The 72,089-nt window shown below is 40.8% G+C and overlaps 2 protein-coding genes and 1 long non-coding RNA gene across 4 annotated transcripts; 1 reads left to right on the top strand and 2 right to left on the bottom strand.

Moving 5' to 3' along the window:
• The first annotated feature begins 1,568 nt into the window (after positions 1–1,568).
• Positions 1,569–26,419, top strand: acp1 (acid phosphatase 1). Of its 2 annotated transcripts, none has more exons than XM_049589422.1 (6): positions 1,569–1,663; positions 4,005–4,078; positions 5,927–6,040; positions 15,201–15,262; positions 16,178–16,283; positions 26,095–26,419. In XM_049589422.1, the coding sequence occupies exons 1-6, from the start codon at positions 1,621–1,623 to the stop codon at positions 26,170–26,172; spliced, it is 477 nt and encodes a 158-aa protein (XP_049445379.1). In that variant the 5' UTR covers positions 1,569–1,620; the 3' UTR covers positions 26,173–26,419. The 2 variants fall into 2 exon arrangements, with proteins under 2 accessions (XP_049445379.1, XP_049445378.1); XM_049589421.1 differs by lacking the exon at positions 5,927–6,040 and adding an exon at positions 6,112–6,225 and having other exon boundaries at positions 1,571–1,663.
• Positions 26,420–33,990: 7,571 nt separating this feature from the next.
• On the bottom strand, positions 33,991–41,466 carry LOC125896670 (ALK and LTK ligand 2b-like). The gene is made up of 6 exons (XM_049589424.1): positions 40,604–41,466; positions 39,642–39,990; positions 38,754–38,807; positions 38,456–38,536; positions 38,285–38,359; positions 33,991–34,807 (listed from the first exon to the last, which is right to left on the bottom strand). The coding sequence occupies exons 2-5, from the start codon at positions 39,904–39,906 to the stop codon at positions 38,295–38,297; spliced, it is 465 nt and encodes a 154-aa protein (XP_049445381.1). The 5' UTR covers positions 39,907–39,990; positions 40,604–41,466; the 3' UTR covers positions 33,991–34,807; positions 38,285–38,294.
• A 24,320-nt stretch (positions 41,467–65,786) lies between these two features.
• LOC125896675 (uncharacterized) lies at positions 65,787–67,330 on the bottom strand. The gene is made up of 4 exons (XR_007450311.1): positions 66,924–67,330; positions 66,256–66,532; positions 66,048–66,110; positions 65,787–65,889 (listed from the first exon to the last, which is right to left on the bottom strand). It is a non-coding gene; the product is annotated as an uncharacterized LOC125896675 (long non-coding RNA).
• Positions 67,331–72,089: the final 4,759 nt, after the last annotated feature.

A 72,089-nucleotide genomic window follows, 5' to 3' on the forward strand; every position in this document is an offset into this window, starting at 1 on the left:
ATCATCAAAAATCAAAGTATCACTGAAGCTGAATGGGCCCTCTCTGAGAGTTACAGTATTTCATGAATTACTATAAATGATGCATTCATTTGTAAGCAGAAATTTTACTGCTGTAGCTGATATTAATGCACCATATTTTACAAGTATGAAAAGCGCTAGTTTTCAAACATAATCAGCTACTATAGCTGTGAAAATATGGCACACTGAGGTCTTTATGAAATGTTAAGGCATGACAAAAGTGTCTAATAAAAGAGCACCTGTTTTATGACCATTACTTAAAGTTTCACACATGTTCTCGAAAGCTTCAGGGATTTCTCTACGCCTTAATAAATGTGAGATTTGATAACAAAATGATCATAATTCTTACAATCTAAGGGACTCTTTGTTACTTATGTAGACAGGAGAATGTGGTGCACACAGGGGGAGGCATGTCAAATATTTTTTAAGCACTGAGGAGGGACTTTACTTTGGCTCAGAGAAGGGGTGTACAACTTAAAAATAGCTGTGTTTTGTATTTAGATTTTTAAAGGCATGTTTCTTTAAAAATAGAAAAAAAAAAACAAATTACATAATTTATCATGGCAAGAAACTTTAAACACAGAAATTATTGTTGTAATACCAGTGGTCCTTGGACACATCATGTGGGACAAACACTTCTGTCAAAAAACAAACAAATCTGATCTTAAAATAGCGCTAGCTCATCAGAATTGCTTTACTTTACATGTCTCATTTACAGTTTTGCCAAACATAAACTGTCACTGCACAAACTAATTAGTATGCATGACAAGAGCGGAAAACTGAGTTTTTTTTTCAACTCCAGGGTTTCATCTTCAGCTTTTATCAAAGAGCAAGTTTTAAAAATCTAATAACTAATTTATGGTGGAGAGAGGGCCAGTATTTGTACCTTCATAAAAGAAGTCACACTCCAGCCAAAACAGTCCCTAATAAAAGAGCACCTAATCATTCTAACAAGGATACAAAGATAAAATACTTTAAGTGTTACAAATTTTCTCAAGCTTCAGGGATTTCTCTAAATTTTAATGAATCTGGAACTTTAGCATTTGAAAAAAAAATGACCATCATCTCTGCAGCATTCTTCTTCATTTTATTTAAGTCTGATATTGTTTAAATATACATAACTAAATTGGAATTTTTAAAAGAAGGATATGAGGGCAATTTCTTTAAGTATTTTGTTTTATGAATATACAATTTAGATCATTTTGGAGAAATTTGGATATTTAAATATTATTAACAAATCAGGTTCTCTGAGTGAAATGTTCTCATCAAAATATTTTTGGACAGCCGACTGAAGTCAGTCCAGAAGATCGTCACATGTACACATTGAAAGAATATGTGTTCTAATGTTTCTACCATATCATTACAGAGGGTGCATTTGTCAGCTATGCGGAATGTATCTATAAATAACATAATTCACTGGATAATATCGATGTATAACTTTAGTATCCCATGTCTCACAATCAAGTGTCTGGTCTGTCTGTTTATATTTTAATATTTAGCATATATCTGCAGCATTTCCCATAGTTTTCAAACGCTTGAACATTTTGTTCAGGCACTAGTTGGCCATCACCTGTGACGTCACATAGGACCCCTCAGATCAACATGGCGGTCTCCGGTAACAAGTCGGTTCTGTTCGTCTGCTTAGGTAAGAAACTTCATTTTATAAACTCTTTATATAGTGTGACAGTATGAAACAAACATCACACTCGACCTGTGTACCGATTTATATCATTGTAGTGGTTTATTTAGGTGCTGTTAGATTCATTGTAGTGCGTTAGCTAAAATGTTTTAGCTAGCTTGTCGCTGCAGTGATAGTCCATATAAACCTTTCACTCAAGCAACTTTGATAAGTAAGCAGGTAATTTTGCGCAGGTGTGTGCAGTTGGTGTTTAGCTCGTGTAAAACATCACACCAGGCGGGTGTGTTTTGTAGAAACGCTGAGTAACGGTAGCTTGAAGGCACCTGCCAGGAAACGACAGGTCAGAGTCCATAGTGAAAGCTGCTGTCACTAGTATCAGATAACTCATCAGCACTGTGTCTCTTTGTAGTTCTTGTTAGTCGTGTGAACTCTGTAATTTCACAGGCAGTTTGTGTAACTTAACTAAACAAGTGTAAAAGCTGCAGTTAGGTTCATTGATGTAACATTAACAGGGTTTGTGTTGACTGCAAATGAGGATCAGTTAATGATGTCAGGTTGTGAGAAGCCACAAGATCAGGAAATTATTTGGTAAATTTGTCTGAGTTGTGGGTGATACGGGTAATATAATGTTATGGTTTATGTAGCAGTCATTTTAGTAACAAAAAGATGGGAATGATTGTTATTGCCAGGCCAGTGAATTAGATATTAAAATTAATTTACTGTATCAGATTGCAGCCCAGTCTGTGAAAGAAGAAGTTGGTGTTCTGAATTATTGAAAGCCAGACCACAGTTTGAGACTAGCTGTGTTCTTTGACGACACGTCAGGACATTTCCAGTGGTTGTTTTGGCGACAGCAATCGGGTATTTCAGGCCAGAAGATAATCCTTTCCCATTACCAAGTAACTAATCCATTATTAATCCTGAACATGATGTTAATGAGCATGATCGTCCATGATATTGATGTTTAAAATGTGTGCTCTGCTTATAGAAAGCTCAGCTGCATATCAAATCAAACACTTCCTAAACAAACAGCCAGCCTCCACTTTTGAAAAGCTGTCTGCTACATATACACCCTGCAGCAGTAGTAGCCTGTGAAAAACTCTCCTGACTGTTGTGAATAAATTGGGCAAATTGGCCTAAACAAAAATCATCCATCGTCAACCACCATCATCCACTGTTTGGAAGTATGTCAGATTTAGGAGAGAACAAAGCATATGCAAAGAGAGCATGACATTTGTGTCTGCGCTGCAAAGCAACACAACTGGCTGTAAAACCACATTAAAAAAACATAATAAACTGGAGTACAACTCAAACATGAAGGCCAAGAGGAATCATGTCCGTAGAAATGGAATGAGACTCACTCTACTGTCCCTAACATTACCTCACTGAATCCCTATCCTTGTGCAGTGACAAGACATCAGACATCCAGACCAGGACAGCTACAATGCTGTGCATCACAGCACCATGACCGCTGTTAAATAAATAAATAAATAAATAAATAAATACAGTGGCAGATAGGAGACGCACCAAATTCAGATGAAGAAAAACCTTGTTTTAAGTCTCATTTTGATGCAAATATTTGGTAACTAGTAGGAATGGAGCACAACAGGGAAGTGAAATCAGTGGGAGGTGAAAGCAGTGCTCTTTATTTAAATGTGAAAGTGCAATAAGAAAGTGTCCCTTAAAACAATGATTATTCATGATAAATAGTTGTGATATCAATATTTATCAAAATATTATGATTTTATCATTTTGGCCATAACTGTGCAGCAGTAATTACACACCCACCACTGTTTGTCAATAATGTCAAAGCCTGAATTAACAGTATATTTGAAGTTTTACCTTTTACCTGTGTGTGTGTGTGTGTGTGTGCGTGTGTGCGTGCGTGCGTGCGTGCGTGCGTGCGTATGTCATCCCAGCACAGAAAAAATAAACATTCATAAAAATCTGCTCTGACAGTCATGTTGTGAGTCATATCTCTATACTAGATATCCTAGTATTTCTAATCATGTTGGTCAGTTTTATCAGCTGTTTCTCTGTTCATACAGTTTGACTTTGCCTAACATATATCATAATGATATTTGAGACGGTGTCCCTTTTGCTACATGTGGACAAAGATAATATAATTTTTGCACTCTACTAATTCTATCATGCTATTTTGTGGCTAGATGTCCTGTATAGTGTAGCTGTGCATATATGTTTTAAAAACCTACCAAATATTATGTATACTGTGCATTGAATTTGTGTGTTACTCTTCATAAATACCTCAAGTGTTATATTTTATGTTAAAACTATGTCATTAAAATGTGGCATTAAAGTTTGTCATGGTGTTTGTGTTTTTAAACAGGGAATATTTGCAGATCCCCCATCGCTGAAGCCGTCTTCACGAAGATGGCAACAGACGCCGGTGTTGTTGATAAGGTAATGTCATAATTAGTTTGTAATTACATCGCACAACATGGTATTTATAATACAGGTCAGTGCTTTGGCCTAATATTACATGAACTGACATTTTTTTCCTGATAACATTGGCAAATTAATTTTATGTTTACAAAGAAAAGAATAGAAATAATACAAATAACGTTTAGTGGACATTAGTGGTGATATAAATGGGAAACTGGACTATTGGCGGCAGATTAAAAATAGAAATAACTATAGTGATTGAGTTGGGTAATAATCACACACACAAAAAAAGAAAAAAAATCATACATCACCTGGGTATTGACAGTATTGTAATATACATACACATACCCAGGGAAAAAAATACACAGAACTAGACTCAATCTACTTGATATACTTCTTTGCAATATACTGAAAGTGTGCTATTGTCAAAGCACTAACAATATACTCAGTATGCTAATAGTGTATCAGTGCTATTAAAGACTTACTAAAATACAATTAAGTGTACTTCGTGATACTATTTTTAGACATTATTAAGATGTTAAATAAACCTAAGTACAACTTTTTCTGGTAATGCTGCATTGTTTAAAAAATATAGCCCACTCTAATCCAACTTTGTTTAAACTGGAAATATTTTTAATTATATTCAAGGTGCACTTGCAAGTCATTACAGATTCAACTGAATTACACTTGTATTATTAAAGCATTTTAATTTTATCATGGATATATTTATTGTATGTTAGCATATTGTATTGTGTGTGTGTAAGCTCAGTGTATGTGACATTTATCTGAAAACTTGATTGAAATATACTTAAAGTAAGAAAAGTAACATTTTTAAAACACAACACTAGATGTGTCAGTATGTCTTTAGCAGCACTAATGATACATCAATAGTATATTAAGGCGAGACACCCCAGGTGAATATATAGATATCACCATAAACTTTCCCTGTTGATTACTGACATTAAGAGTTATTTTTTATTCTACATGTTTTTTGAAATTCTGAGGCATCATCTAATTAAATATGTGCTTTTTTCCATACATTTCCAGAACAGAAATCTGAACTAAAAAAGCCCCACCTAAATGTGTATTTTAGATGTTTTCTTTCAACTAGTCTGAAAGAATAGCCCAAAATCTAAAAATTAACATGCAACAATGTTGTTTTTGTTTTCACTTGGGGTGTCTCGCCTGCAGAGGAGATGATCATTTTTGTACTTTCTTGGATCCCTCTAGTCACCAGATACAAAACAAAAATAAAAGGCTGTTTGGCACAACATCATCATTATTATCATGGGAGAGTGTACAAGTTGCTTATTTACACATTTGCTTGCATGTGTTCACACGCCCTGAGCAGGGAGGTGGCAGAGGTGATCTGTCAGCTTCCAGTGGATCCTCACTGTTATTTCTGCTTTGCATAGAACTCAATTTTTGTCCAAGAACCACACAAAATAAAACATGTTATAGTATTTAAAGCTGTTTAATACTTACACTGAAATTTGTCTGCTGGTTTGAAACGTATTGATAAAGTTACTGGCTTAGCAAAATTTAACAGTTAAACCCCAGCTGTTAAGTGTGTGCATGGGCTTTATTTATCTGTTTGTATATTTAAAAAAAAATAGCACACCTTTAGTACAGTAATCATGTGCTCATGGAAGTATACTACAACATCAACACAGCAATATAAGATGTCTAAACCAGTTAAGTAACAGGAGAAAGTAGTTAATCATTATCAGACCTCACGATGAATGAAAGCAGGATGTGTTTCATAACACTGTCCTGAAAATTCTGTATCACCTACCACATATCTGTACGTGAGAGTATGAATCATTTTTTGCTGTGTCATTGTTCCCCGTGCTCTGTTCTGCCTAGTGGAGGATAGACAGTGCTGCCACCTCCACCTATGAGATAGGAAACTCTCCAGACTACCGCGGTCAAGCCTGCATGAAGAGTCACAGCGTGCCCATGAGGCACGTGGCCAGGCAGGTACGCCCACCCTCCTCTACACCTCTCTTAGCAGGAGTTAGCGGCCCCTTTTGTGTTCTCTGTTGTTGCAGTGGGTCATAGACAGTGGTGCCACATCTGACTGGAATATAGGCAGCTCACCGGATGCCCGCGGTCTGGCCTGCCTAAGGAAGCATGGCATTGAGACGAGCCACAGGGCCCGACAGGTACAAGACGTCCCGCGGCTCCGCTCACCTCATTAATGTTTGTGTGTATGAGTGTGATGTTGCCTGCGAGACACCCAGGTGCTGTTACTCTGTCACTTCACTAGCTGGCTGTAGCTTTTAAAAGTTTTATAAAGGCAAAGAAACTCTGCTGCAGCTCTATACTAAGCTCCACACAGTTGCTCTGTCAAAATGATATAAGGTCCAACCAACATTGCCAATTCAGAGAAAAGTCAACTTCCAAGAGTCTGTGTTATAATAATGAATCTTCAGTTTTTATATGTCTTCTTTTGGGAATGCACTGCAGAATTAGTTTCATTTTTTCACTTCCCCATTTTCCAATCCAGCCTCCTGTTTCATGACGGACTGAACACAAACATAACATCGTATTGTGTAACAATTTGCCCCGACAGTAAAATGCAACATAGAACTTATATTTCTGTGTCTTTGCTCCTGATTTATGCTCGAATTCCAGTGTCAGTGTCCGATTTATTAGCCTCCATAAATCTGCAGTTGGAATTAGCCTTGCAGTAAATACATCTGAGATGTTTCCTGTGTGTTTTAGTTCTTTTTATAGCTTTTGGTGATCTGAATATGCTGAAGTTGTGGTTGTGCTTTAAGATCCAGTGTGAAGTATTTGGGGGGTTATATTGGCAGAAATGAAATACAGCGTAATATGTATGTTTTCTATAGGGTTAAGCACCTGGAAATAACAGTTGTTGTGTTTTTGTTAACTTAGAATGAGTCTTTTCCTCGTCCATGGAGTCTGCAATGTTGCACCGCTGTATTTCTACAGTAGCCTAAAATGGACAAACCAAACACTGGCTCTAGATAGGGCCATTTGTGTTGGCTGCTGTAGTTAGCAACCCCTCTGCAATGAGCCAAACAGTGTCAGAAAAACTCTGATTTTCAACTTGAAACTACTTTATTCAGTGTTTTTACTAGTTTTAGTCACCGGGTCTGTTTGTTTCAAGAGGCAAGAGATCTCTGTGTATAGTTTCGGTCCTTATAAAAAAACCCTTAAGGAATCCTGACCAGGAGTTTGTGCTTGTCACACAGGACAAGTTTCAGCTGTTTGCAATCTCTAAATCCCACGCACTGCTCCATTTAAATTGTCATCTACTTGCCTTTAATTTGCCTCTTAAATTTAGAAGTTTATACACAATGTTACCTTCATATGAGACATGGCTCTATAATGGCATATACAGTAAAGGATATTAACTTATATTAAAATGATATAAACAGTAGAAACGCCCCTCTAAATGGAGTCATACTTTACTCCTCACTCAGTTCAACAGTCTACAGCAGGTCTAGCTTTAACCTCACATACAGTGACCTCTTGTGACAGGTCGGTGAAATCTACAGGATACAGCAGGCGGTTCAATCTCTGAGGACACAACAATAGAGGTTTAAAGGATCACATGACTCGTTACAGACAACAGAGGTTTACAGTTTGTCTTAAAATATGAACTGCAGCTGATCTAGTGACAGAGCAACAGCCCTCCACATTTCAGCTTTACTTGAAGATGTTCTTCCAGCGAATCAAAGTGGCAAGCCAGTTATTTATGTTCTTATTGTGTTTTTTTCCTGCTTGAATTGAAGACAAAAATATCCTAAAATATTCTATTTCTGTCATATATTTAGTCCCATTTAAATTTCTTGCGTGTGCTTCCAATTTATGTGACTTCAGCAATGACAGTGTGTGCTCCAAGTGTGGTGAATAATCATTTTTCAATTCAAAATGGCAGTTTTCATCACTTTATAGGTTTTCTGATCTGTTGTAATTGAGGATATATTTCATATGTGTATTTATTTTTATGTGAAAGTGAGGCCTGGTCTATCCACCTTATTCCTAGCCCCCATGATACCTTGCATTAATTATGGGTGCAACTTCTGGCGTTGAACCGAAACTGGCGTTTTCCAGTGGTAACAGTTTGTTTACAGTACTCTATTGTTCTTTCCAAGAGCAGTTGAGAAATAAAACATGGAACACACCACCTGTTATAGCTCAAACTGGATTATGTGATCATCTCAAAACATTGTTTATTTTTTTCCTTTTCAACAGAGCACACTAGCAATTAGCTTGCTTTGCTCCGTTAAAATATATATTTTTTAAAGATATTTTTTGGGGCATTTTTTGCCTTTAATGGACAGTTCGGTGTGAAAGGGGGAGAGAGAGAGGGGATGACATGCAGCAAAGGGCCACAGTCATAAAGAGTAGGAGTAAAATAAATTAATTTATATGATATAAAGGAAGTACGGTAAATCAGTAACACATTCTCAGCCCTAATGACTAAATACATATTTCAAGGTATGTCGCTGAGTTTATTTTATAACCAGCAGTTTTCTAATGTAGGTTGAGAGTGAAGTCAGACGGGGAAAGACAGGGATATCATGTGCTGACGCTGAGTGACAGACCTGTCAGTCTACGTGTCATTCTCTTTGCTATGCTTCATGAAACTCTTGTGGTTTTATTTCTCATATAAATGGTACCTTTGGCAACAGGAACAGTCCCTTTTTGTTCTGGTTACATGTTCAACACACAGTTGCTGAGGACAAAAATTTAGCTTAGACTGGTTGTTAGTCGTTAACAGACATGGACAGTGCAACAGGTAGCAGAGCTCCGCAAAGACATTTTAGAGTTAACATTAGTTAAATATTTGTTAAAAAATAAAAAAGTATTTGCTAAACTGAAGGCAAATGACTATGGTAAAGAACCAGCGTTGGCAGTTAGCCACCAAGTGTAGCTACTGGGACTAACCACAGACAGTCTATGGGACTAACTGGTTTGCTGCTACTTCCACTATCTCACTGCAAGTTGTGCACATAATAATTTCTACAGTAGTGCCCTCAGGAATAAGGTGGATCCTGCTGTGTAAAATGATGACACCTGTGTCTATGAAATATTTATGGAGACAATCTAGCAACTGTCATATTGCGTGTGTTTCAAATCCTGGAATGGTTCTGAAATTACACCAAGATGTTTGTCCATGTAGGGCCTTTGGGCCTTACGCTGTGCTGGCTTTATCCTCGGTGCCCTTAAAACACTCTTTTTATGTTTCCCTGAGAGAACTCTGGGGTTTCACCCTGTGCTCAAGATCTTCCGTCTCGTTGGTTTGTCTCTCTGCAAACCAGTCAGACCCTCATCTAATCTCCTCAAAGCAGGGATGTGGAGGCTCAACCCTTGGCTTAAACCCAGCCAAATCCACACAATGAGCTTTGACAAGCTTTTGCTCTTTCCTCTTTTCCTTTATCACCCTTTTTCATTTCTATCACTGACTTCTGCGCCCACCCTCCATATTTTCTTCTCTTTCCTCCCAGTTTCTGTGCTCAGTGAACTTTGCTGAACCTCCACTGCTGCCTGTATCCAAGCAGACTGGGTGAAACCACATAAACAAACATTTTTGTCTATAAAGAAAACATGCCCCAAAGTGTTCCATTCTAAATTATTTGGATCATTTGATGCTTCATCAGAAATTTAAACCCCAACGTTATATCTAATAGAGATGAAATTTAGATGTCTTGCACATCAGTGTGTTATCACTGAGTTGTTGCTAAGGCTTCAAACTATGACACAATCCAGACACAGCCAAGGGTTGCTCTGCGGGCGGTTACTTAATTGTTGGTTTGTTAAGTGAGTTTTATTTTTGTAGCTCAATACCACAACTCGCAAATTTCCTCAGAGGGCTTTACAGCTTGTACAGCATGAGACACCCTTTCAGATAAGGAAAAACTCTCCTTTAACTGAGGGGAAAAAAGGAAGAAATTTCAGGAAGAGCAAATGAGGAGAGATCCCTATCTCAGGACGGAGAGATGTGACATTTGATATCATAGATTGTATTGTCAGTATGTAACAGTAGAAGTAGTATAAATGTCTGAAATAGAAATATAGTTAAATATTTGGTAACATTTACTTCAACTCCCCTGTTTAGCATTTATAAGCAGTTTACAAACATTTAATAAATGGTTTATAACATACTATAGACCTTTTCCATAGGTTCTTTTGTATTTATTTTTTTTATATTATTATCATGTGTTTGGTTGGTATGTGAAGGTCTTGTCTTGAAAACTATTGGACCAATCAGCCTAATGTTTGCCTGCAGTGATTCACAATTGTTGAAAAACTTGTTTTATTGACTGTTTTATACCGTCACTGACTGCTGACTCCTCACTCCTCTTAACTGTCCAGTAGGGTCTGCAGTTTTCCTGGCTGAAAACAATAAGCCTTACCATCTGCTGCTGGCCACATTTGGGCCCTTATCATGTCTCAAACGCTGACATCCATAGAAAAGTATTGTCTCATTTTGAACTGGAGCATCTGCAGATTAACTCCTTACCCCGTAAATTATGATCCACTAAAGTAAGGTATGATAAGTAAATCAATGTTTTGTTATCTTCGCTGCCATCTTGACTGCAAATGAGTCAGGAGGGAAAATTCCACCAGGCACAGCTGCGCCGCATGCCGGCAACCAGATTGCAGCGTGGTTTTGTTGTCTGCCACGCAGCATAATACCACACTGGGATTATTTCAGAAGTGGAGTGTTTTGCCTGACCAATTTTATAGACTCACAGATTTTGCTGACTTGCTCTTTTTTTAAATATTTGTGCTTCTGCCATGAAGAAGTAAGTCTATTTGTTTATTTCGAATGCATTTATTGTTCTTGTTTTTTCACTTGGTTGTGCTGTATCTTAAAGACGAACTTAATAATGTTAAAAATCTACTTATGAACAACATGGATCAAAGATCTGTGGATGTGTTTTGTTACTAAAATACAAAAATCCTCATTTCATTGCATCTGTATTTCACATACCTGTGCAATGATCTGCAGCTCCGTCAAAAATAGACGAGATGCGTATCATCCTGTGATGCTTGTGAAACACGCTGCATCTGCTAGAGTTGTTTATAGTGGCTGTGATTAGCGAGAGCATCCACCTGGCATCTGGAGAGAACTGCACTTCAGTGAGTATTTTTAGTTATAACATGATTTACTACAGCCATCCATTATCTGTTTACACACCAGCCTTCACTTACACATGAATTCTTGCTAATATATTATAACGCGATGTAAAGCATTTATTAAATGTTTATACACATAGTAGGGGAGGTGTTGCCAGATATTTTCAGAACAGTTTTGTCTCTCAATATTTAACTTATCTGAAGAAATATGCCTTTTTTACAGCTGACGTTTTGGTTTGTCACAGCAGGAGAAACACAGGTGTTACTCATAATAATAACGATGGGTCTGCTCTATTCAAGTGTCCCAGTAAGGCGTGATCGTGTACCAGCATGCTGAGTAACAGAACCCTGAAATTGACGCAGCTCAATGGAATTCAGCCATCACTTATTTTATTATTTACACCTGTGCTTTCCCAACTGTGATAGTTGAAAATATCTGCAATAAAAAAAGGCCTATTATTGATCTTTTTCAAACAATTTTGTGATATCGTCTCTTTGCGTCTTCTCTGGGTTTTTATCGTCTTTTGAACTTGCTGAACCTTCTATATGTGTCTCCCCGCTCAACCGTCATTTACAGTAACAGCCTCCGAGCTCTCTGTCAGACAGATATTCCAGAAATCAGAAACCCCTCTCTTTACTCCTCTACTGGTACATGAATGACGACAGCTGTCTCTGTGATTGAACGTGTCAGTATCTCAACATCTGGAGCATTGCAGGAGTTTTATTCATGCTCTCTTCATCCGTCTCCTGCCGCCCTCGCCTCAATCCTGGCATTCCTATAAACTGACTCTCAAAACCCCTCCGAAATATTCAGTGTGCTGCCTGTTTTTTATTTCCGCTTGCTCCATTAAATCATCACCAAGAACAGTGAACACTGTGATAAAAATCCCTCCACATGCTTACACATGTGCAGCTTGCACCCCTTTCATAATCCAGTTATCTACGAGTCCAGAGCCATGTTAAAGTTGTTTTTGCTTAAGATTTCTGCCCTTGTTGATTTGGCAACACCTGCGGTTACCATGGTAACAGCAAGTACAGTTTCGTACTCCATCAAAACCCCTTTAGCAGCTTCTTTTTGTTAGTAATACAACACCAAAAGAATACTGATGCATCTGATTACAGTGCAGCAAAACAAAGACGTCAGTAAACAGTAATCTGATTTCCTGCAGCACATGGAGCAAGTAGTTTGCCACATAACAGCTGGTCATGGTAAAACTGGTTACCTTGCTCTGGAGTTGCAGTTTTGCAGCCTGTTGCTTGCGTTTCGTTTCTCCCCTGCAACTACTCACAAATGATACATTGACAAAATTTTGATGAACAATTGCTGTCAGAGATAACTTTAATGACAAATAAATTCCACTTCCTTTAACTATTTTACGATAAAATAATGTGAAGCAGCAGCAGTAGGAGTAGGAAATGTTCAGTTAGCATTAGCAGTAACTTAAAGCTGCCCTGTGGAGTTTTCTTGTAAACAAAAAATATATATGTTTACATTGAGTCTTACTGTACGTTCAAGCCAGAAGCATCCAAAGAGGCAAAGTCTCTCGCGGATGCCAAAGAAGCACGACTGTCAAAAATATTTGTGGCAGCTTTGGTCGCTGTAGTCGCTCATCACGTGAATCATTGAACGTTCGATTGTGCTTGTCAATTTAAAGGAGCCGCAAAGAAGACTACTGGCTTGAAAGCAGCGTAGTTGCTGCTTGCTATTGTCCAGTCAGAAAACTCATAGTTGACATTAGCCTGCAATTCTCTCCTCTATTACTAACATTACACACTTTAAAACTCACCAGACAAACCAACTACCTCTGCGACGCGGTCCCAGGTCTCATTCATTTTACTTAGGGCTCTGTAACCGAACAGCAACACATTATAAAGGACTGAGTGGGCGCGAATGCAAGTAATAAACCTTCAGTATCCATTGTTGGAACAAGTGTGCTGTAGGAACCAAAGTTACATGGCTTGTTCTCTGGGACCCGCTTCATCGAAGCACGTCAGCATTCCGATTGGTTGTCGCCGAACCGTATCAGAGCTCATTACCACAAAGTTAAATGAGTTTTACTGTTGGCCACCACGGCTCGGCTGTCCAGGTACTACTGGGCAGTCATGACACCAGCAAAAGAGGAAATTACTGGACCTAGAGTCTGACTTCTCTGTCGCCGGTAAGCCGTTATCTTGTGCCGTAGAGCACTATGAGCCTTTGCCGTATTCCTGTCTGTGACCCCCGTTCAACTCACAACCGCCAGGATTCGCCTTTCCTTTCTGCTGCTGGTTGAAACGTGATAATAGGGGCCCCCAGCGCCCATTCCACTAACTTGACGTGGAAATAAGCGGTAGTCTAGAAAACTGCTGAGTTTTTTTAATTTTTATTTTTTATTTTTTGGAGGGTGCTCGTGCGCCCTCACATAGATTGCACCCTGGGCGGTCACCCACATTGCCCATAGCAAAGACCGTCCCTGACCTCAGTGTCAGTTCATACAAAGAAATCTCTGTTATTACTTTTTGCCATCTCCCTAGTACTTTCTGTAACTAAGCAACCAGCTGCAGGTAGACAATATGCTTCCTATTTCAACCTGCATGTGCACGCCTAGTGTATATGAATGGTCTCATGATATGCATTTTCAGGCCTGTTAATATGGACGGAGATTATTTCTGTCACAGTGCTATAACACTCGTGTGTGAAGAGATTGTTTTTGTTTTAAATGAAAATATGGATGCGGCCTTACTGTGCGTTCACACCAAACGCGATGGACGCGATGAACGCCACAAGTTTCTATTCAAAATCAATGTAAATGACGCGATGACACGCGATGTCGCTTCGGGCGACGCATTTCAGGCGATAAGAGCAGCGCGATGAAGCGATGACGCGTCCATTGCCTCATTGCGTGTGTCGCTTGAAGTTGAAAAATTTTAACTTTTCAAGCGACATCGCATGACGCTGTGCTGCGACATCCAATCAGCGTTGATATCAAACCATTCATAAAGAAATTATAAGAAACTAACCGGAGACAGATGGACAGGCGCTCCGCAGCTGGGATGGAGCGCCTGTAGTTGGTGTCCAGGCGGGAGATCCTCGCACCGATACGGGCCAACAGGTCTTCAAACTGGGCCAGCGTCAGCCTGAAGTACCGCTGGAAACGACCGTCATCCAGACGCAGCTCTTGCAGGAGGTGATGATATTCACCCAGCTGTGTGCGTTTCTGGAGGATATTGTGAACCCAGACACGGCGGCATTTGGGTCTCCGATCCAAATCAGATGTCCACAACAGATAAAGAGCAGCTACGGTAGTTAACTCAGCCATGGTTGACGAGAAAATAGCGGGAGGTGAAGAAAATTGCGGGAGGAGGGTTGCGTCATTGCGATTGAAGCGATGAAGCGATAATCAAAAAGGTGACATTTGTGATCAAGCGACGCGATACTCGCGTTACGGGCGATGAGATCGCGTCCATCGCATTTGGTGTGAACGCACAGTTACTCACCCAAACTCATTGTCAGTGTCCTTGAGGTCTAACAAACATATTGAGTAAATTTCCTACCTCAATAAACATTTTTTTTTTTGTTTAAATCCTACAGCGCTAGAGGAAGCGAACTCCACAGGAAACTCTTAATACAGCTCTGACACTGTGAGTCTGTTATCAATGAAATAAAAATAAAAACTGTAACTGGATTAGCTTCATACATTGTTTCCTGTGAAGCCCTCGTGTATGTAAAGGCAGTTGGAACCCAGTGCGGACTGGCGGACTCCGACACTAACAATGAAGACTTCTATCTTAAGTGATGATTACATAATGATGACTATAAATATTATCAAAAACAGGGTAAGAATTCATGAAGAGTTTGCTGATTATATCTGTTATATGTGTGATTTTCAGTGACCCAACTGTTTTCATTGTTGTATTGGAAATAACTGATTTTTACTGCATAACACTGAAGCCTCTTTGAAGGACCATAAAAGGCTCCACTGTGTTCCCCAAAGAGCCAGGGGTAATATTTATTTACTCTGCATATCTCCTTCTCTTCCAGGTGACCAAGGACGACTTCTTGAGCTTTGAGTACATTCTCTGCATGGATGAGAGCAATTTAAGGTACAGTCATTTCAGCCCACAGCAACAGCATGGTCTGTTATCTCTGGGAATGTGGCTGGAAACTAGACACAGCCACTGAAAGCACTGGTGTCATGAGTTAAGTGTCCTGCCTCACTTATTAATGGCTGCCTTTGATCAAAAAAACATTTGCTTTAAAAGGGGGTCACACTAGGTTGTCCTGCTAACTGTCTTTATAGTGATCTTTGCTACTCCTTCACATCAAAATGTTGGTAACATTGAGCTAAACTAACTGGTAGGTGAATGCCTCCCTTTAATAAGTAATATCCTTTCTTAAGCTCTTTCCAAAGGTCGGGGGGAGGGATATTTTTTGATACTTTGAACGTTTAGGGATCATTTTGAGATCACATGCCTATGGCAGATCTGATCTGTAAGCAGCTTACCGAGTTCTTTGGATGCCTCGTCTTTGCTCTTTGGGCAGGTTTTTCCCCTTTCTCTCCCACATTATGTTTTTTTTTCCACAAATGTTAAGCTGAGCAGAATGAGAAAATGAGAGCATGTCTCAGACTAAAGTTACTCCGTCCATGTTTAGTTTTCTTTTAACAAAACCCACCTCATTGTTGTCACCTTCAAGTTGTTAATTAATAGTTTGACTTCTTTTTATTACTTTTGTTTGAGATTTACTTTAATCAGCTTTCTGTGCTCATAAAATGTTGCCAGAATGAAGCTTATGCCTCTGTTAATTAATGCTTTAGAAGGAAGTTAATCACATGGATGTCATAATGATGGGACTCTTATATGCTGTTCATTTTTGGAAGTATGTACATGACAGCTCAGCATATAGCTAGATGTTCTGCCTCATGGCACCAAATGGCAGACAAAAAAACACTGATTTTTCTTCTTGTTCATTTGTTACATGTTCTCCTGGAGTTAAGGATTTTTCTCTTGTATTCGCAGAGATTTGAACAGGAAAGCAAAACAAGTGAAAAACGACCGTGCAAAGATCGAGCTTCTTGGTTCATACGACCCACAGAAGCAGCTCATCATCAATGACCCGTATTATGTAAGTAATCATGTAAATTCTCACGTTTAGTTATTTGAATAAGCATAGTTAAGACCATATTTGATCTTACCAATCCCCATTTTGTGATGATATACATAAATTCAGTCATTCAGTGAGTTTGGAAACACAGAACACAAGCTTTTTTTTGACACATCATCCAATTTAATGTCATCAAGTGTAATGGTATTTGGCCAAAGGGTAAACATATATATACCATGTCAGTGTAAAGCTGCTCTGAAGTTGCTCCTTGAATTAGACAAGCAGCATGCCAAGCCAAAACAGGGAGTGAAATGCAGAACCCCCGGGTTTACAAGCATGGCCCCAAATCAAGACATTAAATACCATTTTGACCTTGGAGCCATGTTAGGTCTCTGAATTAGAAAGGCAAAGCTTTGCTAGCAGCAGCAGTGGTGTGTGGCAGTATTGGTGTAGGAGAGATCAGTCAGTAAGAGACCAATGCAGTGCCTCATTTAATAGAAAATTATTATAATTGGATAAATCCCCTAAGTTGCCTCATCCTGTCTTCATGGGGGTCCCAAACAAATATCAACAAAGCAGATGGAAAACAGAACATTACAATATATTATGACACAACAATGAAAAAACTAACAATTCAAAAAAACAATAATTCATAAGAATGGGATCATTAGTGTACAATATATTCTTTATAGAAAATCAGCAGGGTGTTTTCTTGCCAGATTTGCTCATATAAGAAACAGACTAAAATATTGCTGCAGATCGCGAGCCAGCCATGAAGCTTGGCAGCGGTCCGTGTCCTGTCCCAACAGCTCACTTGGTTAATGTGGGCACCAAAAGGAAGCGGGCAGCGTGCCACAAAAAATTGGCATGTTTTTGGTACCTGGGCATCTAATTTGAGCCAGACATAACGGCTGGTGTATATTTGAGCAGAGATAATCCTTAAAACATCCTGTAAGACCACTGGCTGTTTTATTTCAAAAACCCTGCACCCAGTTCGCTCAGCGTCTCAGCTTTTCCCGTAGCTAGTGTGCAGCGAAGTGACTGCTGCTAGAGACATACTGTAAGCAAAACAGCGGTGCACTTCGCTTTACTCAATAGTACGTAGTAATTTCTTACTTTTTCCGGTGAAATATTACAGTATGCAATCATGGGACACTACGTCAGCAATAATAATGTCCCACAATATATTAGTGAACCTGAACAAGAGACAGATGGTATGCAAGTAAATTCATCTGGTTTGATTATGGATCACTACAATTACAGTAGTAGTCACACAATGAGAAAAATAAATCAGGTATAGAAATCACATATTGTGATAGTCGTTGCCCTCTGAATTGTAGTCAAATTGAATGTGAGGTGCCCGAGGATTCCCAACCCTACTGACTGCACAGGAAATCAGAAGGGCTTATTGTTGTTGTGACAGCTTACACTTGAAGGCAGGATGAAAAGCCAGCCGTTATAGATAGGAATAGAGATGCAATATCATTTAAATATGGGAGTAACTGTGCATATTTTCACACACTCTCTCCTGGAAGACATTGATTGTGTTGCCCTTAGTTGTTTATGTGAAAAGTGACAGAAATAGCTGCGTCAACAGTGAAAAAAGAGCACTAGACAGAGAAGGTCTGTACTTCCCCTAAAACTCAATCCTAAGGGGTTGTACACATGCTGCCTCTTTAACCACCTGTTAAATGCGAGGTTAGGCTCTGGCCGCTACGTTTGTGCCTTTTTTGTGCCAGATTTCAAGAGCACAGCAGCAGGTTGCGTATGCCATAGCCCATTTACCTTAAATCCTGAGCTTGAGCTGATCTTCTTCCAGGCGCTGTTAATAAGTGTGTAGGCCTATCGTCCATGGGGCAGATGTAAAGCTCTGTCAGCCCTGCACGAACATGGTCAACTTTTCCTCCATATTTATCACAGACTGATATTTACAAAAGAAGGGAAAGATATCTGTCGGCTGTCATCAGTTGTTCCTTGTCACATGACATGTGGTGCGCGTTGCTGCGTTCTAAAAGTTGAACTCAGTTTATCTTGTCACGCTCTGAAAAATGGTCATTTGGGAACGAGTGTGCGTCGTTACAAAATCTCTCATGTAAATGAAACACAAAGTCTGGATTCTGGCAGAAAGGTTGTGTTCACATATGCTCCCATTACTCAGAGTAAGTGGCTAATTGAGAAAATAGTCTTCAGGGCTTTAAAGTAAAGTTAAAGCTGTTTGATGGCGCACAGTGAATGTAAACTGTCTCGTGTCTGGAAGTAACACAGAAAAATTATGATAATCATATTCTATTCTTGCGATTGACTGTACACCTGTTAGAACCCACAGCTGTGGACAGAGCATGTCTGTCTTCAGGTGCACGTAGTAGTTCTGGAGACAATTTACTCTTCACAGGGAGAAATGGGATCATGTCCAGACACATTTCACGAAACAACACCAAAACAAAACATAGTGGAATGTAATGGTGAAATGGCACACAGGATCACATCTGTGCTCACTTGATTTTAATAAATGGCTAAAAAAAAATACCATAAAAAATGTGCTATTGAACCCTTCCAACCCAGTACATAATGCTATAAATTACTTTTTCACAACAGGTATTTGATTTGCTTGGACATCAGCGTAAGCAGTCATTTCTGGTTTGCCTTTTCACGCTCCATGGCTCACTCATCACTTTTGTTCCTTACATGCTTTTCTCTGCAGTTGCACGTCCTGCCAAATGATTTGGACATGGGTCCTTGGCTGCTTTTATCTTCTCGAGGATCTTGAGTGGGAAAAGTGAAGGGAGTGAAGTTTTGAAAGTTTGATATTTGATGATCAGCTGTCAATATACAGATGTGGGACAGAACCTGAAAAAGAGTGGAGGAACATATGAAATGCAGATGCTTCCACTCACCAGGGGTCACTGAACCGTTTAATGAGTCTGAAAAGGACACTGAATTATGGTAGCACGATATATCGTTTCAGAGTTAACATTACGATGTGCAGGATGTGCAATGTAAAGCAATTAAACTCAAACACTCGCACGGTTCTCATTTCCCATGACTAATATTAGCGGCCAGGACTTCCCCTTTGAGACAGGGTACGTGTATATGTAACAGTCTGGCAGCGTTTGTTATGTGGAGTGAGACTCTTCTGCGTGTGTGCAGAAAAGTACTTAAACCGGGCTGGCAATTACTTCAGACACAGAAAGCCCAAGCTTTTCTGACGCTACAGTAGTCAGCAGGGAGCGTCCATATAAGCTCAGGTTCCCATATTTTGACTGTAAAAAGGGCCGTGTTTTGTGTTTCCTTAACACAAGAAATAAAGCATCTGTTGAATGCAACGTCATCACAAGGTCTCCCGGCCATTCTTCAATGCAGAGTTGCCAGACTGTAAAAACGAGTTACCAGCTACAAGCCAGGCTAAAGCTAATTTAGTTCGCCTAAAGCAGGGGTCATCAAAGTTTTCCAGGCCAAGGACCCCTTAGCTGACAGAGAGATGGAACAGGGACCCCCTTACTACATATATTTTATGAATTAGTTGCCTATCAGCCTCAGACTGCAGTCTTTATCTATAACTCCACTATTATAAAAAATAAGTTGTTGCAAAAGGCAAATTATGTTTGATTTAAGTAAATGTATATTTTTCAGATATTCTAGAGTTAAATAAAGAAAGACAACTTTCAAAAAAATTGTCAAACAATAATTTGGCAGCCCCCCCTGCAGTAACTCTGAGGACCACTTAGGGTTACTTAAGCCCCGTTTCCACCAAACATTTTTGGACTGCTGCCTTTGGAACCGAAAGTACCCTTCAGACATGGTACCTAGACCCTAGCGTTTCCACCGCAAACTGTACCTTTAAATGTTGGCGGGGTTGTTGTCACTCACTGCTCTGTCGAGCACTCACTGTATTTCCTCATTATCAGTGACGACAGGAAAGTCTGCATCCTGTTTATCGTCCACAGAACGAGGTTGCGCGCTGATATTTTCGGAACAAAATAGAACAGGCTGCAGAGAGTCTCTCTCCCTGGGATATTTAAAAATTGTGGGTTTGTGCATTTAGTCCTTCTCAGGCAAGCTCAAGGGTTTAGTGCTGCATTGGCCAGACGCTACGTGACCCTTTTCTTTTCTCTGAGTGAGGATTAGAATATATGCAGTTCACATAACCTGGCTGAAATTAATACATATAAATGCCTGAAGATCCACTCATTACCAAAAGTGTATGTCATATAAAAACTTAATGGTCAGAGTTATAATATAGAATATTTAAGGCGTGTTGACTGAGTCACATCATCAGTTCGTGCATTGAGTAACATTACGAGTTAATGTTCCACCTTAAAAATCCCAGCTGTCGTCCCAGTGAATGAAGTTACTTTTTCTCCAACTGCTGCTGCAACAGACATCCTTTCATTTTATAGTTACAGTTTATTAATTAAACTCTCCACGATATGAACAGGGGCTTCTGCCAAAACCAGCCACAGCTCAGCCCTGAGCAGAGCAACTGTCCGCTATCGACCAATCAACAGACTGCAGTGTTCACAGCTCCACCTTTTAGTACCAGATCTGTGTGCTAGGTACTCCAACAGAGGGGGGACCAAAAATGGGGACGGTCCAGAACAGTTCCACTGGTACCATCCACAACTTTTCACAGTGGAAACGGAAAAGAAGTGTACCTAACTGAGCTGTACCGTACTGCTCGGTGCAAACGGGGCTTAATACCAGCAGGACCACTAGGGTCACACCAATACCCCCTTTCCACAGTCGCTTCTGCCACCATCACCCTAAGACCAAATATAATCTAAACATACATCTTCAGATCTATATCGTGATGTCTGTGATTGTCTCTGATGCTATTTGTCCTTTTGTTATGTCTGTCTATGTTGTCTTTTTCTTGATCTGAAGACGACCTGATTAATTAAAGGTTGCATATATAAATGAGGAAGTATGTTGTGCAGGAATCCAATGGAGTTCCACTGACTTTGCAAGGAGCACTGAAGCTGTTTTGAAGGCTCGTTGTGGCCTGACTCCATACTAAGACACCACATTCTGGTTTTCCCTCAATTTGTTGCTGTTTATACAAAAAAATAACTTGGGTCACTGAAGCTAACCCTATTTTTATTACCTATTTAAATGCAGCTCAAAGGTATTAATGTCTTGTGTGGTCTTGGTGGGAGATGAGCAAGTACAGCTCTGTTGGCTTAATACTAATGCATTTGTGCACAATTGCAGTGCTGTGTTCCATTTTGTGAAACCAATAAAAGTCATCGATTTATTCGTGGAGGCTGGAAGAGGAGGCTGTGGTCGATGACCATGGTTGGTGTGACTGGAGTCAGATCTAAATTTCGTCTCAGAGTTTGGTTTTGAACACCACTCTTCTTTGTGTGGCGCTCAGCACGAGTGCATCCATTTGTAGCTGTTTTTTTCCAGAGGAAGGGGACAAATGAATGCTGTTTAAAGTCATTGTGGTTTGGATGCTCGACAGTATGTGATTGTGGTCCCTCATTAGGTATGGGGCCGATCCGATCCAGTATTGGTATCGGGTTCTGATACAAACGTAATTCACGGATCCACGAGACGCGTCTGTGCTTTCACATTGTCTGCTGGAATGATATGATGATTGCTACATAGTAGTGTTGCACTGACCGAGGTACTAAAACATGACAGTACATATGATACCATAATGTTGGAGTACTGGAGTACTGTAGTACTACGGTACCTCAGGTACCACTACTGTGGGATAAGATCAAAGTCCAATCGCAAGAGCGCGAGTGTCCATGCGGCGTCCAATAACAGCATGCGCTGTCCACCTGGCACTCGATATGCCGCTGCAGTGGTTTGTATCCAGTGACATTTCAGGTATGAACTGAGCTATTGAGTATTTTTAAGCAGTGAAAGTTATTATTAATTCATTTTTACCTGTAGGTTCGATTTGTTCATATATGCTACAGTGATTTGTTTTCCACAGAGCTCTACGTGCGAGCATTTTACTCGCATTGGCGACTAAAAATAGTTTTGTGTGCGCAAAATAAATCATTCAGCATGCTGTGCCAGTACAGAATCCTGCCGGTTGTGGGTTGAACGGGGGTCACAGACACAGACAGAAATGTATTCCTGTCAAGTACGGCGGAGGCTCATAGTGCTGTGCGGCGCAAGACGGGCTTACCGGCGACAGCTCTGAAGTCCGACTCCAGGTCCAATAATGTCCTCTTCTTGGCGTCATGACTGCCCAAAAGTACCTGAACAGCTGAACATTATGGCGGCACACAGGTATGTGGCGTGTCAGAGGAGAAACGAGCCGTTCACATTTCTCTCTGTGTGGCAGGGAACGGTTCACAAACCTCACCGCACTTTAGGGACTGTTCTTTACTTATGAAGGGACTTGTCAGGGGAGGAGGGGGGCTGGTTGATTCTTATTTTATTTATTTATTTTATTTTGATCCCCCCTATGTTCATCACTGATTGATGCTGTTTTTGAAGTATGAATAAGTCAATAAGTAATTTATTCCATTGAAATATCATTGATGTATTATTGAAAAGTGATTTATCTTTTCATAAATGACAAAAGGCACATCTGCCTCATTTTCGCTGTGGTATCGTGATACTACTCAGAAGCATGATACTTTCACTGGTATCGTACCGTGGGTCCCAATTTTGGTACCGTGACAACACTACTACATAGTAGTGTCTACTTGATTTGTATCTATGCTGTTCAGATTAATATGACAGATATTTTGTTTTTTGATAGTGTATATTGCACTAGTAGTTTAACACTGTCTTGGAATTTAATAAATATTGACAATCAATTTGAAACCCTTACAGTTGCATATTTGTTTTCAGGATGGGATTTTTTCCTGTGAACAGGATTTCCTGCTTTTCTGACCTTACTCTTACCTCAAGTTGCCTTTTGGGACATACATGCATACATACGTACATATCATACTTGCCTGTAGAGAGGAGTTTATTACAGCCTCATATAAAATCAACAATAATGATAATAATAATATTAAAGCAAACAGAGCTCTGGTATCGGAATAGTATCAGTATTGGCAGATATCCAAATTCAGGTATCGGGATCGGATCAGAAGTGAAAAAATGTGGATCGGTGCATCCCTATCCCTCATCAGCAGCCACATGGCATGACAGCGAAGAGAATCCAGATAAATTAAAGTTGATGTGTCCAGATAAATGACGACAGAAGTTTTCTTGTCCGTTTAATGTGACTTGTGGAGTGTCCCTTCAAACATGCCCGTTTGGAACGGCTTGTTGCTTCATCTGCGGTATTGCTGCTTGCAACTTCCTTGGAAACAGACAGGCTTATACAGACATCTTCACACTTGACACACAGACCCCCAGAGTGCTGTTTGCTTGTTAGTCAAAGTTAATTCATACTGACTGTCATGTGTCCAAATTACACTAAATTCCACACCGCACAGCTTTGGGTCCCCAGCAATACGACGGCAGTAGCTCAGTCCATAGGGACTTGGGTTGGGAACCCAAGTCGCCTGTTCAAGTCCCCGTCCGGACCAAAATATGGAGCGTGGACTGGTAGCTGGAGAGGTGCCAGTTCACCTCCTGAGCACTGCCGAGGTGCCCCTGAGCAAGGCACCAAACCCCCCCAACTACTCGGAGCTGTGTGTAATTGACAAACAGAGTGAAAAATTGAATTTCCCTTCAGGGATTAATAAAGTATATTAAATTAAATTAAATTTTAAAAAAAAATACACCCACCAAGTGTGAAGTAGATTGGATGAACTGTTCTCAAGATATGCACATGCATACATAGAGACAGAGATTTCTTGCTTTGTAGATAGATTATATTAACTAATTGACGGTGTGACTTTCTATCCATGGCATTCTCCTATGTTATTAGTTGACATAATTGACAGTTTCATTCATAAGTTACCATTAAACACTTCGGTTTATCTTTTAAGGCCCTGAGAACCAACTTTCGTAACAGAACATAGCACTTATCATGGCTGTCCTTAGGACCCTTTCCCACCTACCTTGTTTGGTCGAGACTTAACAGTTTGCTCTGAATCAAAATTACAGGACCAAACAATCCAGCCTTGGTCCAACGAGGTGGTCTGTGTCCACATTGGACTGGACCATGTTCAGGTTCATTTCTAGTGTTAAAACATTTTTTGGATGGTTCTTACCTCTGAGCCATTTACAGAAAGTTCTGGCATGCTACCGTCATTTTATACGAAGAATTTTGGTGCTGCAAGGAATAACTTCAAATATGGTAACTAAGTACATTGTGTGTGTGTTTGTGTGGTGACGTTAGACAGACAGTGATGGTGAATGCGCTCAGAGTGGACAAGTGTTGCCAAAAACAACGCAACAAAACAAAATGAACTGCGGTAGCACATAGAGCGAGAAGAGGAGACCAAATGTTAATCTGCCAGCAAAGAGTCAGTCTGCAAAAATTTGGAAAAAGTCCAGCACTCTCCAAATTATTTTCTGAGAGGATCAGAGAGAGGGGATAGGAGAGGAGAGGAGAGTCTGTCTGCACACCTATTACTTGCAATTAAAGTGAGACACATGTAGGTGATGATGAGAGGACTTAGGTAAGTCATGTAGACTTCTTAAGTGCACTCGCATGACCTGACTTTTCTCTCTAGTGCCATTATGAAGTTGACATTTTTAGTTTTATTGATAACTTGTTGGATGGATTTGTTTGGAGGTTGCTTCAGATGCTTATGCCCCACAGAGGATGAATTGTAATAACTTGTAATGGCAATGAATTGTAATGGTCTTCTGACTTTCCATCTTGTGCTGTCCTCAGCTCAACATTTCTGTACTTTGGTTTATGACCAAATCCTTGCAGAACTAACGACATTGAGACGTAACGACAGCCTTATGTCAAAGCTCAAGGTTTCTTTATTAGCACACACAAGTAAACTTGTCACACTTTGTGTTGCTAACATGCTAAACCAGGGGTCAGCAACCTTGGGCACACATGCTACCATTGGCACATTGTAGCTTAACTAATGGCACACTAGCCACAACTGATCAATTATCCCCTCATGACTTAAACTCCACAGACTGCTGGTGAGAAAAAAAATAAAGCTCATGAAGAGTGGTGCATTCAGGGACCAGCAAAAACCTCTGAATTTAGAGAGGAGAGACAGAATGATGCAAAGGAATGGACACATACACACACAAATGTAAAGTCTGCATCTTGAGCATTGCATTTGATGAGAGTGTGGATGTGAATGACCATGTTTGGTGGTCATAGTAGATTTTATGCAGTATTTTTGAGGAGGAAGGTATTGACATGACATTGATATGGCACACTGAGTAACAAGGACATTAAAAAATGGCACTATATATCATAAATGTTGCAAAACCCTGTGCTAAACTAAGATGGAGAACATGGTAAACATGGTTTGCCATGGTTGGAAAGGTTTTTCCATAAAAAACTCTGCAAAAGCCCACAACTCAACCAGAAACAACAAAACCAGAATTTCTAAAGTAGTCTTGCTGCGTTGGGCATCACATTTTTCCCAGATTTGTGTGTGTTGCTCAAGCTCACAATAAGTGTCAAGTGGAAGCAAGATGGCATCGGCCTGGGATCAGTTTCCCACACCATAACAACAATTTGGTACACAGAAGGGGAGCTGAATCAAAATGTAATGACTGAGTAAGGAAACTGACATTTTATTATGTGTTTTGTGTCTTCAACCACATCACAGAATGGGCCTGCATATCTACAGCTGTATTTTATCTCAGTTTATTTCAGTTCTTCTGCTACCAAAAGAACAAAATCTTCCAGATGTGGGTAATGATTCAGCTGTCAGTATTTGGGCTGGAACTTAATCTAATGTCTCTTTTTTTCCATTTTGTCTCTCAGGGGAGCGACGAAGACTTTGAGAAGGTGTACCAACAGTGTGTACGTTGCTGCAAAGCATTCCTGGAGAGGAACTCGTAACAACATCTGATCTGAGCCAGTCTTTGCTGAAATCTGTTAGATTAGCATAAAACATTTACCAAATATGTTTTGACTGTGTCACACAAGCACTGTATAACCCTCTTGTGGATGTCACTAGACAAGCACAAAACATTTGTGTTAGTGTTGTAAATGTAATACAAGCCACAGAATGTGTACATTTGGAAAGATGCTGTTTGGACAAGTTTGTAGACTGTAAATTCTGGTGATAATAAAGCACTTACATGAATATCACAGACTCACTTTTATCATTTATTGTTAAATTTTGAATGAGCTGAAGCATTTATATCAATGAAGACATCTTTCAGACGGTAATGCATGACTTGACATTAGTGAGGCTTACAGGTCAAAGGCCGACACTGGGGTCAAAGTTAATGCTAGCCTAAATGCTAATCTTCCTGGTTACTTTGTTTGGTGGTTATCTTATTTTCTTTGCACAGCCTGTTTGGCATACAGCTCCTTTTGCTGGACCTATTAACACAAGTTATTCTTTCAATCATTAAATATCAAGCACATCTGATATTTTGAAACAGGAGTAAGTAAACACAAACCGTTCTCACTCATCTCCCTTGAATGTTCCTCTCGTTATAGACGCAGAAGTAATCCTGCTGTCGGCAGTTGGTAATCATCAGTGCCAAAACAAATTACCATTTAGTGGGATTAATCTGCATGGTAGAAATGTGGTTTCACCATAGTGAGTGATAGGGCTGTAAATCATTTAACAAGGGTGGAGTCAGTGGTTGGATGAACCAACTGGTGACTGGAATGTTTCCAGTTGTTGAAGAATTTAGTTTTTCGCTTGAATTTGAGTAAATAAATAATAAAGGCTTATCCTCTCTGGGCCGCTTTGTAGGAACTTGCTTGTGAAACACAGATAAATTGAGTAAGGTTACAAAATCAGCAGCTGTATCTATTTTCTAGTCTTGTTGAGTTAGAAAGTGCCTCTTTCTTTTTTGGATACAGTGTGGTTCAGTCTGTGCTGAAATAATGTGATGTAGTGTTGCACAGTATACCGGTACTAAAATAGTACTGCGGTACTAGAGTATTCCAAATGGTACTATACTGCATTTGGAAAATTCCGGTACTTTGAAACTGATTCAATTCATTAATTTAGTTAATTTATTTTACTCATTTATGCACGCAAACACCTTTCTTGTTCCTATTGGAGCACAGATTGCGCAAGTGGTGTGTATGACAACACCTGTATCAACATCCGCAGCTGGCGCATGTGAAAAAAGACAAGAGAAAGTCTGCCTCGCAAAGGGAGGCAACATGAGACAACACAAACTTGGTGGAACATTTGAGGTACAAAACCGTGACGTCCATACCGAGGTACTCATCGAGCCATGATTTTTTTGGTACCGTTACACCCCTGCTATTTATTGTTCGAAAAGGGCTTTTCCTTAGGAGAAGTACTGAAGAGTATCGAAAAGTATCGAAATTCATATTGGTATTGGTACCGAAACAAAGATTTTGGTATCGTGACAACACTAATGTGATGTAATCAAGTATAAAGTCTGGAGCTGCTCCATGGACAGTGAATGGGAGACTGATTTTGTGGCCCCGCAGATTTTTTTTTGTTTTTTTTTTTTTTTGTTTTTATGAGTCCACCCCAGCAGAGCCTGGAGGCATTATATTTTCAGGTTGTCCATCCGTCTGTCCTGTCCTCATGAACACGCTAACTTGTTTTGGGAATTTCTTCTCATTTGGCACAAACATCCTCTTGGACTCAACAATTAACTGATTAGACTTTGGTGGTCAAAGAAAGGTCAAAGTAACTCTGACCTTATCTGTCTCATTCTTGTGCACGTGATATCTCAAAAACACTTTGAGGGAATATCTTTAAATTTGGCACAAACACCACTATGAGTCAAAGACGAACTGACTAGAATTTGGTGGTCATAAGTCAAGGTCATCATGACTCTGTTGCATTCTCACGGGAACGGGATATCTCAAGAATACCAAAAGGAAATGTCTTCAAATTTGGCTCAAACGTCCCTTTGGACTCAACAATGAATTGATTATATTTTGGTGATCAGAAGTCAAGGTTGCTGTGACCTTCTGTCCGTCTCATTCTTGTGAATGCGATATCTCAAAAAGGCCTTGAGGCGAAATCCTCAAATTTGGCACAAACGTCCACTTAGACTCAAGAATGAACTAATTTGAACTCGGTGGTCGAAGGTAACTGTGACCTGTGACATGTTTTTGGCTGTATCTCAAGAATTCTTGTGGTGACATCATTATGTTTTGCAAAAACACCTTTCTGGTCAGTACTGAGGAACAAAAGTAGAAACATTTGGTCAGAAACTGAATTAGTGACTGTAATCTTGGGTGCCTGCAACTAACCCCAAATGAGCTTGATGCTGTTGTAGTGTTCTCAGTTCTGAAACAGAAAATGCACCCATGTACTCAGAACATTCCCCTGGGTGCTCTCAGTGTCATCTAGAACATCTTCCCTCCAGACTTTATACTTGATGACATCACAAATTTGATTCTTAGCACTCTAGTTTTTGGATTTGGGAGAGTTCATGTTTGTAATATTTCTTTGGACTGTCTTGGGCTATAGGAAAAACGTATGAATTCCCCTTTAAATTAACAGTGTGACATCTTAGAACATTTGCTCATTAGCTGTGTTGCAGAGAGTTAGAGGAGGAGATTGATATCACTCTCATGTCTCATGGCAAAGACTGAAAGCAGGGGGACACCGGTAGCCCAGCTGTCTGGCGTTAAAAAAATCCGCCTACCAGCAACACCAAAGCTCACTAATTAGCATGTTATACCTCCTTTTTTAATCCATGCTTGAACCATAATCTAAAACCTACTATTTGCCTTTTCACAGAAGCCTATGTTCCAGACGTGACACTGAATAATCCACATAATACGCTGTAACAATGTTCATGGCAACTATTTTTCTGAAGTAGTTTTAATGAAAGGTGTTCAGTGTGAGGTTTATGAACTGCAGCCAGTACTCTGGATGTTGTTTATGGAAAGAGAAGTTTAGTTTTTTAGAAGTCCTTTCTCTTTTCTTAATGGCTTTTATGTCATTTCAGCCATTTTTGATGGTACCATAGTGGAGAAAGTTTCTCTTAGTAACCATTTCTTTAGTTTATCTATTCCGCTTTTAGAAATTTCTGTGGCCTCTAGGTTTTGTCTCTGTGTTACATCCATGGTGCTGTTAACAGAGATGAGGTACTCGAGTTACATGACTTGACTCAAGTTAGACTCAAGTTGCAAATTTGAGGACTTGAGACTTGCTTGACTAACATGATGAAAGACTCCACGAGTCAAGTTTGACTTGGTATTCATAATTTGACACTTGACTTAGACATTGCCTAACGACTTTCCCTGCCTGTTCTCTCAACACTAGTTCACTGTGTGTGGGTGCTTACTGTGTGCACCTGTGCATCATGTGTTATTATCCTCTAAAACCACCACAGCTCAGTGAGTTAAGTAAAAGTATGTTAGTATAATCAGGACTATGTACTTAAAGGGACAGTTTGACATTTTGGCAAATTCGCCTATTGCCGTAATCCCTATAGTCATATGAGTAGGTACATTACCTTTAATTGTCAGTGCATGCTGTTCTGAGATCGGTGGGGCAGAGCTGCCCGCTGAAATGGAAGTGAACGGTACAGGTCCTTCTCTCCCTCAAAACTAATCAAATACACCATCAAATGACTCCAAACCGCTCTCGTGGACAACTTGTAGCTTACACATTCACAACGCTATGAAATAATAATATAATATTATGAGACAGAGTTGTTTTGAAGCCAAATGCAGAGCCGGAACTACATTCCAGACATACAGTACTTACTGGGCGGAGTGATTTCAAACAGCATATGTTTAGTGCAGTTACTCCCGTCATCAAAACAACAAGTTTGTTGAGAAGAAGTCAGAATATACGGAGGAAGAGTTACAGGTTTTGGAAGTAGAGATGGGATTTATGGCTCTTTGAGGGGAGCCAGATCTTGGTGAGCCGTTCCTTTCAAAGAGCCGTTCAAAAAACTGGCTCATTTGACTGATTTTTATATTTATTAAGTTTTAAGAAGCCAGCCTGGTGGTAACTCATTTTATCTTGGAAATAATCACTGGGAGGTATGATGGGGTGAGATTTGGAACAAAATAATACAAAATTAGATATCCCACCAATATCTGAGTTTGAATTATTCTGAAATGTTGATTATAACCTCATTTGACATGTGTGGACTAGATTTTAAAGTCTGATCTGGATTCATTGTAAATATTCCACAAGGTTGTGTCATATCACTCTGCTTTGACAGTGACATCACTATTTTGAATTTACCCTTTATACAAATTGTTTGTATGTGTGTAAAGCTACCATGACTCATGGAGGGAAAAAAAAAAAAAAAAATGGTTCCCAGCTGCGACTCGGTTCCCATTGTTCATGTTAACGAGCCGTTCAATAGAATTGGTTCGTTCGTGAAGGTCACAACACTATTTGGAAGAAAAGAGAGCAAGAAGAGAGGTTGAGACTGCCGAGCAACCAGGGGCTGAGGGGAGACCCAGAGCCGGTGGTGTAAATGTGGGGCTTACTGGCCACTTTATTAGGTACACCTGTGCAATATAAATATAGAGTACGCCTCAAAATAATCACCGGAACACGGGGAGAACATGCTAATTCCACACTCATAAATCACCACAACTCCTGAAGGAACAACAACATAAAATGTTCCCTAGCAGTCTATTTATTCCCAACAATGAGAAGTAATGCCAGTCACTTCACTATATGCTCTGGGCAAGCACTTATCCATAACGTAACCACAACAACATTTGCATTTTAGCCTTATTTACCATGCTTGGGTTGTAGGCTAATGTTACTCATAACGTTACAGCAGAGAGATTGCTGAGCAAAATACACAACGATCACTTATCACGTCTGCTCGTTTTGTGATGTCGACAGATGGTATGACAGTATCTTTCAAGAAAAGCGTTTGACAGTAGCGCCGAGATTGAAAAGTGGCTGAAAGTATGTCGATTGCCGCTCAGCGGCATATACCGATCCCCAGACTGGCATACAGATCCCTAGACTGGTATATACCGATCCCCAGACTGGCATACAGATCCCTAGACTGGTATATACCGATGCCCAGACTGGCATACAGATTCTCGGAGTGAAGATGCCGATATTCCATATTCATCAGGGGGTGGTACCCATCCAACAGTCTCTCAGTGCCACAACAATCTCAAGCGGCACATACTGTCGTGTGTCAGTGGAATAACAGCGGCATAATAGCAGCATACCACTCCGAGAATCTGTATGCCAGTCTGGGGATCGGTATATACCAGTCTGGGGATCGGTATATACCAGTCTAGGGATCTGTATGCCAGTCTGGGGATCGGTATATACCAGTCTAGGAATCTGTATGCCAGTCTGGGGATCGGTATATACCAGTCTAGGGATCTTTATGCCGGTCTGGGGATCGGTATATACCAGTCTAGGGATCTTTATGCCGGTCTGGGGATCGGTATATACCAGTCTAGGGATCTTTATGCCGGTCTGGGGATCGGTATATACCAGTCGAGGGATCTGTATGCCAGTCTGGGGATCGGTATGTGCCGCTGAGCAGCAATCAACATACCTTCAGCCACTTTTCGATCTCGGCGTAACTCGCATTTGAACCATTCCTGAGCTTCTGCGCTCCATCCTTTCAGTGTAGTCCTCCGGTAAAAAATGGCAGGAGCACACAAACATTTTCCGGATCATTTCCACAGGCGTGTTGGGGTCGATGTCCAGCACAAATAGCCATTGTTTTATCCTGTCCGTATTACTGGTTGGAACTACATGAAACTTCACTTTGCTCCATGTCTTCGGCTTGTTACTGCAACTTTTTACAATGCATGTGTAAACCGTGATTCACAAAAACACTTGTAAACTTTCCTCAAACCTTCTGGTGCGTCCAGCTGACGATATTGCAAATGTGCTGTCCACTAGAGCGTTTTGGAGTCATTTGATGGTGTATTTGATTAGTTTTGAGGGAGAGAGGGACCTGTACCGTTCACCTCCATTTCAGCGGGCAGCTCTGTCCCACCGGGATTACGGCAATAGGCGAATTTGCCAAAATGTTGAACTATCCCTTTAATGTAAAGGCATTATTTTACTGTTTGGCTGGTTGAGATGGAGCTCATTTTGAACTACCGTAAAACTTCAATCAAAAGCCTAGACCTAATTAAAAGGATGAAGTGGTGTTGTGTAGATATGCTGCGTCCCATAATCCTCAAGTGCCATGAAACAAGTGTCGTAATATAACACATAATTAATGTGTCATTTGAGGCCTAGTTTTTATACAAGTAATATTTATACTGGTTCAAATAAACAATTTGATGGAATTAAAGGCCTGTCCCATGTAGACTCCAGTCCCAGATATACGCCTGTTGAGTTCAGGGATTTAAGCAAATAACGGTCCGGGCTACTTGTTGAAGTTTTACAGAATTAACTTATGATCGTTGTCTTTATGGATTAATCTGCTGATTGCTTCCTGTATTCATAGATTTATTGTTTGGTTTGTAAAAATTCTGAAAATAGGCAGAAATGGCGTCACAATGACCCAAGGCCCAAAGTGACTCCTTCTCAATGGTTGTTTTGTCAAACCCACAGTCCAAACTTCAGCATAACTAAAAATACATTCAAATGAATAGATGATAAAAAGAAAAGCAGCACAAATTCGTCACATTGTGCAGCTGGAACCATGAAATGTTTTTGCATTAAAAATGGACTTAAATCAACTGGTTGAGCCACAGGGTCCAGATTTATCCTTAGTCATTAGTTCAAGGTCCACACAGTTTTATACATTCAGCGTCATACTTAGGATTGACCATGTCATCAACCTAGTTTGCTGTCTCTGTCGTGTAGCTATCCATTAGTCACTCACTCAACAGCAGGAAACTGCACTTCAAAATAAAAGCTCTGTGCTAGAAATCCATTATACTTTAAAATAAGAGTTTTTTTTTTTTGTTGTTTTTTTTTACAAACTTGACACATTCACGAGTCACTTGCGTCCATACGGAATGGACCCACAACCCAGCAGTTGGGAGCCACTGACTTAAATGATAATCAGATAGCTGCCAATTTATTTTCTCTCTCATAGTTCCAGCTTTACTGGGACTGGTAACTAGTAACTAAAGCTGTCAGATAAACACAGTGAAGTAGAAGTAGCAGATTTGTACTTCACAGTAATTGAGTAAATGTATTTAGTTACATTCCACCACTGGGTGCAGCTTATCTTGTTTTATCTTAATGAGTTTTGAGTATAACTTGACTTGTGACTTGCTTGACCTGAACAATGACTTGACTTGCTTGATTCTCTGAGTCTTGAGGGTTAAGACTTGAGAATTGCTTGTGACTTACACACGTTTGCTGTACTTCCATCTCTGGCTGTTTCTAATTCTTAGTCATAATATAATTCTCAATTTCCTGTACGAATGACATGTTTATGCGTTGTAATTTTCTCGTTCAGAATTCCTTTTGTTCTCCCTTCATAAAAATAGCCACATTTTTTGGTTACGACTTATTGATTACAAAACAAAGTGCACATTTAACCTCTCCTTTTGCTTTACTTTTGAGAAAACAAGTTTATGAATGTTTTTTATGGCTGTAATACGCCAAACAGCAGCGGGATGTCCGCCACATCTGTGTGTTCGCAGGACTCGGTCCAGTCATGTGGTCATTCGGGGAGCATTCCACATTTGAGGATGAAAACACGAGGAAAAAACACTGCACAAGACAACAAGGGCCTCTCATATTTGTACCAATCTTATAATTTATTTAAATATGTTTTATATATTTATATATATATATATATGTATTTAACAGCCATTTGATAAATGCCAGTCACTTTAATTTACGGTAGATAGGTGGATTTAGCTTTACAGTATGTACACATTTCTCTTGTTTCATATGGCCTATAGTCTGTACAGTGGAACATTGTGACAACTCAAATATATAAATACAGATTTTACCATGCTCTACCAAGATCCACAGGAGGGCTGAGACTTCCAACTGCCACTTCCTTTTTTTAAACATGTGTTGCAAAGACACAGAGAAATATTCATGCAATCAATAATATAATCACAGTTCCTCCTCAGTGTGAGCACAAGTGGGTGAAACTAAGCTGTGACTGATGTCAGGGGTCTGTGAGAGCTTTTTGCCAGGGGTAGTGCAGCAGAAGGGACGGGCTCAACCCACAACACTCAAACAGAGCAAACCAACATAGTAAAGACATTTGGATTTGGCTCTTAAAGAAATAAACTATGCAATCCCTTTTTTTAACAGCTTTTTGGATGCCAGCAGGAAAATAGGCCCCGTGTTTGTTTCTCTCAGCCACTTGTTTCGTTCTCCACTCGTCAGTTTCACCATCTTTATCGTGGTCTGGTTTTGTTGGCCAGTTGCTCCCTCGTGGTGACAGCCAACCATCAAGGCCCAGCCAGAGCGGTGGCTGGCGGTAATCCACGCCTCATCAGATCAGACCTCACTGAAGGGCAAAGCTGTGCCTAATGTCAGTTGGGGCTGGTCAGAGTATTTTAGGCTTCCCTCGTACTGTCCAAGGCACTTTTTTCCCAAGTTTTTTTTTCTTGTGCAGAACTTGTGTTTGGTTTCAACCTGCAATAAAGAAGAAGTGAAATTCAGCTCCGTCTCCATCTTGGCAGCACCTCATAAAATTATATGCTTTCCAACAAGGATCATAATACATCAAGAAACTCTTGCTGTGCGGCAGCTAAGGCACGTTTGTATCAACACAGCATGCATATCACCAGTGTGAAGAATGTGATCTTCACATTGTGAACTTCAGCCCTTATTTGCACAGGATTATGTTTTAAAGTAGCAACGCCACAGTGTTCAATGTTTTTAGAGTCCTGCATTCAGAATTTCACTTGTGGACGAGCACACATGTCAGCGAAACAGAGTGAACGTGTCAGAAGTAAAAGTACTGATGATGTAAAGGGGCCCCTTTGGAGTGTTATATTGTCACATATATTATAGGATGATTATTATTGGTGCAATAATCTGTAAACAGCATGTTAATGCTGTAGCTGTTAAATACTGTTGGATAGTGTAATCTCAAACAGTGCATCGTTTTTATAAACTGTTCGTGTTAAGTATGTAAAATATTAATCAGCAAAGCAGCTATGGCGATATTTCCCTCTGAAGTACAGTGGAGAGGCATAAAACATGAATAAATGGAAATACTCCAAGAACAAAAAGTACAGCAGTTGTACTTTTTAATTTCCACCTCTGGTCTGATGCATCTTGTATATAAATCCAAGTTTTGCTTGTCTACATGTCTAATCGATACAGTAGTTACTTTACAAATTAAGGTTTTACCTATGAAAACGTATGATGAGCTGATGAATACGATTCACTAGTATTAAAGGAGTACTTCACCCCAAATGACCATTTTCATCACCCCCGTGTTATGCTGAATTTGTAAAGAAAACTGAGTTTTTCTTGCATGCCTCCATGACGAACAAAGACTCCAAAAACAGAAAAAGTGCTGATGAATTTAAATCATAGGCGACTGTGTTTAACAACAGCAAAACTACATCAAAACATCAGCCCACTTTTGGTATCGTACCTTTGGAACCAAAAGTAACCCTTCAGACATGGTACCTAGACCTTAGCGTTTCCACCGCAAACAGTTCCCTTAAATGTGGGCGGGGTTGTTGTCACTCACTGCTCCATCCAGCACTCACTGTATTTGCTCATAACTGGTGACACAGAGAGTGTTCACCTCGTTTATCGTCCACAGAACGAGGCTGCACGCTGACATTTTTAGAACAAAATAGAACAGGCTGCAGTGAGAGTCTCTCTCCATGGGATATTTAAAAATAGCAGGTTTGTGCATTTAGTCCTTCAAAGGCAAGCTCAGGGTTTTAGTGTTGCCGTAGCCCAGAGGAACGACGCTCCACAACACTTTTTTTTTCTCCAAGTGAGGATTAGAATATATGATGTTCACATAACCTGGTCGAAATTAATATATGATTTCAAATGCTTGAGAGAAAGATCCACTCATTACTATAAGCATTTGTCACATAAAAACTAAAGTAATGGTCAAACTTGTCTCAGTGAAATTTAAGGTGTGTTGATGGATTCATGTCGTCAACTCATGCATTGAATAACAATACAAGTTAACGTTCCACCTTAAAAGCTGCCGGCAGTCGGCCCAGTGAATTAAGTTATTTTTTCTCAGACTCCAGCTGCTGAAAGAGGCAGCAAAATATCCTTTTATTTTATAGTTACAGTTTTCTAATAAAACTCTCCACAGTATGAACAGTGGCTACATGAGCCTCAAAACCAGCCACAACTCAGCCCTGAGCAGAGTGACCGTCCTCTATTGACCAATCAACAGACTGCAGTGTTCACAGCTCCACCCTTTAGTACCAGATCTGTGTGCTAGGTACCCCAACAGAGGGGGGACCAAAAATGGGGATGATATGGAACGGTCCCATTGGTACCATCCACAACTTTTTACAGTGGAAACAGAGAAAATGGGTGCCACACTGAACTGTACCGCACCGGACTGCCTGGTGGAAACAGGGCTAAACTCTCACATAACTCATGCAGTATAATCCAAGTCTTAGTTGTGTGCTCAGTACTTCCTTAACAGACGGCCCTTTCTGAGGGGAAACTGAACTAAAACTGAAACGTATCTTCTCTTATCCTCAAAGCCAGAATCCATTTACAAAAACATTGATCTTAACTCGCTGAACAGGGAGCTGTTGTTCTACCGCTGCCTCGATCAGTAAGTATGTTTAGTGAATCCAAACACTCTAAATTACACAAACAAACAATCTTATCAAAGCCCAGCAGCTCCTATGTTCAACAATTACTGTTTTTGTCAGTGGAGTCTGGCTTTGAAGAGAGCATACATAGTTTTCATTTTTAGGTCAGTTGCCCCTCTGAAAGGAAAGTCTGTTTTGGAGATATCAAGCATACAGCTAGATAAATTAGACTTGGATTGTACTTCATGAGTTATGTGGGAGTTTGGATACAGTTATGCGGTTGTTAAATATAGTCCCTTATGACTTTAATTCATCAAGAATTTTTTCTGTGTTTTGACTCCAAAGGCATGCAAGGAAAACAAAGATCCTCACAAATTCAACATGATTGAAATACAAATGGTCACTGGGGGGTGAGGTTTTTCTTCAGCAACCCAACAGCGTATAAAGTACTTCAAATTAGTGCCATATAGAGCAGTTAATGATACTCAAACATAAATGTGTCAGTAATATAACACTCACAGGGGCCTTTTCTCTGCAATGAGTACTTCACTTTTGATACTTTGAGAATATCAAGCTAATTATACTTTTGTGCTTTTACTTAAATATCATTTTCAATGCAGGACTTTCACTCGTATTGTTACTTTCACTCAGGTAGATCATCTGAATACTTCCTCTACCACTGCCAACTTGTCACACTGAAACTCGAAACATATGCTCTGGATTACCTGGATAGATCTAACAAGTGCAACACACCAGCACTATTACCATATGTCCTGTGTGCACATCTAGACAAGGGACAGTTCACCCCAAAATCAAAGATAAATGTTTTTCCTCTTACCTGTAGTGTTATTTATCAGTCTAGATTGTTTTTGTGAGGTGCAGAGTGTTGGAGATATCAGCCGTAGAGATGTCTTCCTTCTCTAGAATATAATGGAACTAGATGGGACTCGGCTTGTGGTGCTCAAAGTGCCAAAAAATATTTGAGACACTCAACTGTGATGTCTCTTTCCAGAAATCATGACCTAGTTACTTAAGAGAATCCACAGACCTTGTTGTGAGCAGTTTCATGTAGGGACTATTTTCTCTCTACGAAACTGCACCTGAGTTTTTCAATTGTATTTCTTCGCCACTTTGAGCACCACAAGCCAAGCGCCATCTAGTTCCATTATATTCAAGAGAAGGCAGACATCTCTACAGCAGATATCTCCAACACTCTGCAACTCACATCAGAACAATCCAGACTGATAAATAGCTGTATAGGTAACGGGAGAAATATGTATCTTTGATTTCCTGGTGTACTGTCCCTTTAAACAGCAGAAATGATTTGTTTGAATTAGAGGTGAATTTATTACAGTACCTTGTGTGGGTTACCCCTCTGTGCACTGCGGGCTGCCGGCTAGTCTTGTGAGAAGCCGTGCACATCTTTTGAAGTCTGAGAGGAGAAAATGACACGGGAGAGACTTTAGTACAAGTGGATGCTTTTCACTCCGTGTTGACATTGGACTGATCTCATCATGCAAGAGCTTACATGCAGGTATCGTGCAGTCTCTGGTGTGGTGGTAGAGCCTGTACACATGCTTCCTGCACTTGGGACTGAAGTAAAGCGGACCTGGAAGGGAAAGACAGCAGGTTGTAAGACCGTGTCCAACTTCGCAGCCACTCACATCTGTTTTACAGCCATTAACGGGAGGCTATCCTTCAGTTTTATTGGATTTTCAAATCTCAACTATCTCCCTCCATCCAACAGCACTGTTTCTTCGATAATAGGCCTCTCTGACTTTCTCAGACTCTAAGCACGAGCTCCAGTGACACAAAAGCGGCCTTACCTGTTATATGTTTTAGGAACTTCTCCTTCTTTTTGACATCTCTGGGGAATACGACTGTGGGGAGAGAGAAGATGGGAAAGAAGGGTCAGATTTAGCTGCCTTTATGTAAATAGCACATACATTTGCATTTTTATTAAAGCCTATTAGCATGCATTTTCTCAGGGGGCATCCATCACATCATCTATAGCAGGGGGGGGGGTTTAGGAAACTAAAATATGGGTTAACAAAAACAAGGAAACATGAAATAAGGGCTGTGGGGTGTGAAAAAAATCAAATATTGTCATATTTTTGACCAGAAACTTGGATATTGCGATGAAATTGTAGGGTTGACTACTGGTGCTTTCATAAAATATTTACACAGTGAGATTTTATAAATAATAACTAAGTGTGTAAAGGCAAATACAGGCTGGTAAGTTAAAAATTGCATCACTTTACTGTAATGCAGCCTTTAAAACAAGAAAAAGACAACACTTAATGATATTATAATATCCAAAATCTAAGGTGATATCTACTTTCATTTCATATTTTGATATAATATCAATATATTACCCAGCCCAAGGGATTTATAATGGAGAAAAACATGTTTTCACTTACCTTTGGTGGTACCTAGCCATGCAGATACTTTTATTTTATTTGTCCAGGTTTTAAATTTCCTGCCTCCCACTAAATATCTGCATGGCTACATAGCACTTAAGGCACGTTAAAAAATGTTTTTATTTAGGGAATTTGGGTGCAACAGCCCTTTAATTTCATCCCGTGTTAACTCCATCAGTATATTATAATTTCTGCAATATGAATATTATTATCCCAGCAGGCTGTATCCTTCATTACAGCATCCTGTTGAGATCCAACATGTGGGTCCCGCCCAGACGACAAGCCGTCACTCACCGACAGCCTGATCCCCTCTGTCTACTCTCAGTAAATCCCTCGGTTCCACCGGAGTACTCCTCACCCGTGATGTTAACGGGGCTTCCGTTTTCGCGCTGTGGCGACCCCGGTTCTCCTCCACGTGCCTCACGATCTCCACCATCCGCCTCAAGTCCCTGCCGGCTGCTGCCGGGGCCGCCGAGGGCGCGCTCTCGCTGCAGTGGCCGGTCAGCGTGCACATCAGTAGCACCAGTCCCATAGTGACGTGCTTACGCAGTCCGCTCATAGCTCCCGTGGAGAGAAGAAGAAAAAAAAACACGTAAACTCCTTCTCGGGCGCCTCTGGGGAAAAAAAAAGTTGAACCGGAGACCTGCAGGAGAGATGGAGCATGAGTGTCCAATCAAAGTGTTTCTCCCATCATTTAATGACCCGGATCCCCATTACACCCGCTGAGAACATGGAGAACAAGGAGTTTAACTGCTCACTGACAGGCTGGAGTTTGGCTGGAGGCAACAAAGCTGCCCTAATGCATTTGTTGCTTCATTTTTAATGTGAAGAAAATCACATTTGGGGTCATTTGACAAGTAAACATTCATCACATGGTGCCACAATTGAAATAATTCAGTCTCTAAACTGGCTTTTGTGTAGCCTATATGTCACACATCCAGCATCAGAGCCTATTCTTATAATTAAGACAGTTTTGCTACATTTAAAAACTGATTTAGAGGCATTTATTATAGCCATAAATTAACAGAATTACGCAGCACGTTTATTGGTAGCCTCTGCGTCTGAGTGACACCATGGTGGCTTTGGTGTTTCATTTATTTAGAAAAGATCAAGACTTCTTTTTGTGCAAATAAACATTTAAGAATAAATTAGAATTACGCACGGGCAAAAGCAGCAGAACATTTGAACAACATGTTGTTATGTGACCTAAGTATTCAAGAAGGAAATGAGTGACAGCGTAACAAAAATGTATTTACCTTCAGGCCGATAAAGCCTCTTCAAACACCGTGTGGTTACGTCCCGTGCGTCCAACAAGGATGAAAATTGAAATAAAGTAACCGTGCGCAACTTTAGTTTCCTTCTATGTCCGGTCCGAAATATGTCCCCTTGAAAAGTCTGCTCTTCTGTTGGAAAAACCAAAGCTTCTCAAGTCATATGAGTACTCGCTGAGCATCTGCGGTCATCCTCTGAACACCAGCCGACTGTAGGCAGAGAGTGGACATACGGGTAAAAGATCCGGTGCTCCAAGTCCCCCCCGTGTGCGTCCACGCTCAAGTAGCGGATCGGCTCCACTCTTTATGCTGTCTCGCAGATGCGGTGACCTGTCCCCTGAGGGTTACTCCGCCGCGTCTGTGATAGTAATAAGACGCATTATTGGCACTCCTGAAGCGGAAAGTCCACTTGAGTTGACTGACAGTCACTTTGAACGCCGTGTGAAGTTCTCTGCTCACCCTCAACCCCCCCCCCCCTCCTTTCCGTTACTCCATTTATCTGTGCGTATCGCAGTTACAGGAAGCGTTTTTCCCACTAATACTTCCAATGAAATTTCCAATCAGCCCAGCACACAGCGCAGATACCGGCATCTCAGTGGAAACGCTCTTTTTATCCTTCTTGTGATCCTCATAACTTCATTAAGAGCCATTGCGCACTTTACATCCGTCCTGGGGATTGAAACACAATTACGCACTCTTTAAGGATCATTCTTTGAAAATTAATTACGCACGGTTTTTAAAAGCTATAGCACTTTAGTTTCCGGACAGGTCCGACTACGCAACCGACTACACAGCATGGCTGAGGGTTTACAGAAGGCTTCTCCTCACATTGGTTTTTACTACTGTGGTTGTTACAGCTTTCTTTAAGTCAGGGCGTGAAATTGACTCCCATGCTCCCCCCCCTCAAATCTGACCAGTGAGGCTTGAGTAGTTTAATCTGTTATGAAAACACAGTGAGGGACACCTGCTTGTTCCAGACTGGTGGTAATAACTTTAAAGCAGCGTACAAGTCGAAACAAAGAGTACCAAAAAATAAAAAATGTGACTTTAAACTTTGTCGCAGTCTTCACGGTACCAGCTCAAATTCATCTTGTGTTTCGCCATCATCTGATTGCAGGAATTTTGTACTTATGACTTCAACAAAACTTCAGTGTTTTCACGGATGTGGCTGTGCGTAACACGTTGGTGCTGAAAGGACAGCGCGCAATGTCACCAACCTCCAAACCCTCTCCGCCGAACAGCCAATGCTCTGTATTTTCTCAGGAGAGATTTATTGGCATTGCCCTCCAGTGTGAAAGGAGATAAATTACCTTTGGTCCAAACACTACGCCGATTCATTACATTAATAGACCGAGACGTTGACCAAAAGTGTGGTGGATATCAAGTCGCCCTGATGATCACACCAGGATGAGTTTGTCTTGTTTTTTTGCACATCAGACAGAGCGAATCCAACTTTTTTTGAAGGCGTAGTGAGATAAACAATCACACTGAACAACAATGTTGATTGAAAAGAGGTATCTACATAGATTATCTTTGTATGGGCAGCAGATCTGCCTTTAGATTGCAGGTGAATTCTGGTTTTTGCTGCTCAGTGATGGGCGGTGCGATCTCGTGGGGATGCAGGGGACACCTCCCCCTATAGATTTAGAGCATATGCATTTGTCCCCCAGTTAAAACACAAAAGTAGCAGACAAATTTTACCACATTTACACCATAAGCTGATGCAGAAAAGGCGCAAATTGTGCAGAAAAAATTACCAGAATAGAGGAAATGAAGTGTTTTGACCCCAAAACCTCCCTTGTCACATGTCCTCCATGTTGAAACAAAGTCTACGCCCTTGATTAGCATAGTGGATATGGCTTGTGAGTTTGGTGAGCAGGTAGGTGCGGTATTCTGAGAGGATACATCCTGGTTCTCAGCCTATTTATGACAAGCATCCAGTGGTGTAGTGTGCAGGGAGAAAGTGCACCAGGAGCAGAGCCTCTGCAGTTGAAAACTAAAGTGAACATAACTGTTTTATTCAAAATAATAACGTTTATAATCACCTTTAAGATTAAAGCTGGACTGCAGTGTCTGCTAAACTCATCATAAATGTGGCAGCAGTATATTTTTTTGTAATATCCTTTTGATTAAATGCACAGTTAGAAGTGACAATCTATGGATTTGATGTATGAATTTCCCTCTGAGAATGAACATTTTATGTATTTTGGTGAGTCTACACTGAAAATCTATCAGATAAATATGAGAATAAATAAATAAGTCCTCATATTGACTGAAATATTCTGCAGTAAACGGCAGCAGCTTCAGCAGGGGGCGCTATTCTGCAATCACTGCACATTAAAAACCCTCCAAATGTTCATATTTGACCTGTCTCATACCTCTTGTGAATAATAACAAACACATAGCCAGCACTTTGGATGGATGTGACCCTTGAGTTCTCTCCATATAAATGGAAAAGTAAAGTGCCATAATTGTGTTTAATCAACCAGTGTACTCAATTTGCACCACAAAATGAAAGGAAAGGAAACAATAATTTCTGAGTTTAAATTCCCTGTTAAGACAAAATAAGGTTTATGTTTACATTATTGTCAGTATTCTTGTAAATGGTCTGGCAAGCAGGTGAGTTAAGACAGAAGAAAAGCTGTTCTGTGTGTTTTGGCGCAGTGTAGTCTTCATATCTTTGACTGATGCTCTAATGTTGTGGAGATAAACATGTCTCGTGTACGCTCCGAGAGGTTTGACAAGCTAAAGACAACAGCAGAAATGATTAACAGGCGTACATCCTTGTTTAACCCAGTTTTATTCTCAGCTGCATGACCGTGTCACGTGAAACTATGTTGCCCAATAAGTCAACGTTCATGTCATGTGGTAAACCTCACAGATGCGGAGTGGTGGTCACTGGTTTCGACATGCTGCTCGTATCATTCTCCTGAACTCACTGTAATTAATTCATCAGATGAGGATGTGGTCGCCTTTCCATAAACGTGCCTCCTTCTTCCTGCTTCTTGTCCAAGTTATGAGTTTCACTTCCTTGAGGCTTGGTCAAAGAGCGAGGCCGTGTCTGATGTTGGCCACAGCAAAGGAACCTGCTTCTGTAATCAAGGATGTTGAAAATACTTTCGCTTGTGAGGGTCACATGAACGGACATCTCTGATGGGTTTGACTTTTAAAATCCCGGGCTGGAAACAACACATTTGAAATTTTGTGAAAATAGGAAATGTGTACAGAGAGTTTTGTAAGATTAGGGGGATTTAGTGGCATTGAGCTGTGACGACTGCAGATTGCGTCCATCTGACACTTCTCCTGGTCAGAATTCCTTCAGTGTTCATTGTTCAGGAGGTTTAATACTGGGAGCTGAATTATCTGTGGATAACCAAGTGATTAAAACTGAATAAAACACTGAACAAAGCAGTTGCATGTGACTTTCAGTGGATACATGCACAAAACAGTCCAGTTTTTTCCCTCATTCCAAAAAAGACGATATTCCTTCTAAGCTGTTTCCATGGCTAATGAAAAAGAAAATTCCACTACTATTCTTCTTTACATGAAGTCACGGATGCTCTGATTACCTTGCTCTCACATGTCGTTTATCTCAACACATTCTCACTCCAATCTCGTCACATATCGACGTTTGGTCATGGACCTTCCACGTCCAGATACGACTTGAAAGGTACCATGGGTGTTTTGGTTTTGACCTAATGGGACAACCGACCGTGTATCATGCTGGCATGAAAGGACGGCCTTTTCCCAAGTCACTGGCCAAGCACTGGATTTCGATGACTTCGGATTGAGACCAGGTTGTTAATAACATCAGCATATAAGAAACTGGAACAACTGAAGCTGATTGTCATTTTGCTTCTTTGCCTCAAAATAGGATTTTTTCAGAGTTAAGTAATATTGGCGGACTTGTTGGACCGTGCGAACACATCCTCCCTCTTTCACGCCTTCATCCACCCTCTTAAAAAGGCACCTGTTATCTTGGTCTGTCATAATCTTTAAAAGTAGGTGTGTTTCTCCTTCTGACCAGATGTGTGGGATTTTCTTTTGGGCATGCATCTCGACCCCAGCTCTGCCAGCTGTTGGTTTTTTAACATCACATCCATGACAACACGGAGCTGACCATAAACTGGCAAGAAGCAGTGTGACCCAAACTGCTTTAAAAACCCAGGTGAGATGCATATCCTGAATGTGCTGTATGCCCAAAGAATGCTCCTAATCTAGTCTAGTCTTAATCAGAAAATGACATATTTGGAAAAAGGCCTAATTCAGAATATTTATCTGGAAGTTGCTGTTTACATGACCTGTACCAAATTCAGAATATTTTCATATTCAGAACAATAGTGCAATAGTACCAGTTCCTCTACCTCTCCAGAACAAACAGACCTGGGATCTCATTTATAAGCACTGCTACACACAAAATGAGGCCTGAAAGAGGCGTACGACACTTCCCACGGAAAAGTTGTGATCTATAAAAACAGACTTGATTGGAGAAACTTTGACCCATGGTAACAGACATTTTGGAGACGTGAAATTGGCGATGCAGATGTTGAAGTGAAAGCCTGATTGTAGACATTGCTGAATATTATTTGACGCATGCCATTTTTGGCTTTTGTCTGTACGTACATCTTTAGTATGGATCCTACACGTTGTTTTATGAATGAGACCCCTGGTGATTTAAACCAATGAAAGCACGAAATAAAGTAGTTTCATGTTATAAAGAATCTGTGTTTTTCTGACACTGTTCGGCATGTTGGAGGGGCTGCTAACTACGGTGGCCAGTGGGAAAAAGCGACTGGCCGATATCCAGAGTTGTGCTGTGTCTGAAATGGCGTACTTCTGTACTTACACTTAATATTTTGAGTGCATAAGTGCATTCACACTGAGAAGTATGGAAAATTGCAGTGCACTACGAATACCCGGATGGTGCACTCAAAACGGTCAAGAAGTTGAGTGTGGAACTACGGACACTTCTCACACTCAATGGTCGCCATCTTGGCTATGTAGGGGAAGGGGAGGGACCACTTTTCAAACTGGAGTACTGTGTGACCATGAATGTCGCTGCGTTGTACAAATACATGTTTTTTGCACTACGCACCACTATACTGTTGTCAGATATAAGCCAGCAGTGTGTTTATTGGGTTAATTTAGCAGTCTGTAATAATTTGGTACCGCGAACGATAACGCGAACGCTAATGCTAGTTTGCTAACAAGCTAATTTGTGGTCGTCATTTCCGGTGAGTGCACAACGGCCGTGTTTGGTTTGAGAGAACTCTACCCTGTCGAAATTTGCACACTACGCCAATGAGTACATAGTGCACATAGTACACTACATGGAAGTGTACTAACGGAAGTATGTGCTTTGAGACACAGTGTTGGTGTTTCGTTTGTCCATTCTGGGCTACTGTAGAAACATGGCAATCTCTGTAGACGAGGACCCGCTATGTATGTAGATACAAACGTCTGAATCTAAGGTAACAAAAACACAAAGATTCTTATTTTCAGGTGATTATATACAGAAGAAATCATTATTTTTATGTCCTATTCTATTTCTGCCAGTGTATCCATCTAGGTCCTACACTGGACCTTTAACATACACATTTATTTATTTAAGTATTTTATTATATAATCAATTATTTGTTGATTCAAGTATTTCATTGTATCATTGTTTATTTATTCATGTGTTTAAACATTTTCTAATACAGTGATTTACTTATTTAAACATTTTATGATATATTATTGCTGTTTTTATATATTTAGTCACAGCACTTTAAACCCATAAGTGTATTTTAATTTGCTTAAAGGCGTTTGTGTTTCACATAAAAATTAAGCATGATTAACATCTGCAGTAAAGACCCAGCTCAGAAATTGGTTCTGCTGCATCTTTTTTTTTTAAATACAGGAATGAAACAGAGAATCTACCACACTTAATTCCCACCCACAAATGACATATCACCGTCCTGCCGGTGGTATCTATGCAAGACTTTCTCTCCATGTGTTTCTGGTCAGAGAAAATCCTCCTAATAGATAAAATAGATCCTGCATGCTTCCCAATGCTCTCGATTCTTGTTCTCTTTATTCCATCTTTCATAGCGTCTTTATCGCTCTCTCCTCATACTTTCAGCAGATGCTTGGCTTTTCCTCTGCTATAACTCGAGCTGAGTGTACACTGAAGTTGTCATGTTGTGTATGAGTTCAGTCAGTCAGCACACATATTGAATATGGACTTTTTAGCCACCCGTGAAGAGGCAGAGCTGGATACAACTGTAAAGGGGTGATATGATATGTGTAGCTGGCAGGCGGCTACAGAGGAAAAACAAGTGAGTTTGATAACTTAAAGATACCTTTGTTTGATTTGTTATGAACAAATGTGTACATTTAGTGTTACACACTACTCTTGACCTCTAACAGTCGGGTTCAATGCACTTCCTTTCTCGCCCACAGTCCTTCTCTTCCCTGTCTTTGGGGGCTTATTTCTGTTCCTTGATGCACTCAGTACCGCCACCTGTAGGTCAGTGAAATAGTGTGAGACCACAGACTGCATATAAAGATGGATAACACCTTTTCACTTCCTCCAACTGTACAAAATTGAAGCACAAATATCCTGGTAATGGGTGCAGCCATGTTGCACTGGTGACGTCATTTGGAGCCTGTGCAGTAGTGACTGGGTTCCGTCCCATACACCTGTCCGACCCAACTGTGAGCAGCGTCATTGGTCATGAGCACACCGACTGACACACACAGCTGTCAATCATGACGTCACACCCCGTTTTATAGCCTCAAATAACTTAATAAATTTGATCTGTGCTTTGCATGTTGAGTTTGGCCCATGAGTCATCCACTAACATGAAGGGGTCAGAGTTTATGACCTGTACTGATGTTTTGGCTTCACTTTTGAGCAGCGGTCATGTCATCCATCTTTGTATAAAGTCGTGTGAAATCAACAGCAGGAATTTTGATCTCATGCATGATTATGTCCTCATACAACAAATAAGGGTCTCACACTTACTAATGTTTACTAGCTGCCAAGTTTTTCATAATCGTAGTCGACAGGTCAGTAAGTCGTAATGTAAGAAAGACGCAGGGAGACAAGTTCTAGGTATTAATGAAAATTGAACATACTGAACTATTTGGGGCCAAAAAGGGCACAAGTGCACTTACTCACTTAAAAAATATATATTATTTTATAAATGTCCAAATGTGCTCAATAGGGATATTGTCATCCACATGTTCTGAAGTTATAATATTAAAGACTAGATTCAATAAACAAAGTCAGGACAAAGTATGGTCACTTTTTGTTTTGACTGTCCTGTAAAGTTGGTCAAATATCACAAACACCCCTCTGGTTCTTGCCCCTCAATAAATGGTAATTTAATCATCTTAAACAAAAGAAGAACATGTTAGGGTTTTGGCTTTGCCTCTCCAGTGTGTTTTCTGTTTCCCCCTCCGAGGCTGAATCCAAATGTCCACCCTCTGGACCTGCAGACTGAGCTCTTGCAGACTTCAGTTGTACGTCATCACATCAAGTCCACGAGGGCAGAGACTGCAAGCGGCTGATAGACGGCCCTCGAGACTATTTTACTCATCACCGTGGTTGACGTTCAACTATCGCTGCTATACAAGTCGATAAATAGTGCCGACTCATTTGTTCCTGCAGATAACAAGATATAAATCCCATGTATAGCCTTTTTTGTGACTGAACAAAAATGTATTGATACATTTCTATATAACTACACGTGTTCAAAAACAGAAAAGTTTGTAAATTAGGACAGGACTATAACTCAATAAATTGGGTATTATTTACAAAAGAAACCTTCTTTTGTGGATATATGGCCGCAATAATAAAATGCATTTTCACTTCCTCTACAGCCTAGAAACATATTTCTGTATCACAACTATCAATAACTATTTTACACATTCATTAGTTTTTTTTCAACCGTTGAAAAACCTCCAATGTCCCGTCCGTATTGCAGTAAATTGTGGGTTACTAAATCAGTGAAGTCTACTGAAGTCCACACCCCAAGTGGACTCTCTGGAAGTCTGCAGAAAGTCCGCTTGAGGCCCCTTGTGGACTGGATGAAATGAGGATTCAGACAGCCCTCAGCTCATTTGGATTCAGCCCTAATGTCTCTGTTTGTTTTCAGTCTGTCTCTGTATGTTTGATGGGCGTGGCCTCCTGGTTCCCTCCACCTGCCATTTCCCCTGAGTGCCGGCAGCTGCTGAGCCTGCGCACCTGAACCTCATTTTCAGTCAAGCCAATGCAGTATAAAACCCTACCTCAGATGTCCAGACTCTTCCAGATCATAACATCACCTCTGCAGTACAGATGTCAAGGCCAAGTTTTGTTTTTGAAACTCTTTCTTTTGGTTCTTTTTGGACCTAAATTCACACTCTGTTCTGTGTCTCAAGTTCATCACACCAGCCAGTCACGTCCAGTCCTGTTCTCATCCTCAGCCTCTGGATTCAGACCGCCCTGTCTTCATCCCCTCTGCTTCGCCATTCCCAGCCCAGCTCAGCCATCATATCACTCAAGCCTCCAGCTTCCAATCTTCAAACCACAGTAACCTACCTTTAACCATTCCCTGTTTCCTGGTTGAACTGCCACAACAGAACATGCGTGATGCAGGACTTCAATGCTACCAGTTTTAGCAAAATTAGAACAAAAAAAAAGTTGCCATTACAAGAGACTGGCTGCCCTGGGCACAGGTTTCCACTGGCAGCTTTCTGTGACGACAGACATGAACACAAACGACAGCCTGGCACTGTAGACTATATTTAACAAAATGTATGGCATTTCATACAGACAAACCCGGGAAGTCCAGGACATAAAGTCGCCTCTACTGCGGGGGTGTCTCCCTACAACATGCTCAAGGTAAATTCAAGCAGACATGAGGTGTACAGTTTTCACATTTACCTTTTCCATGTCATGTTACAGTATTTGACAGCAATGCCTATGATTTTTGGAAGAACCTTTGCAATTTTCAGCTGCTCCAGAAGTAGCTAAAAACTGCTTAGCTAGCTAACGTTAATGGGCTAAAACACTGATAAGCTAACTGTGGCGTTAGCATGAATATACCATGAGTTGCTCTAACTAGGGCAATGACCACAGATTAAACATCTTTGGGTTCATCACAAATAGAACACATTCAATGGCGTCTTGGGTTAATGGATGACTGTTAACTGGTGACTCTCAGACAAATGCGTCGTGGTTGCTCATAGTGCAGCAGCTGTTGAAAACACAAACAGGCAATTTAAATGTCCTTGTAGTCACCAGTTAACATGGTCACTGTCAGCAGCAAACAGCAGTGAAGACGACGCCGAACACACAAAGCACTTGCTGGATTCGTCCATATGAAACACTGCAACATGAACAATCAACACATTCTCATCAACCTTGTCACATATCAATGTTTGATCATGGACCTTCCACATCAAGATATGATGTGAAAGGTACCCTGGGTGCGTTGGTTGTTGACGTTCTGGGACGCCATCTCAAGTTCTGCCTGTTACATGCATTGTCTTCTTTCAAAGTACACTTTTGTTTTCACGGGAAATTACGTTTACATAGGCCTACAGTCTCTTTTAAAATAAACACACTGCATCAGCATAACAATGCAAATCGAAGTTTTTTCCTCCAACAACTCACGCACGTGGTTGGGTTTAGGAAAAAAGAACAAGGTTTGGCTTTATAATCAAATAAAGCGAACACCACTGTCCTGGGTGAAAGTCATTGGACCCATCCACCACCCCTCCCACACGCCCTATTTGGACTTTCGCCGCCTTAACTTTCGTTCTTGTCCCACTGCGTTTCCCCCTGATGCCGCCAAGCCCTGTTATACTATAACAGCGACCAGCCGTCTAAAGGACCTCTTTTTTTGTCAGTGTCTGACGCCGCAAGTCACTGCCCAAGTGCCGGATTTTGACCACTTTGGAGTGAGACTGCCTTAGAACAATGGCATTTTACATTTCTCAATTCCTAACACAACATTTGCATCCTTTTTTTTAGTTGCTGTGATAAGAACATGAAACTAGACTCACCAAAAAAACAACCTAGCTCTGTGGAGGTACAACAATAAATCAACATTTTGGCAACAACTAGTTGCTCTCAACTCCTAGCTGTCAACAGGGTCAACAAGTGGTTATACTGGCTGACTATTGGTGAAACCCCTGGTACAACACCCCCCTCAGCTCCATAGTGCTATATGCCTGAAGGACCCTGAGGCGTGCAGGAAAGATTATGATGACCCCTCCGACCTGGACACAAGCTTCATGTCTCCGTCTGGGCCAAAACCTTCCTTCTATACAAGTGTTTTCAATCATGTTGGCTCATCAGTTGTATTTTTATGATATAAATATGTTCAGACTCTGCTTGACTGACATCTCCCACAGCAATGTATAGGACTGGACCAGGAATTGTAACAAGGGTTGTCTTTGTCAGCTATTATCTCGAACAACAAAGTCGACAGCCGACTAACACAATATGCCAAGTCTAAAGGTTCTGAACATATTTTACATGCACCTGCCAACAAGAGTACTTCACAAGAAATTGGCTTCACTCGGATGATTTCACCCTGTAAACACGCAATTCATACAAATATTTTTTATATTCAGTCAACATTAAAGCGTCGTTGTCTGATGTCAAAATGAAAAATGAGTTCATGTTTCCTGATTGCAAAATTGCAATCAAGAAAGGACTTGGTACAGCTGAGCCAACAAGAAATGTGTTCCTCATCTAGTGCTGCAGACAGGAAGCAATGTGAGCACACGTGACAGCCGAGTAAGAGTAATGCTAGAAAGAGGAGAAACTGCCAGGAGCAGCAGCTCTCTCTGGATTAGTAGAGGTTAGAAACAGACCTATCTTTTCAGCAATGCAATCATAAAGGATTTTGTGCAACAATAAACATGTCAGCAGGGCGCTATATAGATTAATTACATCTGTATGTATATATTTTTTTAACCTTATCACCTTGACTGTGATATCACAATGATTGATGATGATGCTGAGTTTTATACTGTGACGTGGTATTAAAACACATTTCTTACCCTTCAAATATATCATTCAGCTATTACATATAGCAATTATGACTGGCTTACTTGATGACTAAAGCATTTAATGTTGGCACTCAACAGTATCACAGCTGCTGAAAGAATCAGGCAAATAGCCTACTTTCTTGTGAATCTTAGACATTCTTTTCTCATGTTATGAGCATGTTATAAGTCATGCAATCTTCTATGTGGGACAACAATATAAGTGAACCTCCAATTACACACTTTTTGCCAATGGAAACCAGCTGTGAGCGCTGTTTGCTAACATGTTAGCTCACAGATAACATGTTGGCAAACAGCTGCTCATGTACACATCCAGAATATACAGAGCAACATTAGGATTCATTTGGAGTCATGTTTCTGGCCACTTGGCGTGTGCAAATCCAATATTGTATCTCGCTTTAGTTCTGCTGGGTAAAAAATCTGGCTCTAGACCGCTGTTTGGTGCTAAATGGTTAATGTTCAGTAGCTTTTAGAGCTTTTTTGTCAAAGACCTCTACCTGCTGCAGCTGAAAACAACACTTAAAGAGCATTGAGAGTGAACCAAGATAGTTAAATTGCAAGCCAGAAAACCACAAAATGAGCATTATGTGGCTAAAAAACTCCATTGAGCTGAACAGAACTTTTCTGGGTCCAGACTTTTGACTCAGCCCACTCCACTGAGTTGACTGATTCGTCCAGCCTTGTGATATGAAACAATGTTTTTTCGGTTGACAATCCATCAATCCAGTGAGTGGCTTAGGGTTAGGGTTAACTTAACCCAGTCAGGGCCACAGGCAGGACTGATACTGTTGTGAAGCTTGTTTGAAGCTGTTGCCAAGCAGTGTGCCAGAACCAGTGAGGAGTAAAGCGGGATTTATACTTCTGCGATGAATCGATGCCATACCTATGGCGTAGCCTGACATGCACCTCCCCAGGAATGTAACTACACGTAGCAGCAAGACAGACCTCCTGTCTATTTTTGTAAGCTGAAACCATTTCCCTCAGTGGAAACAAAGCTTTTATTTACTTTAATTGCACAGATAAGAAAACAATTATAGAAGGCAATAAAGCCTCCACAGAATAACTTTAAAGTCTTGTGTGTTATTTAACCTGGCTTTATAGGAATAGAGGAAATCCCTGCTATTCGCTAGGCTAATTTGTACAATGTAAAATGCAACGGGCTTGTACTAATAACATTCACATGTTGTATTTGTTTGGAAAACGTGTTTGGTATAAGACAGTTGTTTTGTAAGTGAACCTTGTGAGTTGTAATGGAGCCAAATTTTGTTGCCTTACCTTTGTTAAATGTTGCTGTTGTCCCTGGCTTCATATGAGAAGAGGAAAAGTCTGCTAGCCGCTAGGCTAATTTATACAAGGTAAAATGCCATAGGCTTGTGCTAAAAACATTAGCATGTTGTATTTGTGGGGAAAATGTGTCCAGATAAGTGTTTGCCTGTGAATGCTGCGAGTTATAGTGAAGCCAATTTGTGTACTTGTGTTTGAAATTGTCTCTATTAAGCCATATTTAATCTGTGTTTTGGGTGTATTTTGAATCAGCGTAACTTTACAGCACTTCACAGAAACCTCTGCCGTCCACTAGTGTTTTGGAGGTGTAACTGCAGAGTGACACAGACACACCACCGCACAAGTATAAATGCTCACAATGGTGTAGGCCATGTGCGTAGGCTACAGCGTAGGCTTTGCTTTGAGTTGACACACAAATATGAATCCGCTTTTATACCAACAATGGCGACCACTGTAGACAAGAAAGAAGCTGCTATCGAGGCTGTTCTAAATCGGCATGTCCTCTCAATATCGCTTGGAATCGTAGTGTGTCTTTACTTTGCTCTGCTCCACTTTTAAAACTCAGACAAAACCAGTATGGTGGCATGGCTACATAGCAACATGGGCTTGTTAGATTCAGGTGGATTTGTTAATCTAACTGGTTAGGGAAAATCAAATCCCCCTCTCTCATGGAAATCACTTAGAGTAGATGTCAGTGAAGATTCTAAGTCATCCAGGTCATAGTAACTATAAGTGCTATTTCGTAGGCAACTGGACTTGCTTGCGTTTCTTGAAGACGTTTCACCTCTCCTCCAAGAGGCATATAGCACTTATGATTACTTAGAAGTTGGGCAATGTCAGACTGAAGGTGGAAATGGAGTGTAATGAGTTGACAGTTCTGTCTTATATCAGGCAAGACGGGAAGTGCAGAAGTTATTATTTCACGTGGGTTTGTCACTACTAGTGATCCCTTTCGCAGTAGTAATTTTATCCATTAGGCATTACAAATATTTATTGTAGCTGCTTTGACAAAGATGTTTAGCCTACATGTGACATCTCTGGAAAAGGTGTGGGCTATTGAGATAAGTATTAATATTCATAGGCCAATAAAAATCATTCCATGCAAGAATACAATTAAAGGTCTTGTGGAAGTGTTTTTTTTAGTAATCAAAACCACACTCTACTCCTCCCATCCTGGTTGGAGAAAATCCACAACTGTGAAGTAAACATTTTCCCCAATGTAAGACACACGTTTGCAGTTGGAGTCAAAGAAGGTGGAGTGAGAGGGAGAGGTAGTGTTCTTTAACACAATGTCCAGACACTTTGTTGTGTTTTTATAGTTGAGTGTTGATGGTGACTGGGCTGTGGTCAGCGCAGCTTGTGAAATCCCCATCTGGCTGCCGACCTCGTACTCCTCACTCACTGCAACCAGAAAAACACATGTTCAGTGCTGTTGATAGGGCCGCTCGGTCTTGCAAATTCTCTTGTTTTGAGTGGCTCTTTCAGTGAGTCTCACGTAATTGAGGATGGAAACGTGCAAATGCAATGCAATTGTTTTTCAAGTATACTATACAGGATTTGTTGGTTACTGTTTGTAAACAGTATCACCAGCGAAAGTGAAAGTGAGAGTCAAGCCCAGCTTTTTTTGCTTGGCATTTCACTCCGTTATATTTTTGTTTTTCTGGTGCTGTGTCATCTTGGATGGTCTGGCACCTGGTCGCTACCTTTTTATAAAGTCCCGGTCTCACCTTCCGCTGAGCCCAGGAATATCCTAATTATAGCAAAGTAAGAAGAGACTAAGAAAATAAAGGCGGAAGCCAGGGGTTTCTGCAGACACACAGCCACACACTTCTAGTGGATAATGTGTGATGATTGAGAGGAAATATTTTGGAAGAGTCTATACTGTGGTTTAGGGAAGTGCTGCATAGTATACCTTTGAACTCTTATTTCCTCTGCATCACAGTGGACTAGCTCACTCCTCAGGAGCTAGACTTTAGCTGTCAGTGTAATTGAGATTTGTGCAGCGTGCAACAACTATGGAGACCTTTGGCCCACAAGTTGTTGGAGACATCTCTTTTGGTTGATTTGACAATTTATGGTCCGTTGACAGAAGTGGTGGGGGCTCAGCGTGGCTTAGTCAATTAGTATGACAGACAAGAAGAAAAGGCACAGTTTTTCTACTTTCTGTTGCAGCCATGCATGATCTTACAGAAGCAACTGCAAGCCAGACTAAACTGAAGTCAGACAGTCTTCCTTGTTTGGGGGCCTCTGTACGACAGGAGGTAATATTAGTGACAGAATTCATTTCCTATGTTGACTTCTCTAGGTCACAAATGAAAGGAAGAACATTGATGAATGAGTGAAGAAACATAACGAACATACTGCACTAAATATTTTGACTTGTCAGAGGAGAAAGAGCACAGGTGTAGAGAGATAACACCACAGGGATAGTTTGGGTTTTTTGAAGTAGAGCTGAACGAGATACTTATCTATAGTCATTGTATTACATAGTGGATGCTACATTTACAATATTTGCATCTCTTCACCATGCTGTCAGACAGCCCTTTCCTTTGGTGCTACCTTTGCTCAAAAGTATGACTTCCATATTCCTATACAAGAACGCCCAACTGTTTCATGCACTGTATGAGCTCTTCAGGTCAGAAAGTGCTGTTGCGCAATCTGACTGACATGAAACTTTTCCAAAGATTCTAAAGATGGATCAAACAAAGAAATGAAAACAGCTGTGGCTAGTTACACTGAATATAGACATCAACACTGCAAGACCGCAAGACTGAGACGACTCTGCATTGGCAGCGAACATTTCTCTCAAGAGGATCATGTAAAACCAACGCCAGATAAGTGAGAAAGACACTTGCTGAGGAGCTCTGCTGTACCCAACCATCAGGTCAAATTACTTACCAAACAGCCAGTGAAGTCTTTTGATTCAGATCCTGAAGTTATCTCAAGGCAATTGAATCGAACTGGATGAATGAGAATATCCACAGGCATCCTGAAGTTGTGTTGTAGCCCAGCCCAGGCAGCAGCAGCTCTCCGAGTCCGTCAGCATGAGTTTACTTCTGCACTTTCTGGGCCTCCAGTTTCTACAGAAGTTTCCCCTCTCTGCTTTTTCTTTCTCTTTTTTGGCCCGTTAAGTCTCCCTCTGCAAAAGTTCTTCTTCTCTGTACTCCGCTCCATTAAGGTATCCCTGTGTCTCCATGTGGAACGGCATTTTCTTGTTGCTGTCACGCTGTTTTTTATTTTCTTGCATATGTTGTCTCTTCTATAAACCGCTAAAAGTCCAACACGTTCTCATCCCAAGTCCTCACATATCACTGCTTTGTCAGTTACCTTTCATGTCTAAATATTACTCGCTAGGTATCTTCCTGCATCTTCTATTGATGTTCCTGGATGCCACAACCAATGCTAGAATGTCAACAAAAGCACATGGTTAGGTTTAGAAATAAACATCATGGTTTGGCTCTACTGTCATACAAGAATGAACGCTGGGCTCCCGGGTGAGAGTCTAAGGTTTGTTGGACCCATCCACCACCACTCCTGCACGCCCTACAGGGACTTTCCAGCTCCTTCTATGACATTGATTACAGGCAGCGTTACAACCTGATAACGTCATACCACCTCAACAAGTGCCATCCGGCCACGTTTTGAACTGACGCTGCCCAATTGCATATCATGCTGCTGCAGCAGGTGGCTTTTAGCATCAGGTGTCTGACGCTGAAAGTATTCGATGGCTTTTGAACAAGAATGGGCTGGAAAGTCTGACCCAATCAGCTGACCTGTAGCGTTATACAGTGCACAGCACAATTGGGCGTTTTTGTGCCGGAATACAGATGTTACATGGTTGAGAAAATTAAGCCTCCACCTAGACTGATATTGATTTTTTTTTAATTGAATTTTTTTTAGTTAAGCCTTTTTTGAAGTGGCTAAAATATGCTTTGCTGTTGAAAATAATCCTGCACTGGTGAGCTTCTGGGGTGCTTGTACTGCCTGCGTTTGTTCCATTCTGTTGTATTGGCACATTAGACAGTGCCAGGAAGACCATGCCACTGGTAAACTTAAATGCATTGCAGCTGTTAATTTTATTGAATACACCTGCGCTCTTCCAGCTATTACAAGCTTATTATTGGGACATGAGGAACAGGGACTTCAGCCACAAACTCTGCTCATATGGTTTGTGTTAGAAACAGTGACTTCAGTGACATCTGCATTTTGATCAATGGGAGAGAAAATTGCAAACACAAATTTGACTGTGATGTTCATGCATTAGTGTCATCTGAGGAAAAACACAAGTGAATGTTTTCCTCAGGTCAGCCAGCACAATCTGTTGACAGCTGCACAGACAGGGATATAAAAGGAAGTTTGCAGAGCATGAACTTTACAAATGTTACAAATTTGAGACCCCATTTAGTATCATGGGTATCATTTTGTATCATGGGTAGATCTGGTAGCTATCAGATATCAGGAAAGCTAAGTGTAAATGCATCAAAGAAGAATCCAAGACAGATTGAAAGTCGATTGTTTAAACCACCCCAAGAAGTGAGACCAAAGGATTATCTCCGGATCTGAAAAGTGAAGTCTGATTACATTTAAGTCCATGAGAAAATGACCCTACTTCCCTCCCGATTTGTCACTGCGGTAAACATTTTCCTAATGAGTGTGTGGTCTCAATTGGTAGTTTAAAGTCTTCCTCAATACATAATGATATCAATTTTGTAAATTATGGTCTCATTTATGGCTGCCTTGTGAGGGCTCGTGTTCTGGGGTTCTCAGTCAGATCCACAGCTCCAACCTCTCGCCCAGATATCATCACTTCTAGCTCAAAAAAACCAAGATAATGGACGTAGCCACTGTGATGTTATCCACTGGTTTGTGGACTCCTGTTTTGAAGCCTGGAGTTTGGCATTTTGGCCATTTTGGCTTGAATTTTTGGAGCCAAATGTGACCATACTTGGGCAAGAGGGTGGATCTGACTCATAATAATAATAATAATAATAATAATAAACTTTAGAGCACCTTTTATACAAGAATTGCAGCAATAAGCGCTTTACAATACTGGCAGTACAAGCACTGAGTGCTTCACATGAAAATAGACATAATGGACATGAAACAGAACTGATTTGTACTGAGCTGTAAAACTATAAATCATAAAATCAAGTAAGATTTTAAAAGAGTTGCAGCGTGAAGTGTAAAAAGAAAGAGTTTCACACCTGTATCAGGAAGTCCAAGCTAGTTAAAGGCTAATGTGAACACACGTGTTTTAGCTTTCTTTTAAAGGTATTTAGCAAGCTAGCTTCTCTGATATCTATAGGTAGTGCGTTCTATAGCTTTGGGATGTAATTGCTCAAGGCTGCATCCCCGATCTTCCTCCAGCTGTTGCTGGAAACCTCCAGTAAACTAGCAGCAGATGATTGCAGTATTCTTGGAGGCAAATAGTTAACAAGGGAGTTAGCACTGTAACTTGGTTCCAGCCTATTTAGGGCTTTGTATACACTCATGTTCTGTGATGACATTTTGCAGGTAGCCTGTCAAGCAAAGCAGTTACACCCTTAATTATGCATCACTTTAAGGCTTGATCGAAGGTAAATGGGTCATGAAGAAGGAAATTAGCTGTAGAGACCAAAACTGTATTGGCACTAGGCTGTAAACATTCATTATTGGAGCCAGCCTCATGTGGCCATTCGAGGAAATGAAACTTAGCCTAAGTTCAATCAGGACAACATTCTTTGTCCTCATCCATTCACAATTCTCTCCATCCCACTCCCACTGATTCCTCTAATCAGCTGACTATGGATGTTCACTCTTCCAGTTATTCAATCAAACTTCGCCACAATTGCTATCAGCCACTCAGGATGCTGCTGTCAGCTGTCATTTTAGGCAGACTTATCGCGCCCTCCTCCACCCTGTTCTCCTCCATCTTATCGTATCCAGAGTCTAGGACAAGCTCAACAAAGGCTCATTCCTCTACTCATCCAGATCATCAGCACTTCTCCATCTTCCTCTCATCTCATCTTCATCACCTCTACCACCACCAGCTTCTAGACCTTGAGAGGGTTCCATATTCGACTATGGATTCATCACCCTCCTTAAATCCCTTACATCATACCATCTCAATGGGGTCTAACCGCCAAAGACTTTTCACATTTTTCATTCTTATGTGCACATGTTAATAAATATTCTTTCTACTATACTGTAAAAACAAGTCTCTCCTGATTGGCACTTTATTGCCACTTGGTGCTTCCACATCAATAAGCTGTCAGTGGAAAAAGCCTTTACAAGGCCTGTCCCCTTGGATAATGGCAGCTGACGTTGAAATCACACTAAAATTAGCCATCTCAGTAATGCAAGAATTTCAGCAATTCCAACACACGCTGTACAGTGTTTACTGTTCATGCAGTGGTGCTTCGCTTTCCAAAATATATTAGCCCTGTCTCCTTTTTCATACATAAAGAATATCCTTCCATTATTTCTATTTAAGCAGACAGTCCCTCGGTGACCGTAAATTTGAAGCCACATGCCGCTCCTACTGTTCAGCTTGTTTTCATTTGAAGCAATAAACTGGTTTTAGAAGACAACTGTGGCAAATTATTTTCAGGAAGTGTCTCAAACAGAAAACTGAACAGATGTGATATACATGCAGTTTCCTCTCCTCCCTCTCTCTCTGTCTTTAATTCAAATTCAAATATGCTTTATTGGCATGAATGTTAAGTCGACATTATTGCCAAGGCTGAATTACATCTCGCTGAATAATTACATTTTACACGAGAAAACAAATGTCTCTCTTTCTTTCTCACACACACACTGTCAGTTTCCCCGCCCTAATATTATTAAGGGATGTTGAGTCATTTGGGTTCAGTCTTGTGTGTTAGCTTAATGACTCACTAGGATTCAGAGCTCGCTCCTCTGCATTAGTTATATGACGGCGATGATTATCTATCTATCTATCCATCTATCCATCTATCTAACTAGATATCTATCTATCTCAAACCTGTGTGCACTCCAGTCTGTAAAGTTGAGAAACAAAATATCAGAGTATGTGCACTGGCCCGATGACGTGTAAGCTTCTATCAGATTTCCTAATCGCGACTGACTCTTTCTAAATGTCCAAAACCATTTTGTGAATCACTGAAATCATTTGTAACAATTTAGCTATGGTCCTGCAGAGGCAGGAAGGTAATAAAAGGAGACCACACTCATCACTGTCATCCAAAACAATAAAATATTTATTTTGGCAGCTGATGATTGGCCCGTTTTCTGGACCTCAGAGGATTTTCTGGATGATGGATGATCCTCTTTGTTGAAAAAACCAAGGTATAGTTATTCAGAGCAGCTGCCTTCAAACATGGGGCAAGAAGCTGGTTATCATAGTGAGGAGGAAATTACAAGAGTAATTCCTCATGCATGCCTCCCATGTACACGGCTAACCTAAGACTCTTACCTAACTGGATTATATTATTATTCAGTTCCTTCCTCCACACATTGGGAATTAAAAGCGACACATTAACACCTTGCTTTACAACACACACTGTCCTTTATTACTTAAGAACTAGTCCATACCCATTGAGTACAGCATACCATACCATGACTTAGTCATACCAAAAATTAGAAAAAATAAAACAACATTCAGCCACAGGGGGAGCCACAGCGATTGGTCGTATTTTAGCCATTTTTAAGCATTTTTCTGTTGTTATAGTGCCACCCAGTTGCCAATTAGAGTTAAATTTCTCCAGTCAGCCTCACATATCTACCAAGTTTAGTAAAAATCGATATGGCGGTTTGGCCTAGATAAGAAATTAGCTCTCTAGCGCCCCCATTTTGTTTGATCGGGTCAGTAATGGAGGGGTCCCCTCAGATTATGTGTGGTCATATGCCTACAAAGTTGCGTGGTGATGGGTGAAACCCTTGAGATGCTATACACCTTTATGTGATGAACCACACCCTCCGCAATATTCATTGACTTAACTTTAATTTGACATAATCAGTGTATGAATTCTTGAGTTATGGCCAAAAACATGCTTTTTTTTTTGTCACAGCGACCTGCGACCACCAAATTCTAATTAGTTCATTGTTGAGTCCAACTGCATGTTTCTGTCAAATCTGAAGGAATTTCCTTGAGGCCTTCTTCTTCTCTCAAGAATAGGATGTATGGACGTACAACCCAAAAAGGTTATGTCTCTGACCAAAGCAAGTTCAATAAAACAGTAAAAAAAGAATAAAACGAACACTGTCACGACCTGTCAAGAAACCTAAATCCATGTTTATTTGTCATCCCTGTATTTCCTGTTTTATTTTGGTAGCCATTGTCTCGTCTCGTTTCATATCCCACGTCCTGTCAAGTTTCCCTCCTTTGTGATTACTCGCCCTGCCCTCATGTGTTTCACCTGTGTCTCATTGTCTTAGTTTATTTAAGTCCTTGCCTTCCCCTTGTTTGTTGCTAGACAGTCTTCACCCTTGAGTAAGAGTTCTAGCGTTTCCCTAGTGTTCCTTGTGAGAGTGTTTTTGACCGTTTTTGCTTGTTGAATTGGATACTTTTGCCTGTGTGACTGACTACCTGAGCCTGATTCAAGACCCTGAACCTTCATCTGAGTCTGTGAGTCTGCTTCGTGAGTCCTTCGCCAGTTTGTGCTTGACAAATCAACCAATAATATGTTAAGGGCCCTGCACTTTAATTACAAATTGCACAATATTCTTTTCTCAGAATGCATCATTCAGCTTCTCTTCGTTTTCCCCATTTATTAGTTTCCTGTGAAAGATGTAGTGTTGGAAACGTCTTCCATCCATCTCTGTTAGGAGTAGTAAAATCCCCTTTTAACCCAGAGGGACCTCTGCTGACAGTCTGTGTTCTCACCTCATCTGAGAGGGCCAGCTAATCAGTAGGTCAGTAGGTGCGGTGTTTTAGTTGTGCATGACATAGAGGGGGGATGTCTCTCCAGCTGGAGCTTCTGAAGAGGGTCAACATGGGGCTGGAGGTATAATTTGTGTGCAGGTGAAGACAGACATGTCTGCACATAGATTTATACCTATTGTGTATGTTGCCTTGAAATATAACACATTATTGGTGATAAATACCTGTAAGTATGCGACTGAGATTTGCTATAATACTGCAATCAACATGACTAAACTCCACCTCCCACAGATTATGGTTATCTATTACTGTGGTAAAACCACACTGAGGTCGGAGATTCAGTCTATATGCACTACAACATTACATGTATCATTGTAACAACAAGGCAAATGTTGTTTCCCCCTCTGAAAGCACAGACAACGAATCCAACCGTGTATCATCTTAGACTGGGTTGTACTGGCTGTCCAGCTTCTCTCACTGTCCTCCCATGTACGAACACATGATAAACTTGGATGGCACAAAGTGACTGTAACCTGAGAATACTTGTCTTTGTTGCTGTTGTCTTCTTCTTCCTCTCTGTTGTGATGTAAATCCAGCACTGTAAGGATCCATTTATCCAAAGCATGTGGACATGCCTGCTTACTGACCCGCGCAACTGTGAATGGTGTGTTAATATTTTTGAGGTTTAGTGTTTGCACCTGGAGAAAGGTGTTGTATTTGAGTTAAGATTGTGATGGTTTGAGTTGGTTATATTGAGAGCATGTGTTTGCTAATTGTGCCAATAATTCGTCCACTTTTGTGCATAGTTTTGCAGAGAGCGTTTCGAAAATTGAAACATTTACGGAAACAGGGGAATATTGTTTATAGTTAGGGTAAATAGGTCTGTCTTTTGGTAGATGGTGTCCTGGTTTGGAATGTTCAGAAGATAAAAGAAGATTAATCCCCGAGTCATATACACACATAGGCCCGAAATACACAGATATGCACAAACAGGACCTACATGGAGAGATGTCAAGAGTGAGGGGGCTGCCCATGGACAGGCATCCTGAGCAGTTGGGGGTTATTGTCTTGCTCAAGGGCACCTTTGCAGTGCCCAGGAGGCAAGGTGGCACCTCTCCAGCTACCAGTCCACACTCCATACTTGGTCCAAACAGGGTCTTGAACTAATGACCCTCTGGTTCCCGAACAAGTCCTTATGGACCAAGGTTTAGGAAAAAAGAACAGGGTTTGGCTTTAGAATCTTACGGAACACAAACACCGCTCTCTCGGGTGAAAGTCGGTGGTCTACGTTCCATACTTGGTCCATACAGGGACTTGAACCAACAACTTTGTGGTTCCCAAGAAAGTCCCTATGGGCCGAGCTACTGCCACACCAGCTACTGCTGGAAGGCAACAAAAACATGGTTCGGTTTAAGCAAAAAAAAGAAGTGGTTAGGTTTAGGAAAAAAGAACAGGGTTTGGCTTTAGAATCTTACAGGATGCAAAAACACCCCTCTCAGGTGAAAGTTGGTGATTGTTGGACAAAATGTGGCCTGCAACGGACAGTTATTTTTAGCCTTGACAAAATCAGAAAACTTGCAACCCCTACCGGACAAGAGGAGTGATGAGTCAGCAGTCAATGACGGTTTAAATCAGTCAATAAAACTGTTTTTTTGATGATTATGAATCACCGCAACCACGAGAGGTCCTTGAGTATATAGTCATAAACGTACACACAAAACATTTGGCTGAATGGTCCGATAGTTTGAGCGATGAGCTGAGGTCAGACAGATACACACACTCACGACATCCCTCTGTCCTTAGGACCCTCGCAGTGGATAAGGAAAAACTCCCCCCAAAAAAAACCTTGAAAGGGGGAAAAAAATGGTAGAAACCTCAGGAAGAGCAACTGAGGAGGGATCCCTCTTCCAGGATGGACAGACATGCAATAGATGTCGTACAGAACAGATCAGCATAATAAATTAACAGTAATCTGAATGACACAATGAGACAGAGACAGAGACAGAGAGAGATGCAGGACAGATGGTAATGGTAATAGCTTACAACAACATTAATGAAAGTAATAATATTATATATTAATAATATATTAATATCTGATAGTATGCATGTGTGACAATCATCATGTGTGTATAATAACAGTAGAAGTATGACTAATGATAACAGCAGCAGCTGAGAGACAGTGGAGCACAAAGTCTCAGAGAAGAAGTCGAGTTAGTGACATCCAGAATGGCCGAGTTAGCAAGATGCAGTAATAGGACACGAGAGAGAGAGAGAGAAGGGGAGAGAGAGAGAGAGAGAGAGAGAGAGAAGGAGAGAAGGTGCCCGGTGTATTATAGGGGGGTCCTCCGGCAGACTAGGCCTAAGTCAGCCTAACTAGGGGCTGGTACAGGGCAAGCCTGAGCCAGCCCTAACTATAAGCTTTATCAAAGAGGAAAGTCTTAAGTCTAGTCTTAAATGTGGAGACGGTGTCTGCCTCCCGGACCGTAACAGGAAGATGATTCCACAGGAGAGGAGCCTGATAGCTAAAGGCTCTGGCTCCTGATCTACTTTTGGAGACTTTAGGGACCACGAGTAACCCCGCGTTCTCAGAGCGCAGTGTGCTGGTGGGATAATATGACACTATGAGCTCTCTAAGATATGACAGAGCCTGACCATTTAGAACTTTATAAGTTAACAGTAGGATTTTAAATTCAATTCTGGATTTTACAGGGAGCCAGTGCAGAGAAGCTAAAACAGGAGAAATATGATCTTGTTTCTTAGTTCCTGTTAGTACACGTGCCGCTGCATTCTGAATTAGCTGGAGAGTTTATAAAGACTTACTAGAGCTACCTGATAATAGAGAGTTACAGTAATCCCACCTTGAGGTAACAAAAGCATGGACCAATTTTTCTGCATCTTTTCGGGTCAGGATAGGCCTAATTTTCGCAATATTATGCAGGTGAAAAAATGCAGTCCGTGGGTTTTTTTTAAAATGAGAATTAAAAGACAAATCTTGATCAGATATTACTCCGAGGTTTCTTACGGTAGTGCTAGAAGCCAGAGCAATGATATGATCCCCCTCAATACTTATGCCTGGCGGAGATAACAATTTGCAGTTGAACTCCTGTTATAAAATGCTGTCTGAGTAGAGGCATGGATTTCATGTCCTCTCAAGCAGCTCCACAACAAAAACATTGGGAAGAAGAAAATAATCGCTGCGTGAGCCAGCTCTGTTGGCTGCATTTTCCTTTTGATCATTCTGAGTGTTTTTGTTGTGCCTGTTTATGCATAATAACTATTTATGTGTGTTTGCCATTATCTGATTATTGCCCCACCGAGTGCCTGTGTGGGATCTTTGCAGCCGAACATCAGGTGCTGGAGGTCTCCTCAAGCCTGCAGACATGATTGGGATCCTGTCGTTGGCTGAGAGAGAGCACATGTTTGCAGCACGCTATTAATACGAATGGCTGATTGCTGTTGCGTCCTGTATTTGCGAACTTTGAAGTGCCTCCCACATCTGTTATAATGCAAAGATGCAAGACAGTGAGGGGGCGCTGAGTAGAAAGCTGTAGTGGATGGTTTGTTGGTTTAATAGCGGAGTCTCCCAAAACAGATGAGACAACACTGTGGAATTTGTTTGTTTAGGCAGGATGCTCCAGTGTCTCCCAATTTCCAATTTCCGGGACCGCAGATTTACCATGTTTACTTATTTTGGAGAATTGAAGACATGACAGAAAGACGAGAGAACTGCACTGATATAACATCCAGTCAGAAGGTACATGAAACCTGCGCTGTTGAGAGCATCCTGACAGTAGCCCCTGATCTCAGCGCTGTGCTCATGCAGTATCCCTCCCTTCTCTGGTATCCACACATGATTAGTCATGCTTCATCATCTGATCCAACGTCTCCTGAGAGTCAAGATAACTGACTGGCCTCTTGTAATCTTCTGCGGCATGCCTGAAAAGCTATATTGCATTTCTGGATCCAGTTGCTGAACTCACACTTTATGTTTGGAGGCGTAGGAGCTCTTCCCAGATGTTGTTCTCCCTGGGAGCAATTGATACTAACACACTTTTCCTGCAGGGCCCCAATCCCTCAAAATCACTGACATGGGATCTAAAACCTTGAGAGAGAAAGAGAGCGAGGGAAGGATAAGTGGAGAGAGACAGAGAGAGAATGAGATTGCGTTAGCTCAGTGTTTGTAAATGTTTGAGAGAGTGAGAGCTTTGCAAATGGAATTTCTCCTGGGAGAATAAATGGTATGGTTTTGTATCGGATTACCTCAGACAGTGTGCTCTCTCGTGCCAGTGTTCATATGCAGCATATGTCGAGCGTGGAAAATGACTGAGTGTGAGAGATAAGAAGCACAGGAACAAACTCTAAACAAAACTGAAACACCCTCCGAGGAATATTACTTGATTTGGTATTGGATCAGAGATATTAATTAATTCCTAGAAGACAACAGTGTGTTCTGTAGAAAAGGCCTCACCATCGCTGTGCGGAAAATGCACTCAGACATGGATCAGTTACTGTAGCTGCAGCCGTTGTCTCTGAGGCAGTTCCTTGGAAGGACTGTAGTGCTTATACCATAATGTATGACTGCATTATTCCCAGTTGACATTCGTACATGAGACGCCAGTCTTTGTCCTTGTCTGAACCACGGACACATTACTGAAGAAATTCAGAAACAGTCCCCGCATTATTGGGCAGATCAGGTTGATGTAATAATCCTCTGGCAGACTATACAGTTGGGCCTCCATGTGACCCTGATGGAGGGATTACAAAAAGCAGCAAGTTATTTGTAGGCAGTCAATTCTGTACAGCATGCATGGTCAGGCTACTTACATTTCACCAATTTATTAACTATTTGTGGACTACTCGCCTGTGTATTTGTCTTTTATTCATTTGGTTAAAAGGTGTGTGTGTGTGTGTGTGTTTTTTTTTTATTTAACCTCTACTTAAACAGGTAATCTCACTGAGACATGAGGTCTCATTCAGATAAAAAACACATACATATAAAAAAAAAAAAAAATAAGTGGAAAAAGTGCCTAAGTGGCTGTTTAAAGGCTATATACAAGAACATACACTCACAGATATAGGGGTTTTTTTTAGTTCATAAAAAATCTTAAAATATTATAGAAGTGACAAGGTTTTCACCTGAAAGTTTTTCACTCTCTTCAACATGTCTCAGGAGTCACAGGACTGTTTACTGACTGGCTCCAGGTGCTCTTGCCAAAACACCACTAAGAGTAAAACCATCCCCAACTTTTAGTTTGGCTGCACTTCGCTGTAGAATCAGCAGCCGCTGCTTGAAGCGTCCACCGCAGCTTTCAATACACTTTGCATGACAGGCTTGCAATCACAAGAAAACAAAAGAAGACATATTTTATTAATCCTGGGGGAATTCAAATTTTTCACACTTTATAAACACACACTCCCGAAATACACACATGCACAAACAGGACCTGTACATGCATTACATGGAGAGATGTCTGTTTGGTGCCTTGCTCAGGGGCACCTCTCCAGCAACCCGTCCACGCTCCATACTTGGTCCGGATGGTGACTTGAACTGGTGACCCTCTGGCTCCTAAGTCAAAACTCCTGTGACATGTTGACCTATGGTACAAAGAACTTCTTTGTACCAGAACAGCTGGTCACTGTAGTTCTTGGCGTTACATTAAAGGTACATGCAGGAATTGTAGGTTACTGCTTGTAAACAGCATCGCCTGCCAAATGAAAGAGAGCAAAAACTCAGATTCACTCCTGTTAACTATGTTTTGATTTTTTGTGTCTGTGATTTCCACAGCTTCCTCTTGGATACACACCGTGCCCAGGAATGTCCTGACCACAACAAAATAAGGAGAAAATGAAAAAAATACAGGCAGAGGGTAGCGTCTCTGCTGATACATACATTGCGCACACTTACTTTGTATGAGTCTACATTGCTTTTTCTTTTTTATTTGATATTTGTTAAGGAAAATCCTGCATAGTATACCTTTAACAAGAGTAAGTGGTGCATTTGCAGGCTTATTTCAGTAGCAAATTATGTATTCACAACACCAGGCCAGTGTAGGTGGGATCAACTCAAAATACTACCCGTGTTCACTGTAATAAAGGAACATGTCGTCTTCTGCAGTGGTGTGGTTTGATTAAAGGAAAATGTAATTTTAGTAGTCTTAGCCCTCATCTCTACAGCTCATGGTAACATTTCACTCACCTTTCCATCGATGGCTTTTTTGGGTTGGTTCCAAATTAGGACTCAAGTTAAGCTGTTAGTGTGCTGAGATTATGTGGCTCACAGTAAATTTTCTCAACACAGCAGAGCGTAACAGGCGACCACGTGAAGGATCACTCAGGTGTAATACAAAGCCAGTGTAACCCACTCTCATGGAAGAGATACAAAGGGTGAACACACCTGAAATATGCATTAAACTGTCTATGTATATAAAACACTGTCAGTAACTGCACAATGCAAGATAAAAAAGAACTGACTTACCTCACAAAGTTTATAAATAAGGAAATATATCTTTTAAATTAGAAGTTGGTTGACATCTTGACAAGTTCGCAGGCAAGACGTCACATTTATTTGTTAATCTGTCTGTTGGGAAAAATTGGTGCTACAGTAAACCCTCATTCCAGAGAGGTAACTGATCCTTTTCATAGTGCTGTAAGTACACTAAGTATATTATCTGGTTATGGTATGTGACACAGAAAAAACACACACAATTCCCATCATCCCCTTTTTTTCCAGGGTAACATTCTCCCTAGTCACATGGCCATGGTATTCCCGTTACATCTGCTCGTCCTGATGACAGAGCAGGAAAACCCGACCTCATGCGTGAAACGGGATATTGTCTGTGGCGTAATGCATATTCACAGACATAGCATGTGTGCACAAATACACAAAAACACACACTCTAACAGAATCATGCATACAGTTTGCACAATAATGCAGTCTTTCCTTTTTTTCCAATATCTGTCTGTCTTTCAAACCCTCGAGGTCTTTCCACTGCCTGTTTCTGAATTGTCCAGATCGAAACTGAAGCAAAAAATGAAGTGAAATAGCCAAGTGAAGTGATCAAGAATCTAAAGAGAGACCATAAAACAACAAATGGGAGAAGGAAAAATGTTGAGCAAAAGCAGAATATAAGGAGCACTGATGGAAAACAAGATAAGGGAAATGAGGAATGTGCATAGACATTTAAAGGGCAAAATTGTGTCAGATTTGTGTGATTATAGAAGCCAGAAAATTCTAGAGGCTCATTTAAGGACAGCACTTGAAGGAAAAAACATTCCTTTGAAAAATAGGTGTTGAAAAAAATCGAGAAAATTAAGTGTGTAGGATTTACAGATATATTGGCAGAAATGGAATTTAGTTTAATGAGTATATTTTCTTAAGCGTATAATCACCTGAAGATAAGAATTGTTGTATTTTTCTTACCTGAGCTGTTTACATAGGAAATGGGTCCTCATCAAAGGAGTCCACCATGTTGCACTGCCATGTTTCTACAGTAGCCCAGAGCGGACAAACCAAAAACTGGCTCTAGATAGGGCCATTCATGGCCACCGTAGTTAGCAGCTACTCTGCGACGAGCCAAACAGCATCAGAAAACACTGATATTTTGTTGTTTTCACAGGTTTTAATCACTTAGTCTGTTTTGGAGAGACCTCGGCGGATAATTCGGCTCCTGGTAAAAGCCTGAACAATAAACACTTTAGAAATTCTAACCAGGAGAAGTTTCAGCTGGTTGCAATCTGCAATCCTTGCTGCTAGATGCCACTAAATCTATTTAAAAAAGTTAAAAGCTGAGAAAAATCGTGTGTACAGAAGCAAAAATAGAACAAAAAGAAATAAAACATAAAAGTTACAAATCAAAAAGTACAAATCAGTTATTAAAATGGAAAGCTTTCCAATAAAAATATGTTTTAATTAATGATTTAGACACGGGTAATGTGCTAGCCAGCCTAATCTCCACAAGCAGAGAATTCCCAGGCCTCGAGGCCTTAATGGTCACCCCTAGCTACCAGTGTCGATCTAGGGACAACTAGCAAGGGTAGACTTGAGGATCTCAGGTCATGACTTGGAGCATAGGTAGTCTAGGAGTGATATTTTAAGGCCTTATGGTCTGTACCAAATACATTAACTATACTTGGGAGGTATCAAAGTATACTGGTGTACCAGTGTATCTAGAAATCCCGATGGTATGATTTTCAATACTGTCAAAAATACAGAAGCTCCCCTTTCTTTTAAACTGATACGGAGTTGCTGTATTGAGGTGATGTGCTGTAGTGCACAGCACAAACCACCAGAGGTCAGTCTCTACTCCTGGAACAGGCAGCTGGGCTGAGAGACAGAAGGCAACTGTGAGTGGTGGGGATAACGTCACGGGACTGGTAATGAATAAAAATGCCTCTTCCCCTGTTTGGGAGTATTTCCGCATATAATTTTATCATGAGAAGATTCATCCAAATACAAAAGCAGGTTATTACCCACATGATTTTATTTAATACCACCATGCCACGACTATCACTATTCAGCCCACTGATGTTTCGGTTTCTACCGCTGCAACAAGTATCATCAGGTCCTCCAGCGAGAAGGGTACTTATTTCCCATCTATTCTTTATTCTGTTAGCCAGAAGTATTTAACCCAGCAAGACTTGCCTTGCCACTAGGAAGGTGGGGCTGTTGTAGTCGAACCGAAGGTATGAGATTGGAGATATCTCCAAAACTGCTGTTAAGGGAGGCTGACATGCTGTACCAGTGCCATCAATGATTTCAGTGTGCCATTGTCTTATAAATCCCCCAGTTTAAGAATCCCCTTTTCCGCCCACTACTTCCAAAGGAATGTTTCTTTTCCTGTATTTAATTTGGGATTCAGACAGATACCTGCCAACAAATTCAAGGGGGGATTGAATTTAAGCTTGACTGAAATACTTTTCCAAATCCACTGAGTGTTTGCGAGTGTAGGGTGGGTCTGAGCCTCTTTAGACAGTACTGCTGTGGTGGTGGTGGTGGCCGCAGACACCAGTTAACAATGTGCCTGAGGCCAAAGGCATTACAGTGCAACAATACATCTGGAATATCCAGCGCACTCTGGTCCACCGGCCTTTGTTGTTTTTGTAAATCCTTCAACATTTCATCAAGCATTTAATTTCTTTGCTATCGAAGAAAGACAAAGATAAAACCCAAGCTGTAAAATGTTGAAAGTTTCTGTGGTTTCATGAAAGACTATTCACTGGCCATAACTCAGGAGCAATCAGTATGGTCTCCACCTGTGGACTGGAGGGCATGAACTTTCTTTCGAGGAATTTTATAAGCTTTGGCACAAAGGTAAAGTAATCTTATCAACAAGCATAATTTAATTTGATGTTCCACAGCGAGATACAAGCAGCTGTAAGAAGGGGGAGGTGGAAATCATAAAGAATCCAGATAGCTTCAAACCGATGAGTAAAATACTGGTATGTGTACAGCTAAACCACTGTAAGATACACAATCTGATTTATGAATGTCTTATTTGTCATTCATTCTAAACACCTTACATTTTGTGCAAGATCTAAATAAGGATGTAAACTTCCACTTGAAACATGAACATAAAAACTACTGTAAATTATTTCCCCACTTGAGGACCATTCTCTTTAAGCCCCTCTCATCTCAAAAACTGTGTTTTATGTCACTTAAAATGTCTGACCTTGACTATACTGACTTTTATCTGTGCAAAGTTTAAAGTAAAAAATGCATGTAAAAGGCACAGGTTGACATGTATTACCAGAGCCTACCAGCACGTCAGGGCCACCCCTCCCTAAACGCAGAACACGCGCTGTGTGTAGGGCCTCATCTTCCATGGGGGGCCACATTTTGCGCGAGGGGACGCATTTGCGCATATGCGCAATGGATACGCACATGCGCTACCGTGAGGTGCGCGTAGAATCAGCTCGAGGAAGGAGAGAAGAGAACTGACCTCCCATGCGTCGCTGCAATGATTGACAGCACTGGACGTCTTAACAATAAGAGGGGTGCGCTGGCAGGCACTTGCAGAGCTGCAGCAGGTGAAGAGTTGTCGACATGTCGTCCAAAAGAGCCTCAGGAGTGTGTGCGGGGACGGGAGGGAGGGCGGGCTCCATGGAGGGGGAGATCCGAGCCTCGGAGGTATATGCGGGCCGTGAAGTCGGATGCTCCCAGAGAGGGGAGAGGGAGAAATATAACAAAATAAGATTAAATAGGAAAATCCTGTCTCCCTCTTTTTTTTTATTTTCAGTGTTTAATCAAGGGTGGGGGATTGAGGTGGTGGAAGTTACTTTCTTTTGATGAGTAATTGATGGCTA

The sequence above is a fragment of the Epinephelus fuscoguttatus genome, linkage group LG11, assembly GCF_011397635.1.
Source record: "Epinephelus fuscoguttatus linkage group LG11, E.fuscoguttatus.final_Chr_v1".
Classification (NCBI taxonomy): Eukaryota; Metazoa; Chordata; class Actinopteri; order Perciformes; family Serranidae; genus Epinephelus; species Epinephelus fuscoguttatus.

Excerpts from the sequence above, each read along its gene's own strand:
- acp1 (XM_049589422.1), top strand. The coding sequence starts at position 1,621 with ATGGCGGTCTCCGGTAACAAGTCGGTTCTGTTCGTCTGCTTAG. Across the intron at positions 1,664-4,004 it reads GGTTCTGTTCGTCTGCTTAG|GGAATATTTGCAGATCCCCC; the intron begins GTAAGAAACTTC and ends GTTTTTAAACAG. Across the intron at positions 6,041-15,200 it reads TGAGGCACGTGGCCAGGCAG|GTGACCAAGGACGACTTCTT; the intron begins GTACGCCCACCC and ends CTTCTCTTCCAG.
- LOC125896670 (XM_049589424.1), bottom strand. The coding sequence starts at position 39,906 with ATGAGCGGACTGCGTAAGCACGTCACTATGGGACTGGTGCTACTGATG. Across the intron at positions 38,808-39,641 it reads CAGAGGGGATCAGGCTGTCG|TCGTATTCCCCAGAGATGTC; the intron begins GTGAGTGACGGC and ends CTCTCCCCACAG. Across the intron at positions 38,360-38,455 it reads AGACTGCACGATACCTGCAT|ACTTCAAAAGATGTGCACGG; the intron begins GTAAGCTCTTGC and ends TTCTCCTCTCAG.